This window comes from Alosa alosa, chromosome 10 (genome assembly GCF_017589495.1).
Source record: "Alosa alosa isolate M-15738 ecotype Scorff River chromosome 10, AALO_Geno_1.1, whole genome shotgun sequence".
Taxonomy (NCBI): domain Eukaryota; kingdom Metazoa; phylum Chordata; class Actinopteri; order Clupeiformes; family Clupeidae; genus Alosa; species Alosa alosa.
In genome coordinates this window covers 4,657,730-4,729,150 of record NC_063198.1, presented here as the reverse complement: position 1 = coordinate 4,729,150, position 71,421 = coordinate 4,657,730, and the positions used below count along the sequence as shown (strand labels likewise).

Sequence of the window (71,421 nt, the reverse complement as noted above, 5' to 3'; positions counted from 1 at the left end):
TGAAAAATCTGGACTGTACGATAGGAATAGTTTTGCATCATGACAACAATACGCTGAGTTTTAGATCACCAAGATAGAGCCCTGTGAATTGTAAACCTACATCTAGGGCTACTGAATATTCCAGTTTTTAAACATGTTGGTCTAAAAATTTTCACGACCTCTCTGGGTGTCTATATCCATTCATTTCAGTCCTCCCTCTGCTTTCCTCTCTCTCACTCCAGGCCAGCACAGTTTAATGAGCGCGTCTCTCAGATCTGCCTGCCCCCAGAGCGATACATCGTTGCAGAGGACACCACCTGTGAGATCGCTGGATGGGGGGAGACCAAAGGTAAACACACATCGGAGTACCTACCTCCACCTTCATCAGTCTCTCTTCACCTCCATCTTCATCAGTCTCTCTTCACCTCCATCTTCATCTGTCTCTCTCCCACTGGACTTGCGTACCATCAAATCCCTATCAAACAGCAGCTTTATTAACTACTAATGCATCCATACAATGTTATGATAATGATAACAAATAATAACAATAGCATAGTTGCATTGCATAACATCTGTAGTCTGTGTAATTTTTGATTATAACTTAAATTACAAGTTAACATTCAATTGTATCATATTTGTATCATAAATTGTAACATAATGCTATACAGTGAATTGTTATTGAAAATATCTCTGAAAATCTTTCTCAATCTCCCCCCTTTTCCCTTCAGGCACAGGGGATGAGTCTGTGTTAAACGTTGCTCAAATGGCTGTCCTTAGCAACAAAGAGTGCAACAAGTACTTCCGAGGTCGTGTAAAGGAGAATGAGATGTGCACCACGGCTTTCCATGGACCTGTGGGTGCCTGTGAGGTGAGGGAAAGGCATCACACTTGCTCACGCTTACCACTTGCACAGTCTACTCGAGAGCTGACTCTTCTTTTTTCTTCTTCTTTTGTCTGTCTCTTTTCATCACTCTTTCTTTCTCTCTCTCTCTCTTTGATCTTTCACTTTTCCCATTCTGTCTGTTTCTCTCATACTTTCTCAGCGGGATTACGGAGGGCCCCTAGCCTGTGAGTACAGTGACTGCTGGGTGCTGGAGGGGGTCATCATCCCCATGCGACGGTGTGGCCATCCTGGACAACCCAACATCTTTATCCGCGTCTCTGCCTATGTGGACTGGATCAAGAAGGTCATGGTCATGGCTTAGTAGTCCAGAGCCACCTCTACACACCCTCACACACCCAATGCTTTTTTGATGATGATGGTCCAAATTTAGGCATAAGCACAAATATTCTGCTGTTATTTTTATCTGTGAACATTACACTCTTTGTACACTTAACAGTGTCTGCCTTGTGTCTTTCATGAGAGACTTGGGTCAGATAAATATGCTTAGTATAGGTAATATGCTCAATATGCTCAGTAATAGGGGTGTAAAGGAACACATATTCGTACCGAACCGTTTAGGTACAGGGCGTTAGGTTCAGTACAGATGTGTACCGAATGTACCAAATTGCAGTCTTTTTGTAGGCTTTTTTGCATGTGGATGATGTTTCAAATTCGAGTTCCCACATACACATATTAAGTGGCAAACTGTATGTCTAGTTTAGTCAATTAAAATAAAATAAAAAATTGCTCTTTTTCAAAATATTATTCCCGTTGCACAAAAATTAACAGAAAAATTAAAAATGAATGGAACTGGGGCATACACCGAATAGGTTTTTTTTTGTACTGTTACACCCCTACTCAGTAATATTTGTGTGTATGTCTGTGTGTGTGTGTGTTGGGTCTCATAAGCGATGTGTGACGCTACTCGAACAGAGACTGACAACAACTCCAATCAGTGACCGAAGTTCTGAGTGAGCGGCGTTTCACTGTTTTAATCATGGCTCTGAGTAAGCGGGAATGCGCAACTACCAGTAACTTATCGTTTCGTTTCAGAGATACTGCAACCTGCGTCACTGTTATGATGCTGGGTGGGACCTAGGATGCTCTAAGTTATGTAGTGACACACGCATCTTGTGACGCACACATAACTTCCGCTCTGTGGCTGTCATCTGGTTTATTTGGTTGTCAAGTGCAACAGCTTTGTAAGCAACCAACTGACAGCACAGCTGGTACAAGGCTGGTATGTGCGTGACAAAGAAAACCACGACTGAAAAATATTACTGCACACCTTAGCACACCTGACATCAGCATCAACGTTTAAGCAACCATCCCCGCCTCTACAGAATTTATGGAGTTATCTATTTAGGTACTGTAATGCCTATTATAGATTTCCACATAACAACTTTTCTTTCTTTCTTAGTATTTGCATGATTATCTTTCTCTCCATCTCTCTCTCATTCTCTCTTGTTTTCACTTGCACCTGGAATTACAATCATTTTTATTTATTAAATGACAGTAATTTCCCATGTATTAGCCACATCATGAATAAACTGACAAAAAAAGACAAATCCTTGTATTGACCACAGCTGTGTATTAAGCACAGTGTCCAACAATCCAATGAATCAGAATTAGATCAGTACTTTAATCAGAACGAAGAATGAAGAAAAAAGAAATGCATTCCCATGTAAATCCCGCTCCTGCATATTAACCTCATAGCTAAGGAAATTTGCAAAATCAATAAATCTCTATTAACAGACGGGAAATTATGGTATCCAGTGTCAATACAGAGATCTTCCTACAGTGGTCATCATTCTTGATGTAGAAGTTCAGAGCATGTCCCCCTCCTCCTACAGACAGGCAGACAGACAGACAGACACACACACACACACACACACACCTCCTCCCCTCTCTGGTGCAAAGGGGTGTCCGGCTGGCCATCCTTTGGTGCCATGAATGCATCTGAGCCGTGGACAGAAGTGTGAGCACTGCACATTCCTGGCAGTTCTATAGGAGGATTTCTGAAGGCCAGCGCCAATGAGCCTGATGGAATCCAGCTTAAACAAACCTCAAGACTGGAGCCGCACGCAATCTCAGACAATGCATGCTCATTTACACACACACACACTCACACACACACACACACACACACACACACACACAGGAGAGTACTCACACTAATGAACCCATTCTGTACATTTTCATCCTCAAAAACATTTTGATTAAATAAACCTATAAAGTAAAAGATCATGTAAAAGTTTTGCTATGGATACATCAGGTATTTACAACACAACAAGTTCTAGTAGTCGAGACATCATTACACAGATATGTAATATCTTGAACATAGATTTCACGAAGAGATCTTTATGTGATTTAGGTCCGCCTCTCAAGTGGGAGGTGTCTTTCACTATGCTATACGGCAAAGGCTGTTACGAAAGCCTATAGACTACATTTCTCCTAAGGCTTGGCAAAGTCAGCAATGCTTGAGTCTGGTCTGTGCTGCAGACTTAAGCTGTTCAGCTCTCTGTGCATTAGGGAGGAAGAGAAAAGAGAGAGACGCAGATAGACACATGTGAGTAGGTTACTGAACCTCTTTTCTTTGGAATAAAATACTAATAATAATTATAATTGTAATAATTATTATTTGGGCTCGTTCTATTTTGTTGATGTGCGTGTTATTCAGCTCATACAGCTGTAGCGCGAGGAAGCCAGCTATAGAAAGTAAACAACATGTTTATTAAATTCCACGTCATTTCAAGTGTCAGAAAAGTGTATTAGCTCATCATGTTTACAGCAGCCTACGCAGTTTCCTCCAACAAGGGTGTGGAGAAGGAACTCAGACTTGTTTTAAGGTTCAAGACCTTCTCACCACAACAACGTCGCTAATGTTGTTAGTCTGACTTGAGCAGTCACGAATAGCATGCATCTGTATCTAAAGAAGCATTTTGCTCGTAGAGGCATTGACTCTCAATATGCAATAGCCTACATTGTTTTGCCCAGTAATGATGGCTAATGGCTAAACTACTATTGTAACATAGCCTACGATTCAAAGATTACCCTAATTGTTTAGAGTAATGCACACTACGGTCCATTAAAGACTATTCAGTTTGGCATAGATTCGTTGCTATAGCGAAGTGTAAGCTATCCTATGCGGCTGTAGCTGACCAGTTCAGACAGCGATCAAGCAATGTTTACATGAGTGTCTGCAGCACGTTGTACGGATGCCGAGAGCACCGCTTGCGATCTTCGTCATGTTTACAATTTGACTTTTTAAATGTATTAAATTAGCCCAAGTGTATTTTTTTTATTTAGGCTATGTTGTTTCTTCTCTTTATTTCTATTATTAAAAAAAAAAGTTTTTTAGAAGTCTGGATACAATGATTTGTCCATTTAAATGTCATGGTGTGAAACCTGGAAATCTTAAATAGGCTAACTTTATTATGTTTTCAATAGCCTATATTTTTGTTTTATTTTATTGTATATTCGGTAGGCAACTATTAGCCTATATTAGGCCTACTAATAAGAAATGTGTGTTGTGTAGTCTACCCAAATATAGGGTAGCCTACAGTTTCAGTTATTTCAGAAGTTATGTGGGTGTGAAATAACAACACTCAGGTAAGTAATAGCCTACTCATACCATGAGTGGGATTTTTTAACTTTAGGCCCTTTTAGCTATCTACAGGTGATTCTTTTTTTCCACAGAACTCGAAAAATATACTTACTTGTCCTATTGTGGGACACTGCCTAATGTGGAACACCTAACCTACAGTGGGTGTGGCTCTTCCCCAAAGTAATGAATGTCAGTGAAACTATGGTAAAGCCAAAGCTGTAGGGTCCTGTGATCAAAATTGGACGTGGATTCAATGTGTTGCCACATTGTAGCCTAGCCTAGGCCTACTACAGAAGTCTGAAAAACAAACAAATTCCCAAATTAGGGCAATCCACCCTACATAGGCTATGAAGTGAGTAGCCTAAGCTATACACTTAACTGCAAGAGAATCGCATAAGATCTCGGAAGAGCCAGAGGTATTCATACAGTAATCACTGTACTTATTCACCACATTTGTTTAGTGTGCCATATACCAAAAAGAAAATTACCCTAAACAAGTTTTTGACGGATTTGTCGCTTGAAATGGTTAGTGTGTGTTGTTGAATTTAAAATCCAATGTATTGCCTTAAAAAATGGATCAGTTTCTCACTTCACATAGGTCTTTCGTTGTGCCAGTTAATAATGACCTTCTGCCTGTTGTGCAGCCCAACTTTGAAGCCTATCCTGACAGCAAGCTGCTGAGGTAGTCCATGCTCCTGTGCCTGCCGAGGTGTGTCAGGTGACCAGGGCGGATGGAGGCGGGGTCCAGCAGTCAGAGCGCCGAGGAGGCGGGGCCTACCTCAGGGGAAGAGCCACAGCCTGAGCCACCACGGCGTGGGAGGGGTCGACCACGAAAACAGCAAGAGGTCAGAGGTTACAATCATATGGGCGCCAGTGGCAACTCCCATTGGATCACAGGGCAAAGCAGGCTTCCTCAGAATGAGATGAATTGAGATCAGACCATTTCCTAAAATAACTAAAAAAGTTGGCTATGTAATGTCACTGATGCTGCAGTGTGGGTTACCTCTGTCACTTAAAAGTATTTTTGTAAACTGTAGTTATGTTAATTTAGCCAAAGATAGGGCTAGTGATGCCCCTGTCTGGCACTGGGGGTGGTCACACCCAATTAGCTAATTAGCAAAGAGTGTTGTAAATGACGCATACCACTCTGACTGGGATTGTGAAGAAGAATGACATGCCAGTGGGTGTGTAGAGGAAGCCCTCTGCCTCAACGGTAAATTGCAAGTGGGCAGGTAACTAATTTGCTGTAGTCTTCACACTGGCCAGAATCAGGCCAGAAATAAGTCACACCAAGACACTGTTTGACGAAGTATTCAACTGAATTCTATCCACTGAGTTAAGTCCATGAACTGCTATTTATGTTTAAATGACGTTTAGTACATGTAGAATGTACTGTAGAATAACTGCCAAGACAGAAATTGGGTGAATACAGAGGATTAGACAGTAGAATTAGATTCCCAAAGCAAGTTTCTGCTAAACCTTGGGCTCAAAAGGTCAGACATATGGAAGCGAATTAGCCCACTTGTCCAGGTCAGTTGACAAACATGAGAAAACAATTTTCATTGGCTGATATTTATTTGATGTGTCTTGATTTAGATGATTTTGTACAAATGACCTAGGCTATGGAATTTACTGGCACTATATTATCTGAAGCGCAGTATCAAAAGCACACAGTAAAATAACCCCCGGATCATGATAGCAGTGAATGCAGTACTAGGGCTCAGTGGTTTCAGAGCACTAATGAAGACTGTTTTGATTTGGAAATGAATAGGTAGCTGAAAGTGGCAGTTGAAGACCACATGAAAATATCAGTTAAATGATCAGAAAGATCCTGTGACTATACACCACACTGAGTCAGGTCTATAGCCAGTCATTCTGAAATGTTCTCTTTTCTACTTTTTCTTATCTTATTCTCTTTCTTTCTTTCCCTCTCTCTTATCCTCTCTCCTTTCTCTCCATGTCATTCCATTCTCCCTCATATTAATTTTCATTAATTTCCCCATCTCTCTCTCTTTCTCTCTCTCTCTCTCATCATCTTCTGTCCATCTCTGTCAGGAGCCTGTTGGTCCTCCTCCTCCCAGGAGACCTCGTGGGCGGCCCAGAGGAAGTAAGAACAAGCAGGTCACACCCAAGGTATGCACACCCTGAACGACCACTGCCCATCTGGTCCAAGAGCTTCCAGAGGGTCATAGAGCTTGTGTTGAAAAGCGTTGATCCCCAAGAGCCCTCCACCTCTTATGAAGCCACTGTTTCTCACTGTTGAATTATCATTTCATTTCTCACATTCTATTCTGTTATAAAATTCATGTTAGAAATTAAGTGAAATAGTATTTGGATCTGAGCATATGGAAGGGCATACAAAAGAGTCCTTGAAAAGTCTTAAAAATAATTGTAAAAGCTCTGTCATTATTACCACTCATTCTTTCCACCATTGTTGTTCTCCTTGGGGGGTTGCTAACCTGCGTTTAATTCACACTGTTGCAGAAGGTCGAGCCAGCAGGTCAGAGAAGGCCACGTGGACGTCCAAGAAAATGGGTGAGTGCACATTCCTGTGACACACACTACTCCAATAAGTAGTTACATTATACCAACATCTGAACTGGAGATTAACAGGAAAACCTGTTGTCTTGTAATTAACTAAGTGCCTAAAACCAGTTTATCATTCTAACTCTAACTTAAACCTGTTTGTTTTCCATAGCCACAGAAAGTGAGTGAGGAAGAGCAACAGGTAAGACTTAACACACTGACTAGAGCATACTAATGCAATATGTGAACAACTCAAAGTCTAGTCTACACATGGTATGGTATGTGTTAGCTATTGCACTATAGTTACACTATAGTTATACAGAGCAGTTGAGTAGACATCTTAACCAGTCATGTCAACTCAACAGTACACTGGAAAAAAAGAGGAATATGTACCATCAACCTGTGACTTTTAGAATCCCCCTTCCTTATCCTGTAAAGACATTGTAAAGTATCATTCTACCTGAAATTTTGATTTTAAAAACCTAAAACCACAAGTATATACAGTTTGTTTTTACCTGTTAATGTGCTTAAATATATATTCTATCTGTTAATTTGCTGAAACCTTCGTCATAAATTATCTTTTAAAAAACTGGCTAAGGGGGCTCTGTCTGGTGTGTTTTCAGTCAGCTTGGTGGTGTGTATAACTGAATTTGCTGCCAGCTCAGTGCCTTAACAAGTTGCTGGTGCATAATTTGACTTTGAAGTCTGTCTGTCATTGGTGTATGTGTGAGTGTCTGTGTCTTTGTGTGTCTGTGTCTGTGTGTGTGTGTGTGTGTGTGTGTGTGTGTGTGTGTGTTTGTGTGTGTGTGTGTGTGTGTGTGTGTGTGTGTGTGTGTGTGTGTGTGTGTGTGTGTGTGTGTGTGTGTGTGTAAAAAAGTTGAGCTACTGAAATTAGGTCCTATCAAACAGTTTTGCAGTTGTTATTGGAAATAGGAGTGTTTGAGTTATTTCAGTAATGCTGTTAAAGAAAACCCCTGTGCTCTGTACATTTGGGAAAGAAGAGGCCAGCCAGGGCACAGCATTGCTGTGGGGCGTATAGAAGCCGGTAGACAAGGGACCTGAAACCCTAAAGAAACTCCCAGTGCACTCATAGAGGCACCTGCAAAAGGCTGCATAAAATTCCCCCAGACTCTTTCAAACGGGCACGAGTGCGGCTCAAATGACTCAGGAGCAGCGAGGGAAACTAAGTACTAAACTGTCACTAAACTCCCTACTTCGCATGGTTTCCTGGACGCAACGGTCGCATTTCTCAGCCGTACACTTGTTCATATTCTTGCTCTCTCTATCTCTCTCTCTCTCTATCTCTCTCTTTCTCGCACACACACACACACACACACACACACATATACACACACTCACACACATACACACACACAAAGTCTCATTTCCACCTTTTTGTGTATCTCTCGCTCCTCTCAGGCGGCTCGAGATGAAGCGGAGGCTCCACCCGTCGCACCCCCCTCTCCCACGGCGCCCCCACCCGTGCAGGGAGGGCTGTGAAGACGGCTAGTGCCTCAGGAGGGTCGGTTGGTCCGCCTCCAACCCCTCCTTCCACCACACAGCAGTCACATCGGGCTTGCCTCACACAGGTGCACTGCCCCCCACCCCCACCCCACACACACACATACAAATACACACACACCCCTCAGGATGTCTTAACATACTGTACACCCCCCCCCACCACCTTCTCAGAATGCAGAATACTCAGGATATGCTCTGGACAAAGCACAGGAGTTTACATTTATCTGATAATGCTTGAACATTCACATCAGTATTTTTTAGGATCAAACAAGATGACAAAAACATTTACTGATCTCAAAGGTGTATGATTGTTATTTTTGTGCAGTGTGCGTCATTACTGTAAGCCTGTAAAATTAGCCATCTGAATGTCTAAATGGTGAAGTTGGATTAACGTTTTCAAAATGAAATATGGGCACATAAGGCTAAACTTATTTTGTATTTAAAAAAAAATGTGTTTGCTCAAATGAAGGAAATGATTGAAATAGAATTATGAATTGGATATGAAATTAATCTTTCACAATGACTCAAAAACAAATTGTTTCTTCTCAGTGTATTTAAATCCACATATGGTAATGGTCATTTATGGCAAAGTATGGGAAAGGTTTCTGTGTTTCTGTTCTGTCACAAGATGGTGTGGTTTGTGAACCGGCACTTTCCTTCTTTATCTTCTGGTTCTTAGAAGTTTTACAGGCCTTCAACTAAAGTGACACTGTGGGTTGAGATTGGCTTTTTTTTGATAGCTATCAGCGTAATGTTTTTTTCCATCATTGGCTTTTTTATACTGTATATTGACAGATGCATTTGGTCCATCATTAGATTTAATGTAATACATTTATATTATTCTCTCTCTTTACATGCCCTTCTGGCATCCGTTTTTTAATGGATGTAACTATGCTACAGCGGAATATAAATGTATTTTAAAATGTAGATATCATGGAAATGTCTGTATAGATACAACAGGACATTTTGATACATACAGGGGTAGTACCTCATTGTATACACAATATCCTATATTTCTCATTTTGTCATTGAATGGCCCACCATGCTGGTATTGAATGTTGTTATCCATATTGTGTATTTACTTACTTTGCATTTCCATACTTCCGGTTGATTATGGATTTACCTGGGCGTTGATGCTGTAAGAAATCAGCGGATGTTATTATTTGGCTTCAACTCCTGCATTCACTGCCTCTGCACACAACTCAGTACCTCCAAAGCTTCGGATCATCCTCACACCAATATAGTGCGTTACTCTGAGCCAGTAATCCTAACGCTGCAAAATTTACTTGACATGCTCCTCAGCCTCCATCTACTTGAACAATGCAAGTCAGCTGAGTGATGCTTCTGTGGTACCAATGTTGTCATGTTCAAGCACCCTGCATTCACCAAACAGCCTTTATTTGCAACAAAGCCAATTTTTTTTTTTTCATATTCAGACTTGCATATGAATATAAGTGTTCTTTTTTCAGGACAAACAATATATTTTCTGCTGGGACAACTTCAATAAGTAAAAAAATCACTTTTAGTCTTTTGTAATCATGAAGGTTTATTAGAACCCTTTGTTCCATTATAATATATTTGTTGACATCTGTTCATTGTCATCCTATGCTAAATCATGTATTTTGTTTTGTTGCTTTGAGCTAGTTTGCCCAAGTTTTCATTGCCTTTACCTGACAAAGAGAAAATTGGAAATGGTCATTCCTTATACCTCAAAAGCATAATTTTGTTGTATTTTTAAAAAAAAAACATTGCTAATAAATTTTCCTTGAGTTTTCCTATCATATTGTTTGTTGTGATGTTGTTTGTGTGTGGCTATGTGTTTTCATTCAATTGATTAAAGTATACAACAGGTCTGCACTATAGGTGTTAGTGTGAGTGTGAGTCTCTCTTGGAGTAGGAAGGAAGGGCGTAGGTTTAGTCTCAGCTTTGGTAGGGACAGATCCCCAACTCCTGTTGTCACGATGCCAACATTATTGTTTCAATACCAATACCAAGTGAAGAATCTCAATTTCGATACTTTTGCGATTTTTTAAAATTTGATTTGGTCTGGGGGCCCCCACCTCCTTGACACCATCAGTAATACTGAATATTGTGTGATCATTCACATCAGTGGCAATCATAGAATTTGATTGACTCTCCACACACTCACACACACACACATACACATAGAAAGTGATGGTGTCATAGATTTCTATTTCATATTTTGGAATTCATATAAACTTTGTGTGTATACTTTATACTTTATACTTTATCGTATGTTATGATCTGCATAATTACTAATAGCTAAACATATTTAGTCATTTGAATTAGGGCTGTCAATTGATTACAAAAAATAATTTAATGAATTACATACTCTGTGATTAATTAATCTAATTTAATTGCATATATAATTTTTGCTGTGAAAGTATTTTAAATATTTAAATTCAAATGAATCATTGAATAATCAGCATTAGTGACATTAAAGTTCAAAAACTCTTTTACTATTATTTTCACTGTTCAAATAATGGCCATAATAATCTATAATATGACCTAATATGCGGAGGAAATAAATTCAAATGTGCTTCGGGAAGAAGTTTTTTTTCACTTACAAGGCATTTCAGGCCACAGATACTGTATAACCTAGGGGACACAATGAAAATAAATTAACACTCCCCTCAATGTCAACACTATTTCTTTGCATTGATGTGCGACTTTAGAGTTGACGAACTCCGGTGATATGCAAATTCATTGCTGCAGACATTGCAGAGGACTTTATTTTAATCAACACTTTATTTTTATCAAAACCATCAGGCTGTTTTTTAAAAGTAAATGTTCCAATCAATGATCTAGGCAGCACATTTTCTTCTCTCTCCTTCATTTTACAGTCTAATTGTTACTGACTAGAACGGCTCGGGGTCAAAGGTCATACGGAATCGATTAATCTGTGCTATTTTTTTTTTAATCAGTTATTTTTTCTCAAATTATATTAATCGAAATGAATCTTATTTTGACAGCCCTAATTTGAATACATAATTTTGATATTTACTGTAAATTATTAGGCTACACTTGCTTTTTCTGAAACCTGACTCTGATAACTTTTCATCTGAGACCTTTTTGTCTGACTCCCCTTTTTCTGACAGCGGTTTTCCTGAGACCTGACTCTAACATTTTATCTGAGACCTTTTTATCTGATGTCTGAAACCTGACTCTAACATTTTATCTGAGACCTTTTCGTCTGACTCTGCTTTTCCTCAGAGCTGACTCCTTTTCATCTGATTTCTGAGACATGACTGTGTAATTACATAAAAACTTGACAGCAGTTTTCCTGAGACCTGATGCCTTTTCATCTAATGTCTGACACCTGACTGACAGCTGAGGATGTCCTAAAATGTACACCTGAGGATGTCCTAAAATGTACACCGTACTCCCAACTGAATACAACCGTTTGGCCTTACATTACTGAACATGATTAGCACCACCAGGATGAAATAAACACATTACTGTAGCTGACTGCTACTGTACTGGCTGAAGTATCAAGTGTGTTTATAATAAAATAAGTGAAATTAAGTCTATTTTAAAATCTATTTATTGACAGGAACTTATTTGTATAACTCTGCCTGTCATCTGCAGAGACTGAGCACAGGGAACTGATTGATTGATTTGTGTTACATTTTGGGAGGATAACCACCGTGTTTTAAATGTGGTGAAAGCAACTGTAGACTTTAGAAGGACCAGGACTGAATTGAAATCCCTCTCCATCCTGACAGAAGAGATGGAGGCTGTAGAGGTACCGCACGTACATTGGTGTTAACCTTGAAGACAGACTGGATACAGTAGTGTAATAGTGTCGAGCAGACTCTATATCTTGCGTAAGTTTAAAAAACACTTAATTTACAGTTTAGAAAGTATTTGTTCATGTATTTATTCCCTTAGTCACAAAAGTATATTTAAAACACTACATTCTCACAATGGTCCCCTTGTAAAGTATGTCAGGTGGGGCAGAGGACATTTCTTCTTTCTTTTATTATTCCTCTCTTTCTCTCTTCCTCTGATCCATCACTCTTCTGTTTCCCTTTATCATCCGCATGTCTTTTCCACACCTGGCCAACTATTGTTGTTGAAGGTTCCCAGGACCCAGCGTTAAGACATTCCATGAGACACTAAAATGCATGCAGCAGTGTATCCAAACAACAGAACAGTCATCAAAGGAATCCAGTCCACATCGTCCGCTTAGCCACAGAAGCGTGTGTCCCAAGTGTCATCTAAAAGTCAGCTTAAGAGTTCAGAACTCTGATTCCAGTCGTCTCACCAGCTCCAGCAACATAGCTCCAGTCAATATTGCATGGGCATAAAATGAAGTGCAGTTACTCCAGTTTGAAAGGGGACACTTGAACGTCATCACCTACGCTACGCTAACTGGCAGAATCCACGGCAACGATAAGTTCATGTTTTCTAAATTCTTCCCACAGGTGTTCATATAAAGTCATATTTGTATGCCCTATTTAGAGGATTGGAGTGACCATAAGGAAATAAACGTTGAATACAAGAACACTGTTGACATGCCATCCATTCAGCAGTGAATTTCCACACAAAAAGGTGTCAGATAGTGCAATGTTCTCAGATACACCTACAATAAACAAGAAACGACACTCAGGAAATGATTGCTTGAATACATGAAGCCTGAAATATCAACAAATTAATATCACCCCTATTCATCATTCAACGTCGATAAACATCATTCTCTGTCCATGACAGACAAATTCGAATTGGAAGACAAGATGTTGTTTGTGGTGCAGACCAGCACAGATAACAATCTTCCTCCCTCTCATCACGCACCCAAAGTCATGGCTAAAATCCTGGAGCTGTCCTCCAAGGATGTCATTGCTTCAAAGTCTTCAGTCCATCTTTTCAGATCTTTAGTCCTGTCATCATTCAATTTAGTTTGTCAGGTTCATGCGCATTATGCGTTGATGGCGTCAGCCACATCGGTGAAGACCAGCCGGCTGGGCCTCTGAGTGGTACCCTGGCTTGTTGTCAGTGTCTGGAAGGAGGAAGGAGAAACATTTTGGTATACTGTTGAGTCCTCACGTCTCATAAGGGAATGCAAAAAAACATTATGAGAAAAAGAGAGACAAAATGCAGAGTAAGGAGAAAAGATGAGAAAGGGAGAAAAACAAGAGCAGAAGAAAACATGGGGAAATAATGTTAAGTGTGTATGCCAAGTTTCCTCACTGAAGGACATGGTCAAGGTCAGTTGAAACAGTGTTTAGTCACAACTTTTCAAATAGATTAAGTTCATACCAAGAAAAGAATCAGACAAAGGTGAAGAAGCAAAGCTGCATGCATTCCAAATTCCACACTGACTTTGGGCTTTGATACACAGAGAAGGGGGCAGCCGTGGCCTACTAGGGGGCAGCCGTGGCCTACTGGTTAGCTCTTTGGACTTTATAACCGGAGGGTTGCCGGTTCAAACCCCGACCAGTAGGTACGGCTGAAGTGCCCTTGAGCAAGGCACCTAACCCCTCACTGCTCCCCGAGCGCCGCTGTTGTTGCAGGCAGCTCACTGCGCCGGGATTAGTGTGTGCTTCACTTCACTGTGTGCTGAGTGTGTTTCACTAATTGGGATAAATGCAGAGACCAAATTTCCCTCACAGGATCAAAAGTATACTTATACTTAAGTTATCGACCACCATGCAACTGAGAGGGGTCAAGAACAAGTAGGTCTGAAAAAATTGAGCGTGAGGATGTGGCATAGTTTTTGATTTAAGTTAAAGAAGGTTCAAGAGACAAGGAGAGAGAAAGAGGGGGAGGGCTGGTTGTGACAGTTAGGTACAGCATGTCTTTGTTTCCTATGGTTTGATCTGCAGAGAGAGCTTAAGTTCTATAAATAAACATGGATGGGTATGAAGAAGCCAACAATGGATCACAAGAGTGATAGACACTCAAAGCAAAGACACAACTGGGCATACTTTACCACACGGTACTACCACCATTTCACCAGTCAGGTGTCATAACTTAAAGGCCATGCAAAGAAAAAGAACAAAAAAGCAGCAGATATGTCTTTTAATAAAAAAAAGATCGATTGGTCAACAGCACACAAAAACATGTGATCAAAACACTCTTAGGAGCGACAATTGATTTATTACAAATGGCGACCAACTAAAGCAAAAACATGCATACTCTTACTCAAATAAATGTAAAAAAAAAAAAAAACAATTCTCCTGTGAGAAAATTGTCATGAAAGAAAGATGTCATGCAAAATAAATTCTCCTGTGAGAGTAATATTGAAAATTGCAAGTAATCTCCTAATCCACAGACTGCGGCATTGGCTCACCTTGGCATTGGGCCCAGCTGGGCTGCCGTCTCGCCCATGGTCCAGCAGCTCCTGCTCCAGGTCGTCCTGCTCCTCTCCCGGGTCAAAGTTGTACATGGGCATGAGCTGGTGCCGAAGCTTCTCCAGTCTGGCAGCGGGGTCAGAAGTCACAGTGTTAATGGTGTGACTGATGTACACAACTCCATTATGAAGGGCAGTGTCTGCTACCCAAGTATTAATCTCAGTTTATCAGTGTGTTAAGGTGCGCATAAGAGCTTTTACCTTTTCCGTTTCCTTACATATAACAGCTGTGGGAAAGACATCAACAGTCAAATAAGTATCAGTAAGCAACTTAGAGATAGATAGATAGACATTAGTTGGAGGCAAGCCTATCCTATAAGATAACATCAAGAATGCTAATACAACTCTCATATGTAATATGTTGGGGGTTTGAGGGATTTTTACTCTTCAACCTCAAACACATGAAACCCAAAGGATTATTCAGGTGTTGACAGGTGCCCTGTTTATGTAGCAAATCATAGAATTAAAGTCACTGACAAGTTTGTCATAAACCTATATTGTCAAAAGTTCTAGGCATGTGATTGACTATAATCTTGGGGGAAAATAGTGGATCTAGGTTTTGCATTGTTCAAGAAAGTCTATAAAAGTGGCAGCTGTAGAAAGGTAGTATTACGGTCAGAGCCTGACATTCATATTAACTAAGAAAGGGATCCATTCATTCTGTGGGCCTAGAAGGAGGCATGATTGACACCCTGCAAAAAATGGTCATCCAAATCCATGGTGTTTAATACATTTTGGACATTGGCACAAACTGAGTTTTGTGTGGGCCGGTCGAATAAAGGCTCGTCTCACCACGATTATCAGCAGGCCAAGGACAGTGATGATGGCGAAGGGCACGAGCACCATGCCCATTCCCGCAACCTGCTCCGCCAGCTGGGGCAGCCCTGTGCCATTGAAGGCTGTCTGGTTGCCCGACAGCGTGGTGGTCAGCAGAGTAGTCAGAGGGATAGTCGGCGCGGCGGCAGTCGTGATGTTCTCCGCGGCAGTCGTGAGCCCCACGGTGGTCACAGGGAAGGAGGTGGGGGTGGCAGGCACGGCGGACAGCGAGGGCAGGGTGGTGGGGTTGGGCGTGGGAGTCAGGAAGAGGTCCGGTCCTGCAGCTGTAGACACCGCCATGCTGAGATGCACCGAGGAAGACAAAAGAAGAGAGAGAAGGGAGAAAGAGAGAGACGGGGGGGGGGAAGCGTGGCAGACGAGACAAACGATCAGACGGCGGCGCTGTGTGGGGGTGGTACTGGAGCTGGGGCCCGTTATCTCAGCGTGGCGTCTCCGATCTGCGCCTCAGTGCTGCGCCTCGGCTGGCACAGGGCCGCAGCTCGGCTGCTCCCAGGATGCTGCTTCCGCCAGAGACATGTCCCGGCGCCCCGACGCAAAAATAGACCTGCAAGACACGGGGCCACGTCTCTCATCAGCACTCATGATATCATCATCACCATTAGGCTGATTTAGTCATTCAAAGACATCTGATTGAATCATGACAGTTAATTACAGCTTGATCTTTTTTTGAGTGTGTGTGTGTTAGAGAGAGATGGAGAGAAAGAGAGAGATAGAGAGAGATAGTCTGTGTGTGTGTGTGTGTGTGTGTGTGTGTGTGTGTGTGTAGTGGATGAGCATGTGGCACTGAATGTCCAAACCACTAAAAGGCCCCCTCACATCCAGTTGGAGACCGTTAGGATGTTGGTTTTGTTGTGTGTGGGGTCTAAGACAGAAGGAAGCCTGCTGTGTCTAACCACAACTTTGCGAGTATTGCAGTCACACTGGTTCGAACTGACACCGGCAGGTCAAACACAACCAATGTCATTCATGCACGTGTGGTTTGCTTGTGTCGACACACTCCAAAATTTAAAGAGAACTTCATTCATATCTTTGAGCTGGCATCTGTTTAGCTGAGGGCAACTGTTTCTCTACTTGTCAAGATGTCAAAGTGTTCTTAGACAGTTTCTGCTTTGCTTAGTTTTCTTGAGAATCGAGGTCTTGAAACGATTTGGCAATAGCAGGGTTTGGTGTTGCAACACATACACCATATGCTTAAATTGAGCATCTACATACGCATGTGTGTGTGTGTGTGTGTGTGTGTGTGTGTATGTGTGTGTGTGTGTGTGCATGTCTTTGTGTGTATTTGTGTTTACTTTGAGGAATGAAAGAAGCAGAAGCGGTTCAGTGCACCATCTCGGGTTCCAGCGGCCCTTCCCTGCCCGGGCAGTAGCAAGTGTTGTGGGCAGGATGTGGTCACATGGTAAAGCGAGAACACAGCCTGGCACAGCCTGGCAAATACTATACCGAGGAAAAGCAATACCCAGAAGACGCGGCTTACGTATGTGAAGGGGCGTTCAAGAGGGAGAACACAGGTACACACGCACATCACATCGACGCACATCACATCGACATAGATACACAGTTTCACCTGCCTTAAGGGGAATTTGACGCTAGGCATAAGGAACTGAAAGCAAAATGCCACCACAGCACTGTCGATGGTTGAATGCAAATCAAATGTAAACACTGTAGCTAGAGATAAGACACAGGAAATGTCAGATATTAAGCTTATGATTTGTCTCAAAATATTTAAAATGTACAATGTGTAGTTTTTTTGTTTTAAGTCATTTCAGGCTCCATGCATTCAGATGACGTTTTCAGTTTTTAGGTCAAAAATGTAAAGAAATACATTCTGAAGCCCAAAACACAATAATTAAGCAATATGACACGAGTGGGAGTGGGGCTGGCTATCGCCACGGCTGTAACTACGAGGGCGCCGAAGGCAGTTACAGTCGTGGTGATATCCTTTACCAACCCCACGACCATGAGTGTCGTATGGCTTTAACAGTTCCATTACAAACTAATTTATTTTAAGATACAAAATTGTGTTTTCTATTGTTTATTTTAAATTGTTTGTTCATTCACCCTAAGCACACAAAAATAGTTATAATCTTAGCCTTGCACCAGAGGAGAGTCAAGTTCAGTGAGAGGCTATGTGCTTGTGCACACACTTGCCTACTTAATTGTATGTCACATTAAATTGAACATTCACCTACTCTTTATTTGCTCCTTTTTCTCACTCAAATGTGATGTTATGAAGTCACTGCTCTCTCGCTTTGAATTAATGGAATGTTCGCATTGGATCATTTAAAAGTGGGGATGTCCTGGGATATCACCATTAGTCATTCGTAATGACTCATGGAATACCTCTCATCCAATCAGAAATTAAAAAATAGTTTGACTGGACCTAACTGTTGTATAAGAATGATTTGAAATAAACTGTAGGCTACTAAACACTCTCTAAGTAATTATGTTATCTGAATTACTTCATTGTCATCTAGAATAAGAAGTTAAAGGCCATTTTTATAACTTACAAATACACCACACATGTAAATGACCGTGTTAGTTTTGACATGAAAGACACTGTTGGAAAACACTGACATATATGTACATCCATAGACTGTATATATAGAACAGTCTATGTGTACACTCAATGCCCTAATGCATCAGGAAACACAGGACTATCTGTCCCAGCCACTATAGGAGAGAGTGTTCAAAATCATAGTCTCTCTGCCATTTGACAATGGTAGTTGAAACCTGATGGGAAAACCAACCCAAGGTTATGTAGATAAGTGGTTTATTGGCCCAGCGATTTGGCACCATCTTTAGGATAAAAAATGTAATGAGGTTCAAGAAAGAATTTTGTAAGAGTGTAGTTGTCCATGGAAAGTATTGATATGTTGAGCTGCCGAATAATTTCCATATATGTCACAATATAGGAACTCTTATACAACTAGTCATATGATTATCACTTCTACAGCTAGAGGGTCTATCAAGGACTTCAATTGTTTAAAAAAAAGCAAGACATATGGTAAATAACTTGATAAGTTGACTGCATTCATTGCTTCCAGAACCACATCTGAAAGCTTTTAAGAACAGCATCTACTATTTCCCTAAAACAAAACAAGTAAGAGGAAAAAAAGACAGGCCAGACCAGCAGGATCATCATCATCTCTACAACGACTGACTCACCAACAAACTCAACAAATTTTAAGTTGCTCTGGACCTGATTTATTCTGGCTGCTGTACTCGAGTTACATACAGTTAAAAATATTGTCCAAATCAGTCCAAGTCAAAGTCAAATGCCAAAGGTTAATTTTGGCACCAGTTTAGCTCCAATTAAAAGGACCTCCTGTCTAAGAACAACCCAGGGTCAATTTTGGATGGTATCGAGTGTAACATTTCGCTGTACACCAAAATTATTCCAATCGAAGTAGTTTCGAGACGGGAATATGCATTTACAACGAAATAGCATATAGCAATAGCCTTGGGGCAAGCTTGCTTCATCAAAGTAAATCACTATAGACCTACTTTAAGCCACTTTACAACACTTCTCTGATAGAGAGGATGCCTACAGACAACCCAAAGTAATTTTAACTTTGTAAGTGTACAGAAAGGTTATAAAAAAAGTACTGTTTGTGTAGTCAGTTCATTACATTATTTCTTCTTCCAGTTGCTGCCATCTTGCTATATGAAGTCCATACAAGTCGATTAACGGATGCCACACAAAATATCAATGGACACAAAAGGAGGAGAGTTTGGGAAATGACTTGTACAGACACAAGATGGCACTGAATAATACCCAAGTACTCCTTTGTATACTCTTTCTGTACACTTACAAAGTTACAATGACTTCGGTGTGACAGTAGGGATCCTCTTTGCAATACCACAGAAGTGCAATGATCTTTTGAGCCTTGTCAATAGCCAGATTGCCCCAGGCAATTGCCATATGCTATTTTGTTATTTTGTTGTAAATGCATAAACCAGTCTTACTCAAAACTACTCAGATCAAGATTTTTCTGTCCTTAATGAAGTTTACACTCATTATAATCCAAAAATAGGTTGTTCTTAGATTGCAGTTGTACTTTAAACCAAAGCAAATGGCCCTAAATGGAAATGTACCAAGCAAAAAATATTTTTACAAATCAAGGGTCAGGCAATTGGCTTCACCTTCTCATGACAATGCAGAAAGATGGGTCCCCATGAAAGAGAGGTAGATTGCCCCACTACCGATAGGCACCTGACTGTTCCCCAGTTACAATTTACCAACAAAAGTGTCAAAGTCAACTCACACAGGTTATGGCGAGTATTTCTTGCAATGGGAGAAAATAGCAGATTATTTTTCTCTCTTTATGTGACCTTGTGTGCTGCTGCCACAAAAAAATAGATGTGTTGTCCTTAAATGACACTGTTCAATGTCTCCTATAATCCTCTTTTCTCTGGTGGTGCAGTCAAAACAAAAGGATTGAAAAGTATAAGTATAAGTATATATACTCTTTTGATCCCTTGAGGGAAATTTGGTCTCTGCATTTATCCCAATCCGTAGTGAAACACACACAGCACACAGTGTACATACACACAGTGAGGTGAAGCACACACTAATCCCGGCGCAGTGAGCTGCCTGCATCAACAGTGGCGCTCGGGGAGCAGTGAGGGGTTAGGGCACTTCAGCCATGCCTACTGCGGGGTTCGAACCGGCAACCCTCCGGTTACAGGTCCGAAGTGCTAACCAGTAGGCCACGGCTGAAAATGGTAATTATGGGGAACAGACAATGTTCTACTGAGGCTTTCAAAACACAACAAATATGAGGTATTTGGCTGATTCACCTACCCTGCTAGCACCTATAGCCTACCCTGTCTACCTTTCTGCCAACCTCTTCAAGAAGTTCCTGCCCATGTGTTGCTTCCCCACACCAGTTAATTCACACATCAATGGAGTAAGCCCTTTGAGTTGCCATTCCAGAAAAACTATAACAAAAGACCAACAAAGATATTACTGATATTGCTCAAATAAATGCTTCATGATCTTCTGAAAGAAAGAGGGAATATGCCAGGAATGCACAGCAATATCGGCCAATCATTAAACATTTTATGGTCTGCAAATCACACCTTTTGAGACATGTATTTTCCTAGTATATTTATGTCCAGTTCCTGTTTACTTTCTAATGTTTTAAGCACCGTGTGACATCCAGGTTTGAAATGTCACTGATCTCTCTCTCTCTGTGTATGTGTGTTTGTGTGTGTGGATAGCTGTGAGAGTAATCCCCTTATGTAACGGTAGACTCTGACACTTATTTAGTCGACAGGAATAAGCCAAAGACCACAGCGCTGCCTGGAGTGTGTATTCTCAGTCTGCTGGTACTGAGGAACATGTGAACCTCCCAGCCAATCAGACAGCTTAGACCCATCTGAGCCTCCCTTCTCATCCAATGAAGCTCCAGCACTGCACAAAGACATACACACAAATATTCCCAGGAGGAAAAAAATTCTGCCCCACTGCCTCCTCGATCAGTGTTTTGTTGTTGTTGCTGTTGTTTAACCAGAGTCCTACAAAAAGTCTATCACATTGCAGCAACACTGGCCTTGCAATCCCTCCAGCGTCACTGCATGGATAACCCCTCCTGACCTTCTAGATTAGAGATGGAGGTGCTTACCTTATCTGGAAGGAATACACTGACACAGCTGATAGTAGGAGCCACAGGATAGGGTGATGATGAGGACCCTGTAAGAAAAGAGATAACCTCTCTCTCTCTCTCTTGCTGTCTCTTTCTCACTGTTTTTCCCTTCCACTTCTCTTTCTCCTTCTTCCTTTCAGATCCAGAGGAAGAGGAAGAGGAGGAGGATCTATTGCTGAAGGGTTGTAAATTTTTTAACAGCAAAATCCATTCCCGGTGAGTCAGTAGTTCCCGGGAGACAAGGATGCACCAATGGTTGTGCTGCCCACTCAAGCGTTACTTGCAGCGCTCTCCAGAGCTCTCCCTTTAGACCCCATTGTTTTCCTCCTGCTCCTTGCAGTTGAAGCAGCGCAAGCAGCTTCAGGGATGCTACACACACACAGAGGCTGAGCTCCCCGAGCCCCCGAGCAAAGCCACCAGGCCATCCCCCACCACTGTGCCATTGGCCAGCTGGGATGTTATCGGACATTCTGGTTGGCTCCTTGGGCTGTCCATCTGTCTTACCAGGGATGTCAGCAGGATTTTTTGGCTGTGCACATGACTGCATCCGGGTAGACAGCTAATGGAAAATTAACCCTTTCCTGTCAAAGCTGACCTGAAGATACTGTACAAACATGAATGTATTCGCTCATAATAGCAGTCAGTGCTTGCAGTTTAGCAGTGTAGAATTAAGAAATTGACATATTTGATCATACTTATATGTGAAATAATAATGGTAGATCAGTATATCATAACCATTAACTAAAGAAAGTAAACAAATGGGTTGGAAAGTTGTTTTACTGATAATAAGATGGATGTTCATGTGTTAACTTTGGAATGCTTTGTGCTGTGCTATTTTAATGCCCTTAAGCCCTTTTCCATTAATTTTGTTGGGGTATTTGAAAAGCCTTTTCTCAAGATTATGGCCTTTGTTTTTATTGAATCAGTAGGGTGTCCACTGAGGGGAGGTCTTAAGACTTTCAAAATCAAGTCACAACTTCAAAGAAAATTACTGTTTGGTTCTATATTTAGTACAGGGTCCAATGCCTGGTTATAAACTGGTTGAACAGAATTCTTATTGATCTTATTGGTCCATCCCAAACTACAATTCTCTCTCTCTCACACACACACACAAACAGAGAGAGAGAGAGAGAGAGAGAGAGAGAGAAAGAGAGAGACATGCACACAGACACACACACACACACTGAAAAGGATGGATGGCTTATTGTACTGGAAAATTTGGAAATATCAATATCTACTTTACAATTACAATAACAATTTTGTTCTCAACAAGCACTACAACACAGAACAATAATATTCAGAAGATATTTTCGTTTGTATGTTTATTGAGGATGACTGGAAGTTCTCAAAAAAGACAATGCAATAATGACAAATAATGAATCTTAAGATAAAAAAAACAATTTATATAATTTATAATTTTATTATTTAATATAATTTAAATAACTTTGATATATGGCATCTCATTTTAAATGTAATTTTTTCTCACTGTTAGGTTTTTGTTTTCTCTCAATGGTGTTCTATAATGATCATCCAGTCCGCATTGCTTAATTCACATCATGACATTTAGCTCATCCTGAATGAGTCTCCCGTCATCATAGCCACAAACTCTGGGAACATGAAAATTAATTCATGGTTAACATAAAATAGAATAAAGGTATACCAACAAGGTACCATTTTATTTTTTGCATTACCATAGTAAAGTAAGAAAGTACAATTTAAAATATACACGTACATTAATCTTGCATGTAGCAGCTATTTACACTGCAGCCATATTGATATTTGGAAACCAACAGTAAATGCTGTTACCTTTGTAATCAATGGTTCCATCACCATCTTTGTCAGCCTCCTTCATCATCTGCTCCGCCTCCAGCTCATTCAGGGGCTCTCCTGCATTCATCAGTACATATCTACCACAGAAGGGAATTCATACATAAAGAAGGGCATTTACATAAATAAATAGCTCCTATATAAACTTCAGTTCATATTACTCCCATGAGAGTCACAAAGATCATCAGTCCTTCCAAATTTAGCTACATCGGTGCAAAAATAGTTTGGTCAGTCACCACATATTTCTTCTGTGCTTTTTTCTAATCTGTGCTCGATACTATTTTTAGGTAGACTTCAATGTGCACAGGCAAAATGGAAGTGATCCTCTTTGGTCTACTATAACCTTTTGCTTAATTATCGAAGTCCATATTCCCATTCTGATTATTTCCAAGCAGTAGCTAAATAAAAACCAAGTTTACACAGACAGGAGCACATAATACATTTCATTATAGGCAAATAACACTTATGAACAGACATATATTTTAACGATGAACATACTTCAGTGCGTTCCAATCAATGTAGCCCTTGGCTTCTTTATCAAAAACTTTAAAAGCAGCCCGGAGCTCTGCATCCTGATTCTTTGTCCTCTCAAGGTACAAGGCCATCAATCCCAAGAAGCTGTCACAATTGAAAGTTCCTTTTCCTGCAATTGCACAAATATGACACCAGAGGTCAGTAAAGCCCTGGCCTATTGTTTGGAGATGGGTAAAAAATTGCTTGAATGCAGGTTTTTTGTGGATTATGTAATATGTTCTTTCCTCCAGTTATGCATTGCATTGTAATCCTTCACTTAAACAATGAAAAAAAATGGTGGCAGATTCCCATTTGAACACTTTTCACCACCAATATTCTATCTGAATATTTAGCCTGTGTTTTTCAAGTACAAAAATCATGAATTGTTAAAATTATCATCCTAATATCACCAGAATGCATTTAACGCCGATCGGATGTAATAGGAAAAAAACAAGACTTTTTTCCACTTTGCTGTGCGCTTACAGTCTTCCTGTCTGACATGCCTTCCAGTGAAAGTGTGCAACAACAGTCTGGGTGCTACTCTCTTCCTTACTGGCAACTCTCTGCCGGCAATTTCCTCAAACTCTGACATTTTTGTTGCATTCCTTTCTACAGGTTTCTTCTGGTATTCACCTTACAATTCATGAGGCCTTTGTGGCTTTTAACCCACATGTCCCCAAAGTGACCCCCATCAGTTATTGGGCCATTTGCATGACCGCTTTAAAACAACCCATTAAGGAACTGACAGACAAGTTTCACATGTGCCACTTGAATGGGCTCTAGAATACAAGTCACTCAGTTCCACTATCATAAAGGGAACCACAGTATGTCTAAATTCAAATTTGAATAATGTTAATTCAACGAAAAACTGACTATTACATTGACTTGAGAGACTGACAAGTGCATTGACTGGGTAAAATCCACAGAACCGTACCATTTTGGTCCACATCTTTGGCCATCTGGACAAGCTCCCTCTTAGTGGGGTTGATGCCCATCAGACTCATGAGCCTCTCCAGTTCCTGGGTCTTCACGTCTCCATTTCCCTCCTCATCAAACATCTCAAACACTCCCTTGTACTCTGTGATCTGTTCTGGAGTCAGTTTGTTTGCCTTTTTGGTTGGAAAAATTAAAGGAAAAAAAAACACAGTGTTCAGTGTTCACAAACATTTAGGTTAATGTTATATTGTCAGATACTTTTAATTTAATTTCAACTGACCATAGAGAAGAATATGAACTGTTGACTAAATCAGTGAACAAATTAATAGGTTACTGCAACAACAATATCATTTCTCTCCATTTGAGAGCACTGGAGGATGTGTTAAGACACATGTAAAGCTCAGTGTTTCTAAACTATGAAAATGTGATCCTGTTCTTTGTGAACACAAACAGGAAATAATTAAAAGCCTTGTCTGGGTGCCACATGCTAAATAATGAATGGATTTAAGATTTAAACATACCATTCTAGACACGAGAAATCCTCCACTGAGCCCACCGACACGGCTGGTACTTGTGACTTGAAGTGGCAGACCAAATCTGTCTTAAGATTTGTTGGGAGGCTATGTAAAGAGATCCCACAGGATTTAGATCTGTCTGGTCCTTTTAAGGCATACAGCTGCAATATCCACCAACATGTATGGTTTTGGGAGGAGAGAAATAGAACTTGATACAATTCATTGTAAAGAGTTAAGAAAATATGTCTTGAGAACATTACAATCACTTAAAAGTACATTTATATGTGTGATTGCTAAGAATTATTATGTGCACAAATCAAACATAACCCATATGACCACCAATCAAAGGGACTACCAAACATTACCACAAAATGTGTGAACCACTCACACAGCAAACAAGTAAATATATTTGTAGATGTAATACATTTGTATAATAGTGCTCCAATTTCAAGGAGCAATATGTACACTCTTAAAATGAATGTGTTGAAACAACTTGTGTTGTTTTTAACACATCTCATGTGTCTAGATAGGGACAACACACTTTGTGTTGTTTCCTTTTTTATTTGTTACACAATATGTGTTGAAAATAACACAACTTCCATTGAAAACAACATAACTTGCATTGTTTTTTAACACACCTCTGTGTCCAGATATAGGGACAACATATTCATTTTAAGAGTGTAGCAACTCTTGCCCTTGACTAATAACTCAGGCGTGTCATAGCTCAGGCGTGTCAGCAGGTGTTGTGAACTCCCAAGTGAGGGGCTTCCTTGAAGAACACCAAATAAGGACACTGCTTGGGCTCCTGTGTTATTTCAACCATTACATTGAAATGCCCATCAGGGATGCTGGATATAATGACACCGCTGAATGTGAACTTGTGAATGTGAAGCCAAATGCCTTTCTGAGTTAACAAATTCTGGAGGTTGTGATTTTTCTGATGCTGTGTTATTTCATCATAATAAATGGCAATTAATAATTACTTTGGACTTCTATTTGATATGAAAAGATATTTAATGGTAAAGACTAAAACAGCCCATGGGTCACCTGAGTCACTGTAACAAGAGTTACAATCGATTGTGATCTTATGGTAAAATCCCTACAGTGTTGCATTAATCCCTTCAACATTGATAGCAATCATAAATCAGAAATATTGATAACAATCAATTCCCTTAAACATTGATATCATAAAATCACAATATGATCTCAAATACTGTAAGTGAGTCAAGCAGTTCAGCATGAAGAACATGCAAATAAATGGCAACCTGCACAATCCATTGATTCATGATCTTGTGATATATGAATCATAAACATTGACACATGTTTGATTTGTCTCAGTAATATGACCATTTATTCTAAACTTTTTACACCATGCCCTCTAACCATCAAATTGCAGCTTTCCCCAACAGTGCTACCAAGGCAGAAGTTCACAACAGAACTCACATAATGATGACACACAATACTGTTATATACTTCTGGCAAATTAATGTCAGCGCAGCACAATGTTGGTGTAAACTGACATCAAAGAACATTTTAATGAGTGTAAGAAAAGAATAAGCTTGGCGTTGCGCTTTACGCCACCTTGGGTCCCGGGTGCACGATAGGGGTCACGGTAAGCTGTAAGGAGAGCTGGACCGAGGCGCAGGGCAAGTCGAGGCAAGACGAGATCGAGGCACACTTAGTGAAAACAGGAATCTTTAATGTGAATGCACACTACAGCAAACCCCGAAACAACATCACTGACCGACAGGGGACTGAGGGGAGACAGAGGGTTTAAATACACGGGTTAAACAAGGCTAACAAGGCACAAGTGGACAAGAAACAAGAGACAGGTGAACACAGGGCTGGAAATCATAATTAAACAAAGGAGGGACAGGGAGGAACATGAGGGGTTACAGGGAACTGAGACATGGCAAGACAAACAAGGTAAACAAAGGAGGGACAGGGAACACATGATCGTTACAATAGGGGCCCTAGTCTGGAACACCATAGTTCATAACAATTCCCCCCAGAAAAAAAGAATGTCAGGCAAATCAGCGACGAGAGGGGAAGATGAAACCAAAACTTATTGTGATAAACAGAAGCAGCAACACCTGCAAACGCCAAAAAAATGCAGTTGGAAAAATGCAGAAATGTATTTACAGAAATGGTAGACCCACATACATTGTTTCCTGACTGTTGATGCCTTTTTATGCCAGTTGTGAAGTTTAGGCGAAGTAGGAAGTAACGTTAGGAATCTCTGATCAATGTGACTGGTAAGGCTAGACAAATGATTTCAAAGTTAGTGCCCATTGCGATGCAAGTGTTTCTCAATCGAGAGTCACCAGACTCTATTCACTTTGTGAGTTGAGATTAGTTGGCTTTTTCCAGGCTAATCTGCATCTGGCCACCAGCCTGATCAAGGCCATTTTATTAAGTAAACTTTAGTGCAGTTGAAGTATAAATAAATGTACTTGTGGCATACTTGTAAGTGTACTATCGTAATACTTCTTCGGACTGAATTGGCCCACTTTATAATAGTAAACTTGTAAGTATACTTTATTTTGTACTGCAATCATACTCACAACTGTACTATAAGTAAACTAGTGAAGATACTATACTTCTAGCCCACTTTTTTTTTTAAGTTCAAGATAGTATGCATAAAGTATTTTTTGGGTTTAAAAATAGTAAACTTTTAGGTGCACTTATGTACTGTTAGTTTACTAATGGTAAAAGCGCTTTACAACCTCATGCCTCACATTCACCCATTCACACACACACTTACTTTTGGGGTTAAGTGTCTTACTCAAGGACACTTCAACAGGGTCCAGTGGATTTGGGGTGGAATCACCAACTCTCCAGTTGCTGGATGACTTCTCTACCTCCTGAGCGACTGCTGCCCACTGCCGTCATGTACTTGTAAACCAACTTTTTAGAGTTCATGATAGTATACTTTAGGTATGTCCAGCAAATTATATGTTTAATAGATTTTATACTGATAGATAGTATCCCGACAAACATGGGACGTCCCCCGGACCTTATGCCGACATTCACGACGTCCCCGATTGGTCCCAAACGTCATGTTCTCTAGCGGACGTTCCGGTGACCTTATTGACGTCCGGAGCAAGTTATTGTTTGGTTATTGCGTGACCTCCGGTGCAGGACTTTCTGGGGACGTCACCGTCAGGTCCCTCGGATGACATTTGCATTTGGTCATTTCAAATACCTCCTAAGGACCCGAAAATAACGTTATACCGGGGACATGGGGGGGACGTTTGTTTATTCACACATGGCAGCGGAGTTGAGAGTGCTCTACCGCCTGCAGGACGGAGACATACATCCATGAACGACTTCACGTTACACGTCTGGGGATGACTAAAGTTTCTATCTATCTAGTCTCTAGCAGTAGCTGCATTAGCCTTCCGTAGTCTAAGGCAACATATCATACATGTTATTAAGTTGTGCGTCTATGAGCAAAGTAGAACCATATATCTACTTTGCTCATAGACGCACAACTTCATAAACTGGGAAAAGGGTTGTGAACGTTAAACTCAAAATGTATGTGCTACATAATTCAGCATGACATGACATGCTGAATTATGTAGCACATACATTTTGAGTTTAACGTTAATGTATAACGTTACAAACTAGGGAAGGGATTTTATCAAAATGTTAGCTGATGCGATGCTTGGTGTAACGTTAGCAAAGTCGCTGTTCTTAGCTTCTAGCTTAGCCTACAATGCGCATTTCTTCAGATAACTGTCATTACGTAATGCATGTAACATGCTCTAAATAGGCAGTGGTTTATTTAACGTAGTCACGTACTTATTATCTGTTTTATTTTCAGAAACACACACATGGCCGAATTGGGACTGAACCGGCTTTTGGAGCTGAATACGATGCAATAAAACTAAATGTTAAAAATAGACCACGTAGCATTTGTTTAGGGTTGTCTAGCAACAGAAGTGACTACTTAATTTGTAAAGCAAAACGATCTAGCTCTACATTGCAGAAGAATTAAGGATACTGCTTCTTCATGTCTTGTTTAAATGTCATTGTAATTTATTTGACGCATGCTCGCGTTTAAAAGTGTCACGCATAGGCCTAGCTGTCTCGATGTTACAGCAGCTCCTTGTGGAAACAGCAAAGAGTGCACATATCCGATGAGATTTCTAACGAGGAGCAGAAGCTCTCACCAGAGCCTTACTGTTTATTAATAAAACAATGATGTAGAATAGAAACATCTGGAATCTATTTATTTCATCTTAAAGTTGGCTACAAAGAGCATTCATAGCCTAGAGAAAACGATAGCCTACATTTTTCTTTATCTGCAATGTTCCAGGAAGATAGGCTTACATTTATAGGCTGTCCCTGTTTGATCACAGGTCCAAGAAAGGATAGAGGATTATAGAGGATATAACGTCAATGCATTCTAGTTATGTTTCATGTACTTTATTTCATGTTGAGTTTTGCTTCCCATCATGCATTGCGATTCATTTAGTATTTTTGGCTATTATTAGTTTTTAATATTTTGAAACAATATGGTTTGAACAATTTATCTTAGGCTAACCTAGGCCTACTCTGATGATGTTTTGAACAATATGCTATGGGATATGCCCATTAAAACGTTGTATTAGTTTATTAAGAAAATGTGAAAGCAGCACACCCTTGCCCGGTATAAATGTCCATGTCTACTCATCATTAGTGTAATGCATTTGGAGGACGTGATTTCATACATGCGTAAAAATATGAGGTGGATAAAGTTGATTGTGCATTTGTAGAACAAGTCATTCATGTGTATTCATGTTCCGTCTATCTCTCTCCTAGCAACGCTGAGACTTACAGGATGTAATACCATACCAAATAAAGCTTTGTGTTTTTTTTTTTTTTTACCATAAACGTCGCGCGCATAACGTCGCGGTGACCATTACAGGACGTCCTCTCAAAGTCTCGTGGACGTCTTTTAGACCTCCCGAACAGAGGTCCGCGGGACATAAAGGGAACCCTACACAATGTCGAGGAGGTGACGTTCGCCAGGGGACCTTTAGGGGACGTCGCCAGGACTTTATTTTGTTTACTGGGATACTTGTAAGCTTTCTTTACATGGACCTCACATCCTTCTTTTAAAGTAGGCTATTTTAGGTTTCCCTTCAGGCATTATTTTTATACTTGAAGCATACTTTGTACCGTCCTGTCTTAAAGTTCACACCAGTGGACTACACAAATGTTCACAGCTGATCAAACCAACCTAGTTTTAACCCAAACACAGTCTTTATGGAAGGGTAATATTCAAATCTGTCATGTAGCCTCTCAAAGATCAGTCCCTGTCTACAAGCACAAGTAAATATACTTAGACTCTTCTGTCAGTATAAGACAAGTATATTTAAGTATAAGTACTAATAGACTAGATATACTTAAACCTTATCTCTGATCAGTTCACAAAGTCAACTATTTTTTTTAATAATTAACTATTATTTTTTTAACTATTTGGTAACACTTTAATTGACAGTATTGACATAAGAGTGACATGACACTGTCATGAACACATGACACATGAAACCTAACCCTAACCCTAATCCTAATCCCAACCCTAATCCTAACTCTAAACCTAACCCTAACCCTAATCCTAATTTGTTATGACAAAAACCGAATGTCACTTAATAACAGAAGCGTTATGTCATAAACATTTATGACTTGTTCATGACATGTTCATGACAGTGTCATGTCACTCTTATGTCGACACTGTCAAGTAAAGTGTAATAAAGAACACATCTTTGGCTGATGCACTGAACTGAACATCGCGAGACTTTGGGTAAGATCCAAAATGGCAGCACACTGAACACTGACGCTTGTAAACAGAAATACAAAACTTTATTTTTCTTCTACTAAAAACAACCACTACCTCTCTACAACTCTCATCAAAAACCGGATTATATTCTCCACCTTTTCCAACGGCAACCTCTTCATTCTGGACGTTATGTCATCTGAACCCAGCAAGAAACGCACTCGTGACTACTCAACAGAGACTGAACCAGAATCACCTACCGCTTGCACTACTTCTACATCCATCGAGGTCAGTTTACTACAATCCATAAACAACAAACTTGCAATACTGGAACATCTGCACGCAGATATTAAGGACTTAAAAGCCAGCCTCGAATTTTCCCAATCACAGATCGACACACTTTCGCATTAGAAAACCATGAACTCAAAGGAAATATCACAAACTTATCCGACCATGTTAATCAACTCACCAGCGAAAATCGGATCATGAAAGAAACAATCCTAGACCTCCAGTGCGCAGCATGCGCGATAACCTCATTTTTCGAATTCCCTTCCAACTTCTAAAGATACACCCGACGACCCAGAGAAAGCAGTTAAAGAATTCTTGCAGTCATCTCTCAAACTACCGCCAGAAACAGTTGACAAGATTACCTTCCACCGTGTACACCGTCTCACTTCCAAAGACAATAAAAACCTCCTCCAATTATCGCCAAGTTCAACACTTCAAACACAAAGAACTCATCAAAAGCAAAGGGAAAGAACTGAAAGGCACTTCATTCGGACTAAACGACCAATTCCCACAAGTAATACAGGAAAAGAAGAAGAGCCCTCTTGCCCATAATGAAACAACTCAGGCAAGAGGGCAAACGAGCAGCACTGTCAGTCGATAAACTGTATGTCAATGGAACTCTGTATCGCAAACCCCAATATCACCACCTGGCTATAGCACATCATACCTCATGCCAACATTCATCTTGATTATAACATTGTCACCCTCAACTCTCTCTAACCCACTGCCTACTGATGCTTGGATCACCTCTCTCTTCTCTCTTCTTATGTTTCATTCCTTTTGCTCCCCCTACCCACCCATTCTCTTTTGCTCTCTCAATGTTTAATGTTATTCATGGTGTTTTGTCTATACATGTTTGCTTGTGTGTCCTGTCTGTTTTTGTTTATTATGTCTATAGGCTAAAGTCAAATTATGATCTGTATGTTTTCAATGCTAAACAGGAAATGTTCATGCTGTCACCACTCCAGAACCAAATTCCTACCTCTTTATGCTCTATATTCTTCTCAGCCCCTACTCTTTACATATCATTCGCACCCCACATTACACACCTATTCCTCCACCCCCCCTTCCCCCTCTCCTATCTAACTGACACCTGCACACACTCTCACACACACAATACCCACCTTATCAAACATTTTCATAACTGTACAATCACAACATGGTACCACTTACATTCCTGACCTGGAACATCCGTGGGATTGGATCTCGGGCAAAGAGGCTCAAAATCTTAAATCATTTGGATAGTTTAAAAGCTGACATATGTCTCCTACAAGAAACTCATCTCTCAGAATTAGACTACACCCGCATCAAATCAAGACAATTCAATCACATTTTCTCATCTCATTACAATACAAAACAAAGGGGAGTTTGCATTCTGATTAACAAAAGAATCTCATTCATCCATAACGCCACCATCACAGACCCAGAAGGACGTTTTGTCATCATAAACATCTCAATTCACAATACCCTGTAACAATTGTTAATGTTTATGGCCCTAATACAGACAACCCAGTTTTCTTTCAGAACCTCTTCACCTCCATCTCAACTCTATCTGGCTGTCCCATCATAATTGCAGGCGACTTTAATACAGTGTTAGACCCCACATTTGACAGATCTGATCACTCTAAAAGCAAACGAATCTGGCAATCCACAAAAACAATAAAACAGTTCATGAGCGATTCTGGCCTTGGCGATTGTTGGCGGCTTCAGCACCCAGACTCCAAATGCTACTCTTTTTTTTCTCTCGGTCCACCACTCCTATTCCCGTTATTGATTATTTTCTAACCAGCAAATCTATAATGAAAAATATCTCTGATTCAACTATTCATCCCATAGTCATTAGCGATCATGCCCCAGTTACAATTAAATGGAACATAACGAACCAACAGCGACCAATTATCAAATGGCGTTTTAATACATCCCTCTTACAAGACCCAAATTTCATCAGTTTTGTTGGGAGAGAGTGGGCATTCTTTCTAGAAATGAACGGCTCCCTGAATCATCTCCTTCCCTTCTGTGGGAAACAGGAAAAGCAGTACTCAGAGGAAGAATCATCTCATATTCAGTATACAAAAAAAAAGGAAAAAGAACAGGAAGTAGAACTCAACAATAAAATTAAACAGTTAGAAGAAACCAATGCAAGCAACCCAACTGAAGAAACACAGGCAAAACTTAGGAAACATAATTCAAACTCAATGAAATACTCAATAAACACACTCAATTTATGATTCACCGTCTAAGGCAGGAAAACTTCCACCATAGCAATAAATCAGGTAAATACTTAGCAAATCAAATCCAACGTAACAAAGAAAAATCAACAATCCCGGTCATAAAGAACTCAGCAGGGAAGCTAACCAGCTCACCTGAAGAAATAAATCATGTTTTTTACCAGTTTTACAATAAACTATATTCTTCAGAAATAAACCCCAACCAGGAATTCATAGACTCTTTCCTAAACAGCATCAATTACCACAACTCAATGAGACCGAAATAAAAACCTAGAATCACCTATAACTCAACAAGAACTGTTTGATGCCCTGAAACAGATGCCCGATAATAAAGCACCAGGTCCGATGGCTTTCCTGCTGAGTTCTACAAACAATTTTGGACCATCTTAGCTCCACTTTTCATCAGAATGATTAATGAATCAAAACAGAAAGGACGCTCTTCCAACTAGTTCCACCACAGCCTCAATTTCACTACTCCTCAAGCCCAATAAGGACCCAACATTGCCATCCAGCTACCGACCAATTTCTCTCCTCAATGTGGACAATAAGATAATCGCAAAAATGCTAGCACACAGATTAGCAGAGGTCACCCCATCCATTATCCACCCAGACCAAACAGGCTTCATTAAAGGTAGAATTTCATCCACCAACACCCGCAGACTGTTAAATATAATGTATCACTCTACAAAATTTCAAGATAATACCATCATAGCAACTCTGGGCCTTGAAAAAGCTTTTGATAGGGTGAACTGGAATTTCCTGTTTTCCACATTAGGGAGGTTTGGCTTCGGGGAGTCGTTCATTAACTGGATTAAACTTCTATATACCTCTCCTTCAGCCACAGTAATCACCAATGGACTAACATCACAAAGTTTCACTCTTCACCGGGGAACTAGACAGGGTGCCCACTCTCCCCTCACTATTTACAATCTTCATTGAACCCCTAGCAGCTGCCATCCATCAGAACCCCCTCATCAAAGGTGTCCAGACTCCATATATGCATCACAAAATCAGCCTTTATGCTGACGACATTCTTCTCTTTCTTCAAGACCCCACAACATCAGTAGAAGAAACCATCAAACTCATTGACACATTCTCTAACATTTCTGAATACTCAATCAATTGGAATAAATCTGCAGTTCTCCCATTACATCCCAACAGCTGGGATGTGACAGCCAACTCTTCACCTATCCCACTCTGCACTAACTATATCACTTACTTAGGGATAAAAGTCTCCCCCAGGCTGTCAGACTTATTTAGCCTAAATTCTTCCCCTCTACTCACTTCAATAGATGATGACCTTCAACGCTGGAAGAACCTCCCATTATCCATCATGGGCAGAATCTCAGTAATCAAAATGACAATACTGCCCAAAATAAACTATCTATTCTCTATGATTCCAACCCAGCCCACCACCCTCTGGTTTAAGTCTCTCGATTCATTAATCACTAAATTCTACTGGAAAGATAAGACCCCAAGGATCAAACTCGCCACTCTCCAAAACCAAAAGCAATGGGAGGACTAGAGGCCCCACACTTCCAGCACTATGCCCTGGCCAACCAGCTCCACTTCATCCACAAATGGCTACACCCCACCCTCAGACAACACCTGGTTAGACCTAGAACAAACAATCTGTAAAGAAATTAAAATCTCAGATCTCCCTTTCTGCAGTCAGTCGGTCAAAAACATCCATCCTTCAAAGCCCCAACAATTTCAGCTACTCTGACAGCCTGGTGGAGATTCTACCACATCACTGATTCACCTATAGCACCATCAATTAAGCACCCGATTTGGAATAACCCAGATTTCACCGTCAATAAAAAAACACTTAACCTTCACACATGGATGGGAAGGGGCATCACTCACCTTCAACACATTCTTCAAGACAATAATCTGGCCTCATTTTCCTGTTTGGTCCAGAAGCACGGCATCGAGAGTAAACACTTCTTACAATACCTGCAAATTAAATCATCTATCCTAGGAAAAATTAACATCCAGACAGCTAACCTTGACATTCCCCCACCAATCTCAGAGCTGCTTAATATTCCCTCTCCCAAATTTACAAAATTATATCTCGTTCAGAAAAAACAATTGGCCTGCCATATCACAAATGGGAATCAGACTTATCAATTACTCCCGGTGCCGACTTCTGGACCAAAATGTGCAAAAACATCTACCTCATGACAAAGAATAGTAATCTACAACTAATACAATACAAGGTTCTTCACAGATTCCACTTCACTGCACATAAATTGGCTAAAATGGGGTTTGGCTCGGATCTTTGCACTCACTGCACACAAAATAACCCAGATACATACATTCATGCGGTTTGGCATTGCACTCCAATCAACCACTTCTGGGTGAGTGTCACAAAAATCTCTCTTTCCATCTTTGGCTGTCACATCCCAGCATCCCCTTCCTTATGCATACTTGGTGATACATCCACAGTCAATTTAAGCAACTCCTGCAATAAAACACTGCTGGTAGCGCTGACTATCGCCAAGAAAACAATCCTCATGAACTGGAAATCTAAGAAAAAAGCTCACATCACTCATTGGAAAAACTTGTTAACAGACTATATATCATTAGAAAACCTATCAACTACAAACTTAATCAATACTCAGGATACAACCTCTCCTTGGTACCCCTTTATCACCTACTTACAGTCCTGACCCTCTTTGCCTGAGTTCCATCTCCACACGATCATAACACACTTCATCAACAGATACACATATCATCGAACACTAGGCAGGGGAGGGTAGCTGGAACTATTATTGTTATTATTATTATTATTATTATTATTATTAGTAATATAAATAGCATCCCCTTCTTTCCCTCCCCCTTTTATTTACATTCTCTGATAACTTTACTAATTTCACTATTTCTCTCTGCCTCTCCCATCGTTATTCTGCCGGGGCCCCATTGGATGGCTTGGGATACTCGGTCCTGGCGGGTCGCTGTGTGGTTTTGGCATTGGTTGGGTCCTGTGGGTTATCTATTGGCCCTGGGCCCCCGGTGTGCACCCTCCTCATACGCTCATGCACACGCCTTGTCCTGGAAGCACACAGCACGCTTTACTCTCTTTTAATCGCACTACATGTTAGGTGACATACATAAACAAAACTACAAAACAGGCTAGGGTAAGAGTGGAGTGCAGGTAGATGCCTCATCAGGTGTCTATCTGCATGCCTCACTTATTTTAATGCACACATTGAGGAGGCATACATCTTACACAGGGTAAGTGTGGTGTGCATGGGGAAATCCTGACAGATATTCACCATGCATGCCCACTTCTTTTAATGCTACACTCTAGATAGACCCCTCAACCTAGCCATTCACATACTGTACATATTTAGGTCAAGAGTGGCGTGTTGGGTGAAGGTCTAGGGGGCAAGGTGTGGTTGGTCGTGGTAGTGGGGATGTGTGCATATGCTGGGGCCTGGGGCGATGGGTGGCACACAGGTCCTCCCCTCTGTCAGCTCGTGCGCAGTATAACTGCAGGGGCTGGGTGGAACTGTGGCCATTAATGGGTGCCCAGGTTGGCAATCAGTCAGGCAATCAACCAGGCAATCAGTTATTCCTATTATTATACTTATCATTAATAGAATAATTACAACTCCTCTCCTCTGAAACCCTCCCTCTCTATGTTCCAGCTTCTCTCCTCCTGGCCCAACAGCAAGCCAGCCTTATACATATGCGCACACACACACACACACACACATACATCCTCACATACTCACTACCCCTCACCCCATCCCCACCCCATCCCAACACCACCTCATTCACACACTCGTAGAGCTACCATCCATCCGCATCCCCCTTCTTTTCATTCCGGTCATCAATTTCATCCCTGATAATCATATCTGTAATCATCCTGGACGCAAATCATCCTTAGCCTTTCTGTTATTAATGTTATGTTGTGTTATGTTTGTGGAAGCCAAGTCAATGTGATGTCTTGTTAAGTTACAGTATGTGTTTATGTAATGTACGTCTGTTTGTCGTATGTAGTATTCATGTGCATGTCGTAGTGTTGCATTTTCTGTAATGTCAATGATGTTTGCAAAAAAAAAAAACACATCTTTTTCCTTTCAAATACAGGACAATTCCGTATTTTACGGAATGGTTGGCAAATTCAGTCGGGCTTTGCTCCATTGACAAGCCTCTATGTGTAAGAATCAGCCGACCAATCAAATCGTCCGGGCGGGATTTAATATTGACAGAGCAATAATAATAATAATAATAATAAAACTAACAGAAAACAGTAATTAAGGCATTTGTCGAGGAGAAGGATGCTTTGACTGTCTACAGGATTAGGCTATTTTGTTGTGTGGATTGGTTAGGTCTATCTAATTGTGTGAAGAGGCATTTTTCCTCCTGCATTGGTTGAAACCCCTATAATCACGTCCCAATGCTTCAGTTCCAAACTCATATTCTGAATAGAATTGAGTTCTGGCTACGTCAGGCTAACAAATCACTGTTAAATTTACAGTATTTTAAAGTGATTTTTTTTTCGCCATGCGCTCCTCTTTTGTTAAACCTTGCGCCCAGGGGTGTGCTAATTAGCAACATAAGGTGTTGTCTGGCGCATGATCCAAAAATCGCTATCTTACACCCTCTAAAAATCATCATGCCACTGACCAAGAAAAACCTGGTCTACAGCGAAAGGCACATATAAAGCACAGCTGAAGATGCACTATTACGAGATGTAAGCAGCAACTCCTCTGTAGGATAAATATCCTTAGGATTTTTATTCAGTCATTCGAACATTATTGGGGTAAGTGTTGCTTTTTTCAGGCTATGTTTTCGATGGTAACCCCTTTTCAATCTATAGTGAAAGTAATTAACTGTATACTGTTTTGTCATTGACTATAGACCACGTAAAGTTAGTTTCACTTTGCCTATGAGTTCAATAATAGACGAGTGCAGATGCGTGTAGGCTATACTCTGCTAGTCACAAACAGGTTTTAGTAAAGCAAGGTTTAGTGGAATCCCTGTTCCATACGGTCTCGCGTGCAAGCAGATTCCTTCAAATGCACCGCTGACTATCAAAATACTGATGTGCTGTTTGAAGTTGCGCTGCTTGCTGTTAAAGGGAATAACAGATGACAGATGTCATCTGGGAATGACAGATGACGGATGTCATTCTCATTGGTACACCCAAAACACACCCATGACTGATTAAGAAACATAAGAACAACCTTTTTGCTCTAAGCACCTGACATTTGACCACATAATCGATAAAATTAAATTAGTGAATGTGGACTGATCATGCCTTTAATGTCTATAAACTTTATACCTCTGACCATCCGCTTGAACGCCAAAATAAGGCCCAAGATCTCCCTGAAAGAAGATCTAGGTGGGCGGGGCAAGGCTAGATGCGGATATCACATGACCCAGAAAGGGTAGCTTTGGCTTTCCGAACTAGCACTTTGACATGTTGAAGTTAAGGCCAGCATTGTGTAAGCGCTGGAGCACTGCTTTCGCTTTCACAAGCCACTTGGAGCTAATCACCATGCAAATAGCCAGGGCGCCTTCAGATACAGAATTATGACACTGACATAATCTACAACCCTGGCAAGGAAATGATGGTTGCGGGCACAATCTCCAGGGCTGTCCTCCTATTAACCACACAAGAGGACTGTGAGCTTGGGAAAGAAAAGGTTGTGTATGACATCCAGCCAATGTATCCTCTGAATGGCGCTATCAGGAAACAACTAACAGTTGCAACAGAGCTGTTTATAAAGCTGCACATAGAGGGGTGACCGGACAGATAGAAGTGTTTGCCACCAGAAGCAGTCTTATTGGCATGCCAAAAATCTCACTACTCATGGACAACTTTCATATGATAATTCCCAGAGGCTTCAGGTGGCTCAGACGGCTGTACACGGCGCACCAGGGCATCCACATATGCCAAAGCCCTGGTTAACTGGCCTGGCCTCACTGAAGATGTAAAGATGATGGTTGAATCATGTCCCTCCTGACAAGAGAAGCTGCCTGATAACCAGAAGGAGCACCTCCTTCCTCACGCAGTGCCTAATGCACCATGGACAAAAGTAGCTGCTGATATCTTTGAATTTCCAAATATTCTGAGGTGGACGTCTGACAAGTAATGTCATTGCTCAGTTTAAGGGTGTTTTTGCAAGGCATGGTATACCTACCGAGCTGATTGCAGATCATGTACCCTCTGCTAGTGCTGAGATGGCTCAGTTTGCAAAGAAGTGGGGCTTTAAGGTAACACAATCTAGTATAGCCTACCCTGAGTCAAACGGGTTGGCCGAGAGAACCGTCCAGTCAGTGAAGAATATGCTGAAAACCACGACACAGACCCTCGACCCTCACATGGCCCTGCACTTCAGAAACACACCAATCACAGGGCTGAAATACTCACCTGCACAACTTCAATTCTAGTCAGAATTTCTCTGCTCAGGTGTCATGATAGATGAGGCACTGTTGCTCATCTGTCCATCATCGTACAAAGCCTGCCCAAACAATTTGATTAGTTCGAACAGCATTAGTTCGGGCATAGTTGCTTCTCAATGGAAGAAGTCCATTGATTGAACTTCCCGACCTTAAAATTTGAGGGTGGGGCTAAGTTTGAGCTGGCTTTCCAGGCTATTCTTTGCTGGCTTTGGGTATCGAATGTTGCAAACCCATTTTAGGTCAGAAGACTGTATCAAGGACAGGAAGTCCGCAGAGCTTGGATTGACTAAGAGGATGTTGGACATCACCATGGATGAGCAGGATGGAAAGCAGCAGCTCTTCCACAAATCACCTCAGTTTTACTTTTGAGCCATTTTCAGACATGATTTCCAGACATTGCCCCATTAGGTCCAGATTCCTGTGTATTTCTGAAAGCGGCTTTATTGTGTTGGACAACTGTGGAAATGAATACTTACTGATATGTCTCCTATTGGATGGTATGGCTATTATCCTTAACTTCCTTTCCATAAATCTTCTTCCAAGCCAGGTGGGTCAAACTTTTTGCTGAATGTGGATTCAGTAAGAGGAATGTTCTATCAGTCCCTCTAGATTTTCTGTCAGCCTCCTTGGAGAACTCAGGAATAGTGAACCCATAAATGGGTGACAGTCTCATCTCAAGGATGGGTGAAGTGCCATCTGAGTTATGCACAATGGCACCCCCTGATGCGGCAGCCCCTTGTATTTCACGTGTCCCCATACATTCTATGTCAGTGGTCAGTGACAGAGGCTGCCCTGCTTACTAATGCCTGATGGCTTGGTGAGGCAATAAGGGTGCATAACAGAGGCTCACATTAAGTGATTGGCTACTGTCCCACTTTGCCACAGGTAGCAAATTGGCAACACTGGCAATGTAGTTTAAGATCCCTGAAACTAAAGAGCGAAATAATATTTCAATAAATGGCTGGCTTGTAGGCTGTTATGGCTTAATGTGGCAAAGCATAGGCCTATGTAATTTTCCCAATTTAAATGTTCAAATTCCTTTGTTATTTCAAAACCTAGCTAGCATTCTACCACTATCAAATCAAATATGATATATTCTCATTTGAGCTGTTGAGTGTTAAAGTGTTAAAGGTTACTATTCTAATTCTTAGAAAATGTTGAAAATAGGCTGTTTACTACATATGTAATAATTTTCTTGAAAGGTATTGCAAAACTATCGAGTAGCCTAGACTAGCATAGCTAGCCTACTAATATAGATGCACGCTCCATTAGTTGATAGGCCAATTTGAAAACGACAGTTGATTCAGAAACAGTTAAAACACGTCAAAATACTGAGAAAATCAATAACTAAAAAAAAAAAAGTTTCTCTGTGGCTACAGATATGCTGTTTGTTATCAATAAGCTTTAGTTAAGGCTTTACTGTATTGCAGGTAAACATACAGATTGTATTGTTTATTTTAATATATTCGATAAACTAATCGGAGGAATTTATGGGTATTTGATTTTTATCCAGGACCCCTGTCGGCGTTCAAAATTCGGGTGGTCGCTCCTACTGAGCGTGACAACGTTACTGCAGCGTGGGGTTTCCCAAGGCAGGCTGCAGGGTTACCGCGCCCATCTCTTCGCTTTCTGATGGCCGGGTGAGGACAGAATTGTCAGTAAACTGTTCCTTCAAGGAAACCCACGGGAAGGGACGCCAAACGGACACATTACGGCGTGAAAACTGATGTATGGACATCAATGATTGTTCCTCCCTGTGATTAAAACGGATATCTCCGTCTTGTCGCCCTCAAAGACAGTGTGATTTTTCACAGTTGACACAGGTTCTTGAAATACTGGGCTCGTTCGGGAAGTGCCGCTCCTCCGAAGCTAGTTAGCAAGCTAGCTAGTCTTGTTTGTTCGTTGATCTGTGGATTTCAGAGCAACATTATTGTTTTTCCGGTCAATGCGATTTAAACAAAAGCCAACAACGACTGAGTACAGGTAAGGGGATATAAGTACTGTTTAATCTGTGGATATAAGATTCAAAAATCACTGTTCGTTATTGCCAATAGTTCTCTGTGTTTTCTGGGGGGTGGGGTAACGTTAGTATTTTAGATAGCTAGCCATCACAGGACTTCCTTCAGACATCAAGCTAGCTAGCTAGGAGAAATGGTTGAACTAACGCTAGGTTACTTGGCTACATCGTTAGCTTCATTTGAACAGTTAGTAGTTGAGGTTAATTAGGTTCACCCCAAATAAAGTTATCCTCATGAAATTGCATTATGAACTGGTTATATTTGATCATTTTGCATTTCAATCTAACAAAAAGTTACAGTAACGTTTAAACCGTGTTGTATAACGTTATGTTAATATTAGCTAGCCAGATAACAGAGAGGCAAATTAGCTGGTTTGCAAACGACAAGCCTCTGAGGGAATTGGCTAACTCACGTTGTGTAATTGGCCTGTAATTTGATTTTTTTTAGAGTCAGGAACGTTATAACGTTAGTGAGACATATTCTGTTTGTTTGATAACCCGTTAATGTTAATCTTACGGATTGGTTTAAGCAACACATACAGCATTGTAAGTTGTTTGCTAACCTCCCTGATTAATCAGTTTAAGTTGACGTTAAAATTGTAACTCCAGTCATTGATAACGTTAACGTTACGGTTAACACTAACTTGGCTGTTTATGTATCATCTTGACTTCCTCAAGTAACGTTAATTTACTCTTTAGGTTCATTGAAGACATTAAATTGTATCTTCATAGATTGACGTTATCCAGCAATAGAAATAGACAAGTGTGATGACGAAGCTGGCAGTAGTTCTAACTTAACGTGTTTGTCACAACTCTGTGATTGTTAAATAACGTGTATTACTATGTTTACCTCGTTAGTTAGTCAACATTAACTAAGGTCACCATCATAATCCCAAGTCAAGTCTCGGGTCATCCTCTGAAGTAAACATGTTACTTTAACATCTCATTTTGCGAATGAAATATTGCTAGATATCGTCAATTGGCAAAATGTCACTTCGAAAAATACTTATCCCTTAGGAGAATCAGCAAATGATATAAAAAAAAATCACCTGGTTAACAGTGACGTTAGCTAGAAAGTTTGCAAGTAGTTGTCGTATGAGTGTTGAATAGTAATTTTTAGGTGGTGGAAACGCTAAACCTTGCGTTCTTCATGTAATGTCAATCATAGTTAGTTCGCTCTTTACAACAAGTTTTAAATTATGTAACCATAGCTTGTTACATCGAAGCTAGACAAATATGTGTTAAGTTAGTTCATTTGAAAGCCAAATTACTTGACCAAGCTGACAGGCTTCCCTGCTGGGTCGATTAGTTTGACTAACGTTACTGACTGTATTTCCTGTCTTGATCGTACTGGAAGGAGAATGGTGATTCACTATGGCTTGGAAATCAAATGTGTAAACAGTTATTACTAGCTCACCCAGTTAGCCGTATCAGCCAGTTAATCACTCAGTTTTGCTATTTAAGCGTGCGTTTTACTTAGGTGGTGAGCTCCCAGGTTAATTGGTTCTAATCCTTCATCGAATTAAATAGGACCGACGCCTTTAACAGCTTGATAATAAGATGACGTTAATTGGCTTATCCTGTGAGATGTAAAGTTACACGCTGTGCTGCTACTGTGATTTTTCATTCCACCAACTAACGTTACAGGCCTAGTTTTAAAGTCTTGTTTGTAATAAGTGCTAGCTGGTTTGCTAAGATATTCTTCCGTTGCTTGCTAGCGAACATTAGCTAACGTAGGTCCCTGCCCAAAGCCACAATGCGCTGTTCGACAGTAGACGAGTATCAGTTTGTGTAGATCAAGTACAAAATCACAGTTGATGTAAAACGGCATTGTGTTGCGTTTTCGATTATAGTTGAATGCAAGCTAAAACTGTATTATACATGTGTATTGTTATCATAGCTAACAAGCTATCAGAATGAACAGCCTACTTTAAAGGACGAGAAACAGCTAGCTACTTAGCTTAGCCCGCAATTGAGGTCACTTGAATGATTGGTGAAAAATTACCCCCGTTGCATTGGATAGAGGGTTTCATTTAGCAAACCAAACTAGTTTTAAAATCCAAGTGTACTCTTAACAGCTAAACGAAACTCGGACACTATTCTTTACCACACGACCGGGAACTTATCGGGATCAATGAGTTATGCAGTATTGGGCCTAAATAGCGGTAGCTACAGAACAAGATGGCGTTTGCAATCCTTGTTGGTTTCACTCTGCAAGACATCGATTGAGCCTTCGAAAAGACCAAGACAATTTGGTGTGGTGGCAATTCTACATGAGCGCCATGGTTTATCTTAAATAAATGATTTTTTTCTTAGGTTAAGGCGTGACTGTTTCTCTAAGTACAACAAATGCACCGATTGATTCAAACTAATTATTCATCTCCGCGTTCGTACATTTTGTATGGTTAAATGGACCAGGATCCCTGACGAGCTGTGGGTACATCTTTCACATGGAAACCAAATCTCACGGCAGTTTACTTAGTCTGATGCAAAATAACTGGACTTGTTATCCAAGTGAAATACGCCTAGGTATTTACAACTGTAATCGCTTAAAATGGGCAACGAATTGACACTGTCTGTAGGTGAAGTTTGTCTCTTCGAAATCGAATCGAATCTAACTCTGCCATAAAGTGCTTGTTCAGAGTTCGGAAATCGTAAGCACCATTTCTCATGCATTCAAGTCCCTGGTCAGAAATCTAGCACAAATAAGGCATCTTTTTTTAGAGTCGTCCTGTCAAAGACATTGTTTATATGTTAGATGTCTTTTCGCGTCATAAAAAAAGAGGTTTTGTGTGTCAAGAGACAGATGTCTTAAGTGTATCTTATAAGAATACCAACAGTCAACAATCCTTTGGCAAATTACATAGATGAATTAAATGCAATAAATTGAGCTCCAGAGGTTCATCTTGTGCTAACTTAGATGGCGTTCTGTTGATGAAAATAACTCTTGTATGCTACATGATTATTGTAGCACACCATAGTATTAAATAAACGGATTCTTATCTATTCATACCATGCCTCGCTATTTTTGGAAGTGACCTGCCCCTCTCGACTTCCCAGTAGTCATTCATATGTTTGATCATTCAAATGCTCAGATCTGGTGATCACCATATTTATGATAGGATGTGAAGACTACATAATTATTATATAGTCTGCAGTGGGGATAGAAACGTGTTCTATGTTTATAGAAACGTGAAGAATGAGGTGGATCCCTGTTAAATTGTCATTATTAGGTATTTTATATGCATTATGTTTTCAGATGTTGATGGGGATTAGTGAAACCATCAGTAGTGGGTTAAATAAGAGGTGCTGGAAAAAGATTATGTCCTAGTTGTAAACCAGAACATGCTGCTGCAGGGTTTCCTGACCCCGGGGTTGGCTTTGGCCAGCTGTTTTCCTGTTGAAGGTTCTGAATGGGATTAAAGACTTACTGTCTGTGGATTTTAGCTTTTAGGATTACTGCTGCCGTTAGTGATATTGCTGGTTATGGTCTTTTCTATGATCCTGCTTTAGCTGAACTGAAATTATTGAAAGAAAGTATCAACACCACTCAAATATGATAGAGCCAGGAAGTTGACCAGCATGAGTCTCTTAAATTGTATTAGTTTCTGACTAATCCAGTATTCTATACATGATGTGATCTATACATGATGTGCAACTAAATGACAGCCAGGACAGTGTCTTAGGGAATCAAATGACAAACCACACCACACCCTCAGAGTTGCTTCTGTGTTTGGCACATGCAAAGGTATGTCAGTTTTTGACAGCCAGTTTGTCTTAGAAACTGTTACAGCATTATGATATGGCATATAACCGGGCATATGATGTGTTGTTTTTAATTTGACAAACGTCATTCACAATGTGAATTTATTGTTGACATAATGTCCATGTAGTCCCAACATTTTTGTAGTATACCTGCCGTTCCAAAGTCTGCTTGTATTATATTGCTGTTGATAGAACTTTGTTAGAGATGTTAGAAAGTTGAGATCCTAAGCCAAAGTGCCAGTTTGACAGTCAGCCCCTGATGGTTCCATTTCTTTGTACCAAAATGATCACTCCTGAGGGTTCACATCTTTTTCACCTTTGATGGGTTTGCATCTGGGATGCATACCACAGTGGCTGAATTTAGGCTGCATAATGATGGATATTAATGTCATAAATGGAGCTTATTTTGTGTCCGAGTGCAAACATTTGCAATGTAGTCCAGTTATTCACTGTAGCCTATGTTCATTAGGTTTAGGGTTAATGGCCTAATGTATGAATAAATGTGAATGTCAAGTTATGTAATTGAAATGGATGGTGATTTATCATAGTAAGGCCTAGTCAATTCACAGATTTCAAACATGGAGGTTTTGTTTTTGATGTGACTTGTCTGTCTGTGTGCAGGAATAGCCTATGACTACTAGGGATGTAACTAAGGGTACACATATTGGTACTGAACCATTTTGATACCGGACGTTAGGTTCAGTATTGATGTATAGGTGTAGATGTACCGAATGCAGAGTTAAACAGTGGGCTTTTTTGCATGCTGACCATGTTTCAAATTCCAGTTCCCACACAAACATATTAAGTGGCGGACCATATGTCAGTTAAGTTAATTAACAGCAAAAGTATTTGACACCTTTTCAAAATATTATTCCTGCTTATATGGGTTGAGCATCAACTATATTTGTAGTGAATGTTAGGCTAGCAGCAGTACTTTCAGGCTTACTGTGCTGAAAATTAACAGAACAGTGACTTCAACACAGAGGTACGTACTAAATTGTGATTTGTTTTGTATCCGTTACACCCCTAAAATGACCAGCCTGGTTTTCATGAAAAACCTATTATATTGAATGTATTGACAAATTTAGTTTCACTTTTACTAATGTTTTTCGCTTTGATTTGGCCTCAGAGCATTTTATGTGGTTCAGTTTTAGTTTTGATTTGGAGGCATTTAAAATCCTCCACAAACCTCTGTCAGCAACAGCCCACTTAATAAAAGTTTGCTAAAAAAACTGATGTGATGTGAATGCAAGAAAAGCTTTCATAGGTTTTGCAGTTTTCTATCAAGAGATAGAAAAGTGCATAGCCAAGATTAGTGAGAACAACTGATATGTTCATTGGTCTTTCACATGACCGTATACCATCAAAATGGATTTGAAAATTAGTACATTTTTGACCAATGCAGCTCCCATATTCCGCCTTGATCCGATTCAGTTTAAGTTGAATTCTTGCACAGAAGTGAGTTGTCACTATGAGCAAACTGCCATTTGGCGGGGTGTTATTGGAATGGTGAATAAAGCGTCGGGCTGGAGTCGTCTTCCTTGACAGACCCTGAGGAAAGGCAGCGTGCCACACCCTCGGGTCCCTTCGCCAGCTCCTCTGTTTGCCACACTATCAGCTGACTCTTGTCAGGTGCTTGTTTCGATGATGAGAAGGAAAGGAACATAGCCTGACGAGCCAGACCCACATTAAAATGTAGGGTCTGGGCACTCACCGTTCGCAGTGCTCAGTCCGAGGGGCGGGATAATCAGTTGTCTTTCAAATTCCCTCTGCACGCAATAGGACAGCGGCAGCGCTATGAGTCCCATGCGTTTCCCACCAGCGGAGCTAGTTGGCTAGTTCAAACGTTTGCCAAGTTAATAAAAGCTTAACTCGTGTCACACTGTTCGCCAACAGCACCACCTAACGACTCTATACACGATTTCATTGGCATGATTGAGTTTCGATTTCTGGAGCTCACAAGCCAACGGAGAGTTGCTAGACTAGCCCTGGCAGCAAATGTAATTCGCGTGTAGATGTCTAGGCTAAAAGGAACAAGCTGCATGCCCAATGCTATGGACCTTTAGAACCCAAGACACAAAGCTGTGGGTTTGCTTCAGGTTCTGACTTTTAAGAGCCAAGAAATCCTCTTGATATAAACAAATTGCACAACGTTTAAAAAAAAAATAAAAAATCTCATCCTCTCCTGAGGGTAGCTGTTGCATCAGCTGTATTTGGAAGCTTCCAGAAGCAGGAAATGGCTTGCTCAGTATCTCCAAATCTCTACTGTGCCAAAAGAAGGGTTTTCTGTATTTGGGGTGGGAGCGTGGTTGGGGGTAGGAGTACAGCCTACTGGATATTATAACAAAGTGGAGTAAGGTCAGCAAATGTTTGTGTGGATGTACCTCAGTTGCATTTTGAGATTTATTCTGTTTGGCAAGTGTTCATTGAAGGTGAAATGGAGGAATTATTATTATAATGGTGACATTTGACAAGCAAGATGAGAGGATTTGGAAACACTGAACAGGTTAAAGGCTGGCTCACTGGGTCAGGGAAAGTTAGTTTCCATTAATTCACACATAATGTGGAGTGATGGTGTATTATGAAGTGGAGTTGGTTCTCAGTTTTAGAGTGGTCTGTGAGGATCTATCACCAAGGTAAGGAAAGAGCCCTGTAACATATCAAGTTGGTATGCAAGGTATGTCTGGGGTATTGTTGCCAGTGGGAATATTGTTTTTTTGCCATTGTGTTGAACCCTTAAAACTATACAGATTGTGTATAGTCACAATCAATGATGTGTGTTTTGCTTGGATGAGATATTTAAGCATAAAAGGGGATGAGTAATAGACCATCAGGTAAGGACTGGCATTTTACTGCTGTAGGATGAGATTAAGGAGATAATCTCTGATGGCAGCTAAGGAGACAGCCATGTGCCAGTCTTAAAGTCAGAGATAACTGTTTGAGTTATGCAAGGTCTCTCTCTCTCTCTCTTAGGATAAGTTTTGGGGAAACGGTTAACTTTTATCATATATGAATCTTATTTAGCAATGTTATGCGAGTCAAAGACCTGCTCTCTGTTACCCTTTCTGTCAGGTAGCAGTTTGATTTCCTTATTCTTCTGAAAGCAGTAAGTGGTGACAATTACATGTTGATGCTTAGTCTGAACCTGAGAGGTGTGTGTGTGTGTGTGTGTGTGTGCACCTGCCCTCTGAGGATTGGGGTCAGTGGGATAGGTGCTGTTTTTCCCATCAGCAACTCCTCATATCTTAACAACCTTAAACAGGATTTACCTGTCAGAGGCTGAATCAAGTGTGTCCCAGGAAAATGTCAGTGGCAAAGTGCAGAGACGACAACAGCAACATGGATATAGAAAGGATTATGGGTAGAGAGAAAAAACTTGGTCTTGCCCTGCCTTTGTACCACCACTCTGCCTGCACATTTTATAAATGCTAGGCATTTAGCAAGCCTATCAGAAGTTGGCAATATTCAGCAATTTTCAGTCCCCACTATCTCCACTACCAGTGTATGTGATGACTGTTGGGCTACAGCTTCTAGGTTTGTAGGCCCAAGTAAAAATGAAACTGAAAGAGAATTGTGTGTCATTCCCATCGGATCCAAAACACAGGTCCACAAATAAGTTGGTACGTCTGTGGTTAGATAACATTGTAAAGGCTGCCAGTGTTTAAGGTTGATCATCACTTCTGTGAAGATGAAGTTAAAAGTGTGTGAACATCATAGGCTACGTGTGTGTGTATGTAATGTGAACACTCGCAGTGGGCGAGCTGGGAGAAGAGTGTATTTGGTGTTGTGTGGGGCTGTGAGTGAGTGAATTCTCTTGATCTGTGTGTGTGTTTCAGACCGTGTGTGGGCAGCTGGAGAGAAGCAGACTTCTAGTGGAGGAAAATGAGTGAACTGGACCAGTTACGCCAGGAGGCTGAGCAACTCAAGAACCAGATCCGAGTAAGGACCCATTCTTCCTCCTGCTCTTCCTTCTCACACAAGTCTTGCTGTATGGGTTTTAGGCAACAAACTAACTCTTGGAGTCCAGGCTAGTTTCACAAAGTATTCCCCGAATGAACAGAGATACAACAAATTCCTCTGATAATTCCAGTAACAAAATGGATGTGTGCCAGACCTGATAGTTTTATTTCTGTGGGTCTGTGGCCAGGGAAACACAGTGACAGCCTGTGGTAGCCAGACCACGGACAGGTTTGCATAACTAAAAAACATGCAAATCTGGTGATGCCCATTTCCATAGCTCCATGGCATTATATAACTGTGCAGAGCTTGTAAATGGAAGTGAAAACATGTCGTAAATATCATGATGTAAAAACAAGGAAATGGTTTAAGAGAATGTGTGTGTGTGTGTGGGGGGTGACCGAGGGAAAGATGAGTCTTACCCTTGAGTAATTTTTTATATCTCTTCATCCACTTCCAGGATGCCAGGAAAGCATGTGCCGATGCTACGCTCTCACAGGTAACACTCCATGCTAGACAGTACCCTGAAACGTCATGCCCTTTCCTCCCATCCCTGCACACATAAACAAACAAACAAACAAACATACACATTCCATCACTGCTCTGTAGCCAAGAGTGCCATACACTACCGTTCAAAAGTTTGGGGTCACTTACAAATTTTCATTCCACTCCATTATAGACAGAATACCAGCTGAGATCAGTTACATTGTTTTTTTTAATCAGGGCAACAGTTTTCAGATTACAGTATGTGCTTACATAATTGCAAAAGGGTTCTCCAATGTTTTCTCAGTTAGCCTTTTGAAATGATATCAGATTAGTAAACAGAATGTGCCTTTGGAACATTGGATGAATGGTTGCGCATAATGGGTAATGCAGATATCAGATCGCCCCCTATTACCACCAGTCCCGTGTTTCCGTCCTCTTACATATGTCACTTACTATTCATTTCTATACAAACCAAGACGGCGGATTCCTAAAGAAACGCAAGCACCCACACCACAAGTGTATCTAAATTAGCTATGTACTAGGGCGATATGCGATTCGAAACCAAAATCGCGACTCTCATATCCACGATACTGTGTCGCGGTGTGAAAAGGCAGAACCGCGACACACCCTTTCTAGTGTTTCACGCAGTGCTTTGCAGCTTACGCGGCTGTATAAGCAACACACTCCCGCTTTACTTACCGGTAGCCTACATTGTCCAAAGATAAATAAATAAATAATAATTCCATACCTCTCGTTGCTTTCATTGTAGACCATGTGTTCAACTTTACCAAACAGTATAGAAGTGAACCCCCTCTCCTTGCCCCGCTCTCTCGCTCTCCCTCTCTCTCCTGCTCAATGAACACACGCGGCTCCGCCAACACAATCCAAATAAAACATTCACTTTCGAAAGCAAGGACGCATAGAAGACGACTAGCTAAATTACTATTAAATCAGCTTAGCATCATTAGCATGCTGCACATTGTAAAACTCTGCATTCAAGTTGACTGATCATCTCAATACCAAAACGTTTCCCAAAAGGGCCTGTCCCAAGGAGAACAAGTATTACCTTGAAACTAAACACAAATGGGGGAACTGAACAGTCCAATCGGTAGACTATGATAAGCTAGCCAACTATGCTACTTTGTTTACAATATTTCCAGGCTTCAACCAGACAGCTGAATTAAAGAGGTAGAGTTGTGATAAAAATAGTAATAGGTTAATCTGCATACAGTTTGCTGTCAGGCTAAATATCAGACATTCAGTAGGCTAAAATATTTTTATATCAGGATATAAAATAATACATATATATCATACTATATATTATATTCTAATCCTCTGGTGTAAGGTAGGCTATTAAAATGTTATTTAATAAAATGTCTAGACCTCTCCCAAATAAATAAATAAATAAATCGAGGTTCGTATTGAACCGTGGGTCAAAAATCGTGATGCACCAACCTTGCGATTTGGTTTGTATCGTTACAGCCCTATTATGTACCAAAAATTACATTTTACCGTGACTCAAAGAGCTGTAAACAGTCTTGTAAAGCTGCGTGTACACATCCACTTGGAGCTCCAGTGGAATTTTGATGGTAGCGATGAGAATTCTCAGTCTAACCGTTCATGTGCTGTTGAAAGGGTGGAAGTAGACGACCCACCAGGCCAACACTAACTTCCGAGTGCGGTAAACAAAATCGGATATTTCAGGCAGTAAAAGCCCCGGTAAGAACCAAACCAGATTTTGTTCAAATCTACACACCTACTGAAAAACTGGCTACTGAAAAATGTAAGGTTAATTTATCAAATGTTATTTTGAAGTATTGAAAAACTTAATTGTTTTATAATTTTCGAACGAAATGGGTGATAAATGGAGGTGTTACGATATTGCATTAAAAATCAGCCATTTCTTTCTACATTAGTCGAGAACCCTTTTGCAATTATGTTAGCACATAATGTATTCTGAAAACTGCTCCCCTGATTAAAAAACAATGCCACTTTTGTCTTGTCAATTATTGACATAAACATTAAAAATCTTATTTATATACAGGGGTAGGTGACTTCAAATTCAATACCCCAATATACAAAGACTGTTTGTACCTGCTGTTGTCATCTAGGGGTGCATGAATAATTACACGGTTTATCTGTTCTACAGTAATTATACTGAATTTACAGGTAATAAATGCTATAACTGCTACACAACATATGAGTGTACTCATTGATGTATGATTCATTACACATTTGGGATTGCATTGTTAGAAAGAGCAGCAGAATGTGTCACCACTGATACAGATATAAAAAGTCACTCTAGTTTCAGTGGAACACTATTATGCAAGATGTATGCAAAATAGGTGAAACTTCAGCTTCTCCATCCATTTGTTTCATTTGTTTATTGTTTTTTTTAAGGTGTGCTCCCCAGCAAACACTGCAGTTGGAATATCTATAGTACCATTGTCTCGTTGTTGACTTCTTGGGAAAATGTTCCTTTTTCTTCAGATTACCGCCAACATTGACCCTGTTGGAAGGATTCAGATGCGCACAAGACGAACATTGAGGGGGCATCTTGCAAAGATCTATGCCATGCACTGGGGCACTGACTCTAGGTAATGTCCTTTTAAACACACTGCAAATAAGTGTTGATGCCATTTTGGGCAAGCATTTGTGTAGAAGAAGGTAAACCTTATAGACAGGCAGCGACGCTCTGGTGATGGTGGTTATGTAACTTGACTATGCCACCTGTCTCCATCGTGCACCTCTGTGTGATTTGGAAACAGAAGAATGTGGCCATGTTACTGCTCATATGGTCATAAGCGGTCTTTAAGTATTCACATGCCAAGAGTGTGTGAAATGTGTTGTCAGAGTTATCATGTTTTATTTTGTCTTGAAGACAACTGTGTGTTCATCTCATTTCAGCTTATTTTCACTGTCAAGCTAATCCTTTTGACATCTGCATTTGTCAAATGGTCGGAAGCTGCCAACAGCGTGGTAGCAGTGCAAAGTTTAAAAAAAAAAAGGCTCAGTTCAGCGCCAGTAGTTCTGTCAACAGCGGAGGGTAGTTAATCCTGTATCATGACCGGAGAAGCTGATGGACAGGACTAATTGAAATGACACAGAACGGACTGGACAGGAAAACTCTTCATGAGCACTTAAATGGGCACACACAGATGAGAAATCTATTCACTTTTAAAGACAAGTTTACTAATAGAGCAATGGCCAACTTGTTTGCAGACATATTGCAGAGTGACACTGAACCCATTTTTAATATCTCCCAGTCTGTTAAAGAAAACAATTCTGGGGAGAAAGTCATGTCCACACAAAGTACACCCCCCCCATCCCCTTGCGCTTCAGCTATCAATCCCAAGCAAGAGTCTGCAAAGCATATTCTATATCACAATATAACAAGCAACAAGCAATATAAAGTCACAGTATTTAGTTCTGCACTACCTTTAAAGAGATTGCCGTGAATATTAGCTTTTAATTATTGTAACATCGAAGGTAAGGCGTCCTGGTGAGCAGGTGATACAGGTAGCAGGTAGACGGGTGGTTTCCTACACCCCAGCACTGTGTCTGGAGTGGGAGACCATCTACACTGTAGTATGGTATGACTAACCGGTGAGTTGCTGCAGCAGTGTCACAGTCCTAGTCAAACAGGCTTCTTACACATCAGGCCAGACATGCCTTGTTTAAGAGCTTTTCAAGTGTAGTGCAATGGCAAGAGGGAATTCTGCCCTCCATCTCAGTGTTTTAATTAGACAAGGTCTCATTTGTCTGGATCTCCATGAGGCCATATGAAGATCCACCGGTGATCAAGACGTCTTAATTACACTACAGTGCAGTAGACACATTTGAACTGCGATCCTCTTTCTGGTGAAACTAAAATATGCCTGAATTAGCTTGTGAGATGTTGAACATTGTGTGGTTGTCTAGTTCTGTGTACATTTCTTACAGCAGTGTGTGTGTGTGTGTGTGTGAGCAGTGGATGGGGACCTGGGCGAATCAACACTAAATCCTCCTGTTAGAAAAGAGCTTGGTCATGTGACCTTTCAGCTTCTTGTCTTCTCATGAGCTGTTTATAACCTCCTCTTCCAATACAGGCTCTTGGTCAGTGCATCTCAGGATGGCAAGCTCATCATCTGGGACAGTTACACCACAAACAAGGTAACAAATTTATCCTTCACATTTGGCACACTTCAGAGTGCCTGAATTTGAGATGAGTCTTAAGCAGTGAATTCAATTTTAACAAATTGTGCCAGTTATTGGCAGGCCTCCTTTTTTATATAATTCATAGTCCCAAAATGTGATTGGCTCTATAGGCCATAGACCCGTTTCCAGTTGTGTTTGTAAGTTGTGGGCTTCGCTGTGTCCTCTCAGGTCCACGCCATCCCACTGCGCTCATCCTGGGTGATGACCTGCGCCTACGCGCCCTCAGGGAACTACGTGGCCTGCGGTGGCCTGGACAACATCTGCTCCATCTACAGCCTGAAGACCCGCGAAGGCAACGTGCGCGTCAGCCGCGAGCTCGCCGGCCACACGGGTGAGAGTTGATGCAGACCGCAGATCTGCACTCCACACAGCTGCCCATCGAGATACCCTTGTTCTTAAGGCCGGCGCTCACTGACGACGTCTGACGCGTATCAAGTGATGCCAGAGTTTAGAACTCCATTACTTTTAATGGAGCAAAGCCCACTGGCGTGTGTTGACACCAAAGTTCAGAAAATTGTTCTATCAAATCCATAGACGCGAATGTCGCCGCCAGTGCAGGGCTGTACAGTGCGACGTATTTGTCACACGTGCTACACAAAAATCACTGTGCGATGGATGATTTACCAATGTAGCCCTGGTGCGATACAATTTTGCGTATGACACAATGCATGCGTGTGAGACTGACGGGGAGGCTACAGAAATTAGCTTCCTCTGTGATCAGTGATAGTGGCGCGTACGTTCGAAAAAGATTGACCAGTCTTCTACTATTTTTGCGGGTCGCGAACTGAGCACTTCAGTTACGTTCCCGGTGTAGCCTCCCTGTGAAACGCTTGTTTGTTTGTTTGAAGTTTGTGTGTAGGCTATACTTCTGTGAGAAGGATAATAGATGTAGGCTACTTTGATTTTAACTTGGTAATTGTGGTCTACGCAATTACAAAGCATGTCTACTTTTGTGTAGGCCTATCTAACAGTCCAACTCAGAATTAAAGACCTTATTGTGAATTATCCTCTCGAATCGAGTAAGTGATGGGCTATGTTTAGCTGAGGTGCATTCAGATTTGGCACCCAGAGGCAGAAGTTTGTGGCAGTCGCCTTGTTGCTTTGCATTTTTAGTTTCAGTTAGGGCTTAGCCACAAACCTTTAGCTAGGCTACAGTAGGCTATCTACTGTATGTGTATGGAACAATATAGTGACTCAGTAGACTACCTACTGTATGTGTATGGAACAGTATAGTGACTCAGTAGGCTACCTAGTACGGTATGTGTATGGAACGGTATAGTGATTTAGTAGGCTACCTACTGTATGTGTATGGAACGGTCTAGCGACTCATTTCATGGATGCACTTTTTGTCATGCCAGTTAGCCTACTCGTGCAATGACAATAAAGTTGTATATACTAAAAACTCAGACATGAATAAAATCGTGGTAGAATAAATCTTCAGCACATCTTCAACTTCTAAAAATGCATCTAAAAATAAATAAACTGACTTCCAATGCATATGTAGAACAAAAAAGAAAATCCATGGCATGACCTCTCTTCCTGATACCCATTGAAAAGTCAAACTACATGGAACTGACAGGGATTGTTTGTACAAAAGCACAACAACCAAATAAAATAATCATACCACGTTGATAGCTTTTGCTCTTCTCAAATACAATGTAGCCAGGTGAGATGTTTGCAACTACATGACTTTTTATCAATCCAGTTGCTGTAGGCCTAGATATCAACCAAAATTGATAAACTGTGATGCCCTATTTGTTATTGTCTTTAGAGGTTTTATACCGGTGCTACAGATTTTGTGGCTGGTGCGACAAATCTTTTAACCGCTGTAGCACCAGTGCTACATTTAAAAAAGTTTAGTGCATTGACACACTTTTTACTGCCTAGTTGTCAAACATTTGAGGATGTTTTAACTGTGATGTCAGACCGTTTAATTGTAATGAATGAAATGGCCCTTGCAGCACAGATATTCGTTTTGATATGTTGCACAGGTTACCTATGTGTAATGGAACTGTATGATGCTGCCACAAAGGGCACAAAGTGTTCACGCGTACAGGAAAGGGAAGTAGATTTAACATTGATATCATTGTATTTATACACACTGCTCCTGACACAATGTTTTTTTTTTGTGGGTTTTTCCTTAAGGACTTGTTTTTGCCAGTCATCCACATTCTTTTTGACTGGCCCAGTGTTGTTCATGCAAATTCAGGGGTATTCCCAGTCAATGTGTGGTGAGTTTTGTTCCACTTGGCAGCAAAGTTGTGAATGTTGTCTTGTCTCTCAGGCTACCTGTCCTGCTGCCGTTTCGTGGATGACAACCAGATTGTGACCAGCTCTGGCGACACCACCTGGTGAGTTGGGGGAACTGCATATAGGTGACTCCACTGCTCCCCCTGGTGTGTCCTGAGGGTTTAGCTTCAGTAGTGGTTGTAATATCCCACGGCTGACGTCATTCCAAGTGTACATGCAAGCGTTGGTCAAACTGAAGTTTGTGTTTCTGTGCAGTGCCCTGTGGGATATTGAGACTGGCCAGCAGACCACCACGTTTGCGGGTCACACCGGTGATGTGATGAGTCTCTCCCTGGCCCCGGACACCAGGTTATTCGTCTCGGGCGCATGTGACGCCTCAGCCAAGCTCTGGGACGTACGGGAGGGCATGTGCCGGCAGACCTTCACTGGCCACGAGTCAGACATCAACGCCATCTGCGTGAGTGAAGTCCTCCATCCTCTCTCCCCTGTTCATGCCTTTTTCCCCCTTTGCCTCTTCTCTCCTCTCTTCTGTAATCCTACCTGTCTGTTCTCGTTTACCCCATTAGTATCAGGTAATCAAGCTCCCTCTTAACAGGTGTAGAAATAAACGGCCCCACCAGTGATCCAAATCCACTTACGGAACATTTAAAGCTAATTAGACTAAAGGCACAACTGTAATTGAGTAGGGCCGTGTAGTTAAGCTCTGCATGTCTCACAGTGTGGCTGAGTGCTTGGGCTTCAGTTCAACCTGGAATAGAACACATGCAATAGTGACACTTCAAACCAGTATATCAATGTTGTAGTAACCAGGGCAGGAAACCTCATACTCCCTATCTGAGTGGTATAGAGGGTAGGGGTGGGAATGGGCAAAAATGTGACAATACTATTGCGATATTTGGGCCATGATATGATATTTTACAAACCGAAATTGCATTATCCTTATTACAGGCGTCAATGAGAGAACAGTCATAGTCTTTTACTTAGTCTTTAATAATCCTACGTTAATCCTTCTGTGTTTGCAAAATTCCTGACAGTTCCTGATCGCTAAACTTAGCAGTTGATGTAGAAGCGCCTAGCATAACTTGACTTCAGCGGTGACGAGTCCTGCTACGAGAGAGAGGGCGCGCACCTGGAAAGTGGCTCTGTGTGTGTGTGTCCCTGCATGGGGTTACGTTCAATTCAAGTCAGAAGTTGGTCCGTCCGGTCTAGGGATGTCCCGATCCAGCTTTTTGCACGTCCGATCCGATACCGATATTGTAGCTTTTAGCATCGGCCGATAACGGCCGATCCAAGCATGTATTAAAGATGAAAGATATTTACTTATTTTGTTGTTATACTCATGTTGAAAAGGGTTTTACTCTTAAGAACAACTAGCCAACTTAATTAGGTTAGTTTGAATAATCCACAGTGGTTGGTAATGAGAAGCTGACCTGTTTATTCTTAACAGGGTTAAATAAACACAAAATAATAAAGTCAATTAACCACACAAACTGAATTGGCATCAGTGCTCTGCTCTTGAACAACAAGGTTAAGGCTTAAAAAAGCCATCAAAAACAATATTGTAAACTGTATAAAAAGCAAAACACACAGAAAAGCTGAGTAGAAAATAAATAGTCAATTAACCACACAAACTGAATTGGCATCAGTGCTCTGCTCAAGAGTGTAAACCAAGGTTTAAAAGCCATCAGTGTAAAACAATATTGTAAACAATCTAAAATTATATATAAAAAGCAACACACACAAAAACCTGAGTAGAAAATAGTCAAATTACCACACACACACTGAATTGGCTATAACAACCCAAATAACGCCTTTTACAGTATTGCTGTCTCCTCCACACTTTACTGCTCCATCTCCATACTCCCTTCAATTTCTACTGTTTGCCCTGGCTGCAGTCTGAGCATGATGGGAAGATTCTTCTTCTATTCACAAAGGTGATCATTTCAACATGCTCAGGTGTCAGCCTGCTCCTGTGCTCATCAATGATAAGTGAGACTGCGCTAAAAAGCCTCTCACTGTTGCGTTTTAAAAGCGAAACTGATGCCACAACTGGTCTGGGTTTGCTGAAGTAACCTAGGCTACAGGCTGCATTTATTAGGCTACAGAAAATCAACCAACATAGCACGTAGGCCTATCTACACTATTTAGAGACAGGAGCTTAAGTTTACCGCGACAACAGCTGTCACTAATTCACATCGTCGTAGGCTGCGCCGATGCACAGACTAAACGGTAAAAAAAGTTATGATCGCCTACTGGAAGCTTCTACCCTTTTGGATGTGTAGAGTTGTAGGCCTAGGTGCACTTAATTGTTACCGATTGACCAGGTTGCTTTTTGAAATTAAATGCGTTTGTTAGGCTAGCCGATTGTAAAAATAGGGAAATTAAAGTGCGTGCTGTGCCTATACATTACACCAACAATCTTAAATTGCGGAGATAACATTCGTTAGACAGGCAAAGCTGTCAGCAGCAACATGCATAAGAGCCTTAATAGTAAGAGGGTCTTCATGGACACTTTCATAACATTAGGTTATATTAATTCAACTGTGACATGAAATGTTTGCTCGATAACTTTAAATTCTTAGTGGGACATGCACAGACAAGTGGGATGCTGGACAGGTCGCTAGGTGTGCTGAAAAACACGGACCGGATTTGGGGGAAAAGCTGAAAAAAACTGGAATGGATTAACTACATCGGTGCGCTGGAAAACACGGACCGGAGTTTTGAAAACAAACTGGATCGGGAGTCCGGATCGGGATTTTCCCGTGCAGGCCGATCCCACATTTTTTGCTAATATCGGCGGCCGATCCGATCCAAATATCGGATCGGGACATCCCTAGTCCGGTCCGGTATTCATGCCGCTCCATTATTAGATTAACGTTATCAGATAGCGCTGTAAAATGTGTGTGGGAATTTCTCGCATTATGATTGCTAAAGTTGCAGAACTTGCAATCCCACGCTGAAATTTGGGCCCTGAGAATAAACCCTGAATAAACCAGACTCAAATAAAAGTGAAATAGATAATTAAATAATGAGATGCTTTGCACTACTGTATTAATTTAATTGTGTGCACAAAATATTGCGATACTGAACAGAATCGATTTTCTAATAGAGGGCTGATGGTACTGATAGCCAGCCGGTGGTGTTGGTGTTACCAAGGTTGTAATATTAATTCATGTGCTTGTCTGCTTTGCAGTTTTTCCCCAACGGCAATGCATTCGCCACCGGCTCGGACGATGCCACCTGCAGGCTGTTTGACCTGCGTGCCGATCAGGAGCTGATGGTTTACTCCCATGACAACATCATCTGCGGCATAACGTCTGTGGCTTTCTCCAAGAGCGGCCGCCTCCTGTTGGCTGGATACGATGACTTCAACTGCAATGTCTGGGACACCCTCAAGGCAGACCGTGCCGGTAAGTTGACATACACCTGCTTTTCTAAACACCTAATGTTAACGAAACATGTACTTGAACGAACACACACACATACACACACACTTCAACTTTGTTCCACATTTACGAGTTGAGTTTGTATATAGCAGTCCTATTTGATTTAAAAGTCCTTGGGTTGGAAAATGATGTGTGTGTACTTAAAACACACACAATTAAGTAATGCACATATCTCCACATGGAGTGTGTGAACTTATGAAGTTTCATTGTTATCCGTCACATGGAGTGTGTAAACTTATGAAGTTTTATTGTGATCTGTCTGTTGCTTTGTGTAGCCCAAGATGACTTTAATATACATAGGCTTTGAGACTTGATGGAAAACTTGATTTATAATACTTACGATTGTTTTTGGTCATTTTGAAGAATATTGTAAGTGTTTGTTTATTTCTACAACTTTGTTATACTGGCTCTGCACTTAAGAATAGACATGTCCAAGCATTTTCTTTTAGTGTATTTCTGATCATCATTTAAATATTTATTCATTTGGCACTGTTACCCAAAGCAGTTTGCAATTGAGTGATAACAATGAAGCTACGGTAAGACAGAGGACATTTAGAAAGTGAACACAAAGTAGTCTGCTAGTTCTTAACAACCTCATGAAGTTTACAAATGGTCAGATACAAGAAGTAAGTGTGTGTGTTAAGTGCATTAGGGGTGTAGAAGGTGATCTTGAAAGAGATGTGTCCCTGGTCTGATGTCTGCTCTAATCCTACCACATATTTGTTCCAACCATTCAGTAAAACCAGCTGATTCTTATTGGCTCAACTCTTCAGCCAGGTAGTTGAGCTAATTAGTGAAATCACCTTGTTTTTAGGTACATGGGTAAAATCAATACATGGTAGGTCTTTTACTTTCTCAAGCTAGACTTTCCATCTCTGGTTGTCAGTGGAGGTTAATGAGCAGTGGAGTGATGTGGTTGACCAAAATCTAGATGTAGGAGGCCCATAAGAAGAGCATTTCCATAGCGGAGGCAGGGATATGCATAACCAGTCAGTGCCTGAGCTGGGTTGTGTGTTAGTCAGGTAGGGCCTGAGTTGTGACACTCTTTGATGTCACCGCCACGCGATCAACAGTTCCAAAAAATCTGTGCAGATAGAGATAGATAGATAGACTTTATTCATCCCGAGGGAAATTTTAGGCATCTAGTAGCTTACACAACCATAACACAAGAAACGCATATATACAAAAATCTCACATAAAAATCACTCACAGAAATGTCAAAAATGATGAGGTGCTATGGCAGAGTGTGTGCAATGGTGCTAGTGCACAGTGCAGGGATAGAATAGTGCAATAACTTTGCTTGTTATTAAATATTAACGATGACTGAAAAGACAACACTGTAGACATAATATAATTGCTTAACAAACAAGAAAAAGATAATTCTTTAAGAACAATATGTAACAGGGAAGAAGCTGTAAGGTGTCGATGTTACGACCACAGTCCAGATTGTGTAGAAGGGCTGAAATATCCTGTAAAACAGTCAGATGGACAGCAGACAGAGTGATGGGATGGTAGGGACTGAGAGAGACAGGCTCATGCTGAAAAGTCCATTTCTCCCCCTCCCCTTTTGTGTGGCGTTGAAGAAGAGTTGGATGGCCGTGGGGACAATGGACCTCCTCCACCTGTTTGTTGTTGAGCATGACGGTGACGGAAGTCTTCCACTGAACATGCTTCTCTGTTTATTGAGCGTGCGGTGTAGTGGGTGGCGGTCATTGTCCAATGACGTGTTACCAGCCTGTTCAGTCGCCCAGCGTCCTTCTTAATGCTGCCTTCCCAGCACACCACAGCATAAAACAGGACACTGGCAATGACCGACTGGTAAAACATCCAGAGGAGCTTACTGCAGACATTGAATGACCACAGCCTCCTCAGGAAGTAAAGCCGGCTCTGCCCTTTCCGATACAGTGCATCAGTGTCGGCTGATCAGTCCAGTTTATTGTCCATGTGTATCCCCAGGAAGTTGTATGTGCTGACCACCTTCACATTGACCCCTTCAATGGAGACTGGCAGCATAGAATGGAGAATGGCTGTTTTGCAGCAGGGTGGGATGTATTTCCGATGCTGGATGGCGTATACTATTGACCAAGAGATCGGCTACTAACCAAGTGATTGACAGTGTTCGGTTCCAAAACCCGGAAACTAGCATGAAAAAGCGCTGGCATCTTTTTCCACAGTCTCTTATGGGAGTGTCACCACTCTGTTTTCTCTACCATGCTGGTATAGCCTAGTGTAAAGAAGCACAGCTGAGAGACTTGGGCAAAATGCTTAGAGAAGGTTAGCTGGTCACCAGGCGTGACTCCCAGGTTTCTCACAACTTTAATTGGGATGTGAGATGAAGAGGTGATTTTTATATTGATTAGGGGTGGTGTGAGTGGATTTGGATTATGATTCCAAATGTTAATACATCAAATACCAAAAAAATAAATAAAAAAATAAATAAAGTAATCTATTCACTACTAACTCTTCTGTCCTCCACCTCCTTGTACAGAGTTGAATATGAAGTTTTTATTGTGTTTTTACACTTTTTTCAGTTCCGTTCTGTTACACAGATATTAAGCATCACAGATTATTATTTTCAGAAGTACTGTCTGTTTCATGACCTAATTACAATATCATTGTTATCATTATCGTTGTGGGCAATGTATGATGATGATGGTACCGTACCATGAGTTACGTTGACATTGTGTTGGATAGATGGATTTGCCGGTGTGATGAGTTCAGTCTTAGAGGTTTAGTGGGAAGGCGGTGGTCATTCATCTACATGGAGGCATCTGAGAAACGAGCTGAGATCCATGCTAAACCATAGGGTCATAAGGTGGGAATGACGAGTATAGTTGGCTATCGTGTGTGTTTGTGTCCAGACTGATATGATGAACTGCGTATGTATGACACGCCATTGGCCACTAGCGTGTTATGTAACGCATAGTAGCATTTTTGGCGTGTTTATCAATGCCATAACCCTAACCCTAGAGGGCGCCATATACTTGGCGTTGACATACACGTGGAAATGAGACGATAAGTGGCGTGTATGTTTACGCGGCATTGACATACACGCAGATAGCTCAAAATGCGTGCAGATAACACGCCAGTTCACTATTTTTGAAGTGGCGTGTATATTTACGCAAAACCACGATAACCATTTTGTTGTGTCTGTGTCAGGGATGGCAGGCGGATAATTGGAGGTGTTATATTGCAAGAAGGGTCCCTAGCACAGAATCTGTCAGTTGTCATCCTAATGTAATGAATGAGAAGACTGCTACACATATAAGTGACCTGGGCACCATGTTTACCGCAGTTTTCTCAATGCCCATTTTCGAGTTGGTGTTCACAAACTATTCCAGTTGATACTGGTTTTCTCTGGTTGGTTCTTAGGCTTGTGCTAGCTTTTATTGAGGGTTGTACTTTTTTTTAACAATTGCTTCCATCACTGCTCTGAATTTTAGATATACACACAAGCACACACCTGTTCATGTCTGCAACGAGTTGGTTGTTGAGCATGTGGTCTTGTGCCTCTCCACAGGTGTGCTAGCCGGCCATGACAACCGTGTGAGCTGCCTGGGCGTGACCGACGACGGCATGGCGGTGGCCACCGGCTCCTGGGACAGCTTCCTGAAGATCTGGAACTGAGGCCACCAGGCGCACCACCCACGGCGCGGCAGTGATAGTAAGGTTCGGCCTCCCCTTGCCCACTCCTTAACTACAGCCAAAAAGATTGGTTGCACTCATCAATTTAATTCCAAACACTATTTATCCCGAAGGGGCAATTTGTACAACCACGTAGAGTAGTAAGATATTCATCATATTAGCTTGTGTTGAGCTAAGAGTTGTGCTAATCTTTTAATAACACAAAGGATAAGACCTATTGTTTAGTTTAGTCGTCACCACAGACATGCATTATGTTAGTGATGTTAATTATACACCCCACACTTCCAAGCAAAATGTGCTTACAATTTCTGTATGACGCATTTGATTTAATTCTTCAGCTGGGGAGTCCCGAAGCCATGACGTGGCATTGAGGTAGAAATTTCACTGGATCAAAACAAATCAATCAAACCATATTGGTGACCATAGCGGTGGCTTTCTTAATCAATTTAAATATGTTTACGTTTCTATGACGTTAGTATTTTTTTTAAATTTACACTGTAGGAATCACATACTACACAACATACAGTATATTCATACTAACATGATCAGATTCATGACTACATAATTTTATTTTAGCATGGTTTTTCTCTGAAAGAAATCTGCATTTAACTTCACAGCCTGCGGTTAAAACCCTTAAATACAGAGACATGTCTTGGCTTTAAGACAAAAAATCTTCACTCTTAACGGCCGCCAGCCTTTGATAACATGTGAAATATCCACTGGGATTGTATTTCTTTCTAGCAGGTAAAACCCGTTTTAACAGCTGTAGCCTACATTTAAATTAGGTAGAAATGATGCCACATGGCTATATGCAATGCTACTGATGCCACTTAAAAAGTTTGTTTTAATCCAGTGAAACTGGCTGAATCTTCCAGAACTGCAATCATAATCAAGGACCGGAACTATCAGTTTTAGAAGGTTCATTTTACAACAGAGGGTGTAATGGTACCTGCTGAAGGGTGCGACGGTACCTGTTCACATCATAATACCAGCATTATTGTTGCAACAGGGTATTTAAATAGTATCTCGATGAAGTAGGGGGAAAAAACAGGTGTTGCTGGATGTATGTGCGTACCAGGGTTCCCGCGGATCCTTAAAAAGTCTTAAATACAGCTTTCGGTTTTTAAGGCCTAAAAAAGTCTTAAATTGTCTGGGATGTCTTGAATTTTCGAAAGGGAGGTATTAAATTTGCGTATGGGACCGCCAGCGAGTGAGCGAGTGCAAGAGAGCGAGTGAAATGTCTCCATCAGGTTTCGTGTATTTAAAAAGCAATTGTATAAGTGACTATGAGGCTACGGTAGGAAGTGTAGTGGTTGCAGAGTGAAGATGTTTTTCACGGTGTGGTTAAAGGTGTGAAAACGGTACAGTAGGCTATGAACAAATATGCCTGACGTTTTCATGCCTGAGAGATACGCAGGTAGCCTACGTGAGCGGGAGAAAGAGTTGGTAAGCCAGTTAGCGACAGGTTGGCCATACGTTCGAATTTAGGCCGGACATATAGATTTTAAAAGCCCTGTCCGGCGTCCGGTGCAGCCTCAAGCCGGACGCTCATTTGTCCTCCTTTTTGGAGTTGCGGTGGGCATCAAGAATCTTTGCTCCGACGCAGCAACGTTTCACAAACTATGGACGCGAAGACTGCTGGTCAAAATATGCGCAGTGCTTCTGTCACTCGTCTGATAATTTGCTGCGCAATTTATGTAGGAACCACGGACTGACATAAAAAGAAGACAAACGTTTTCGCAGTCAGGAGGAAATACTGTACATGTTAAGTTGATCTTTCCAGCGTGTGTTGCTGGCCTAGCCTAGGAAAGAAAATATCTGTCTAAGTTATAATACCTGTAATATCTGTCAGCAGCTTTATTGCCAGCATTTCCCAGTAGGCCTAGCCTACTTCGCAAAAGTTGTGAAATATAACCGTATATTTTTTGAATGTCGGCGACTGGCTACATTTAAAAAAAAAAACGTGCGTTCATAATACGTGCGTGTTTGAGATGAAACCAGCCGTTTTCAGCAGGATGCCAGGAGGACCTCTTAATTTAAAACAAGTCAATGGTCCGTTTTACAATGATTCAGTCAAAGCTTTGATTGGTTTAGATACAACTGGTATGCAAAATGTAAAGTAGTGGATTAACTTTAATTTGCTGTGCTGCATATGGGACAATAGATGCACATAGTAAATTATATAAAGTAGGCCTATTAAAATATTTAAATAGCTTAGTCTAACTTTGAAAAAAATATTGAAGGGAATCCAGTCCAGTGCACATGTCTTTGGCAAGTAGCCTAGGCTACTACAGACACAGGCGAAGAACAGTCAGCCTCAGCCAGTAAGCACAACCAGATATGTACAGCCAGCTTCAAAAGCAAGCAGCCCAGACCCTAAAATTGGGCATTTATAGCTGTGAAGGTAATTCACACACAATTATTTTTCTTTCGCCAAAATATATTTGGCAACTTCTGTAGACATCCAAAATGGGGTGGGGGTTAAAATTAGTAGAAAAAACTATTGCATAAAACAGTTTTAAGTTGTCGTATGTATCTTTTTGCTGTGGTATAGTCTTAATTTTTTCATTTAGATGTCTTGAAAAGGTCTTAAAAGTCTTTAAATTTGCACTTGGAAAATGTGCAGATACCCTGGCGTACCAGTACTTACTTATTGTGCCTTCTCTTTTCCTCCCTTCAGATGTCATTTAAACTCCAAAGTTGACTGGAAGACCATTCCAACTTTAGAATGTTCAATTTCACAGCATCTTCTCGAACACCGAAAAAAAAAAAAAAAAAAAAAAAAAGAAAAAAAAACAAGAACTGACTCGAACACAACAGCAGCAACAACAACAGAAACTTGTAAGGGAAACCGATGCCTTTCCTACACAAAGAAGAGCACAATTTGTTTGATCACCCAGCTTATGTGAGAAGGAAGAATTCCTGTGGTATCAGTTTGAATAACTGTGCATTCCTTTTACGGACCATTCAATTTCACCCCTATCCCATGCTTGGCTATCATGTGTCTAGAAAGCAAATGTTGGAGTGTAATTGTACAAATTATTTAACTTTTTTGTGAAAAGCTCATTTCTCAGACGTATGATTTATAGTAGTAATTTTTTTGTCATATTTCTTCTCTTTAGATATGTTGAAGACTAGCATTTCTTTTAATCCAATTAAATTGTATGAGAAAGATGAAACAAACAAAGAAAAAAAAAAAGAAAAAAAACACAACGTAATATTAATGCTGAAGCTTGAAAAGAGAGTGCACGAGCAGCTTTCAAAGAATGCCAATCATGTATCTATGGTGCATTTACGAGTGTGTGCAAAGTTCATAAACATGCCCCTCTCACCTGTCAATCATGATCCTCTGAGTCTGGCCAAAAAAGAAAGGAAGAAAAAAAGAGGTCAATCTGACCGGCTCGTCATGTAAAGCTCCTGTGGGTCGTCATCTCTCCAACCATCGCTGATGATTATGAAATACAGCCTTAGCTTTTTTTAAAATGTGTGCATTAGTTGATTTTAATCAGAGTGGTTAAAAAAGAATCTCATTTATGAATACCGAGCAAAATGCCATATCTTTTAAAGTTTTTCACTGTTTCCAAGTCTTGAGGTACTCTCGTAGTGGATTCAGAAATGACCTCCTGTAAATATGAGTATCAGACTTGCACGCAAACACAGCGTTGTATTCAAGCTGTTTCCTTTCCTGTCTTGTCACCGCTTTGTTTGCACAATAAAGAAACTTGACTAACGTTGCAAGCGTTACTAACCAAGCACATGTTTTATCACATTTGAAACACGCATTATAACTAAAAGTCATCAAAATTATTTTTAAAGTCTTTTTTTTTTTTTCCAATTCATTGGGTGATGTAGCGTAAAATATTATGTTATGAATTCCCTTTCTGATAGATTTTGTTGGGGGGGGGCGTGGTTATGGATGAAAAACTGGGAACGCTCTAGTGTGGGTTTAGATTTGTCTTGTTTCTTTGTTTCTTTCTGTTATTTTCTCTCCCTTTTACACCCTCGCCTATTTTCAGAATGATGGTTTAACAAGAGATGGCCCTTCCTGTGCTTGGAAATGCAGTTCCTCTTATGTGAATGAAATGTTGTACAAATCAATGTCTGAAAATAATGATACTGAAAATTTTAAGTTAAGCGTAAATGTTCTTTTCCTGTTTTGAATCTGCCATGAGTTGAACTTATAGTCGCATGCTGTACAATTGCTTCAAAGAAAAGGTGCATACGGTTGTCGTACATCTGATGTTCATTTGGGATAATGTATTAACCCTTGAATCAGTCACAGCATAATGTCGAATGGGTTGGCTTCTGCGTACACACTTTCCTTCTCCTGGCAAAGCTATGCACCTGAGTGAGGGGGGAGGGAGCCTTTTACACACTCTAAGTATACATGTCCTGATCAGAAGAAAATGTTTTTGTTACTTTTTTTTTTAAAGGAAAACAATGACTGGGTCTCAATAAAGATCTTTTTCAAAGTTCTACTTAAACTAATTCCTGACCCACATACCCCCCCCCTCCAACACCTGTCAGCTCAGACACTTTTCTATTTGAAAATGGAGCAAAATTATGAAAATGGGGGGTTAGATTGTTTTTTTTGTTTTGTTTTTTTTCTTTGATAAGAGGAAAAAAGACAAGGATTTCATGTGGCTTTCTTTGATTTGGGTTGGCATCTGAATGGCAGATTTCTCTTTTTTCCCACTGTAAACAGATGCACTTTCTTTAATAGTTGTGACTTTTTTTAAATTGTTTTATTTCTCTGCGATAATGTACAATAAATGTGATGTATTTGTGTGTGCTGCCATTGGTTAAAAAAAAAAAAAAAAAAAAGTTAAACTGCAGATACAGACGAATTCCCCTTTTCTCTCCATTATTAACCTGTAGACCTCCGCATCTTTCTGGATCCCTATACTCTCACCTTTTGTATTTTATTTCAGTCTGTCGGTGTACAACAGAGAGATGGATGCAAGATAGATACTATATTAAAATGTACTGTTATTTAAAATGTAATAAAGAGGTTTGAAATGTCCTGGTGCATGTGTTGTCTGTCAAAAGGGTCGTCCACCTCACAACTGGAAGTAAAGGATATGCTTTGTGTACACACAGCCAGGTAGGCCTTGCAAATGACTGTACAAACGTTTTGCTATTGTGAATTTACAATGTATTTCCTGTTTATCAAATGTTTTAATTTCTGAGGCTGGCTTCACAAAGTGTTGATATAACTACTGCTCTCATGGGGGTTTTGAGGGGGAAATGGCTTAGAATTTGAAGATCATTAAGTATGACAAAGTGCACTGTGAGGTTCCCACAGACACAGAACAACAGCTCAGTCCATTTGCCCGGATGCTGCCTGCTCTCCAAGTCGAAGCCTTATTATCATTCTATATTGATTCATGGAAAACCTTTTTCATCGAATGTTTTGAGTTTGGTTCATAATCTCACTTCATGGGCCATTTCCACTGTATTTGTTGCACAATGTGTTGCAGCCATCAGGGACCACTCAGGCAGATGCCTGTGATATGACACCTTGGCTCGCCCACTCAGGTTGACTGACTCAGAAAAGAGACTTATTTTTAGAATGTGTTCTATTTTTTATGAGTTCAATGTCAAGTTGGCTAAGTATTACAAGGTTGTGTTTCAGGCCTTGTGTATGTGCATCCTTGTTTAAAGGAAACAGGCATGTTTCCGTCCTTGCTCTGTGAATGAGGGCAAGAACTCCTATGCATCCTGATAAAGTTCCCTTGGCCTTTGGAATTAAAATAGCCCCACATCACACACTCTTCACCAATATCATGTTTTTTTATTTCAGTTAGCCTAATAGCTCAATGCCAATCAAACCAGCTATTAGGCTAACTGAAAGAAAACCATGATATCTCTAGGTAATGATGTGGGGCTATTTTAATTCCAAACTTTATTAGGATGCATAGTATCCTGGATCCATGAAATAACTGGCCTTTAAAAATTGGGGATTTAACATAGAGGTTCCTATTATGCACCCTGTATTTTAATGAAGGACATTTATTTATGATACATTATTCCTTCACAGAAACCCTATAGGGTTCTCCAGCTGGGTAGGTTTCATGATGAATTTCATGGGGATATCGGAGACAGTTGTTGTAAACAAAAAGGTTTGCCTCTTGAAAGCAGTCCAAGACATTGGTTCATTGTAAGCACATTTCCTCTGAACTAAAGAAACAGTCCCCCCTTATAAAGTGCAAAGCATGAAACACTCATTTCTAATGATAGCAGTGTTAGTTTCATCAGATTGCGTTTGTGGTATGTTGCAGTCAAATCATGGTCAGTTTCATCCATAATGATTTGGTGCTCTATTGAATTGTGGATCAGCATTATACATGTATGTATTTCTTTTGGGGGATCATGATCATGAAAACAGACCATGCCCCCCTCTGTTGTAATACCCTCCAGAATTATTGGCACCTTTGTTAAAGTGGATTAAAAATGGGTATAAAACATAATCTGTTGGTGATTTATTGTAATCTCACAATAAAAAATAAGAAAAATCCAACCTTGAAGGGAAGCAAATTTATTTGAGAAAAAGGAAAATCTCATAAAGAAATAAATATTTTTTTTAACAAAAACACGTTGCTCACAATTATTGGCACCCCTGCTTATAATACCTTCTTAAGCCTCCCTTTGCCACTAAAACAGCTTGTAATATTCACCTATGACACTACAAAGCAAGAGATTTAAGACCGTTCGTCTCCCCAGATCGTCCAGATTCCTAGGTCCACACTTGTGCATTCTCCTCTTTGACTCACCCCACTATTTTTCAATGGAGTTTAGATCAGGGGACTGAGATGGCAATGGCGAGGCTTGATTTTGTGTTCAGTAAACCATTAATTGTTTTGATCTGGATAATTGTTTTGGTTCATTGACCTGATGAATGATCCAATCATGACCAACCTTTAGTGTCTTGTTAGAGATTTCCTTTGAAAATGTTCAGGTTTTGTATATAAGATTTTTCTAGGTGTGCCAATAATTGTGAGCAACGTATTTTCGTTAAAAAATATTTATTTCTTTATGAGATTTCCCTTTTTCTCAGAATACATTTTCTTCCCTTCATGGCTGGATTTTTCCTTATTGTTGTCATTGTGAGAGTACAATGAATCATCAAAAGATTATTTTTTATAACTGTTTTTAGTCAACTTTACCCAAGGTGCCAATAATTCTGGAGAGTACTGTACTTAAAGTTTAGGATTTCTCAGTTTTAGTTAGAAATATGGGGGAAGCTTGCTAATCTCCCTTGATGCGCATCATTGAAAAAATAAAGCCTGTTTCCTGATTGACCTTCATCCTGACTGAGTTTCCAGATAACTGTGGTACTAGGAAAATTACCATCACTATGCATACAAAGAACTTATGTGTGATATTGTGTGTATTCTTTGCTTGTTGCCAGATGTCCTATTTCAAACACATCATCCGCAAACATCCTCCTGCTCAGTTGAATCCAGTTACCAAATACTTATTCTCCCAAATGTAACTTACTAAAAATAAAGTGATCACGCCCTGCACGTCCAAATGTTCCTAAATAAACAAAACAAATTCTAAATAGTAAAATCCCTAACCCTGAAGAGGAAGTGTTACTTGAGATATCTGAGCTACAGTAAAGGAGTAAATGTTGGATTTAAAAAACACAAAAAAAAACAATAGGTAGAATAAACACCAGATAAAACATGATGTTTTATGTTAGCATTTTACTATATGACATCAAGCCAGCACACAGTCTAAATGTGACACATGATGATAAACAATGCTTTATAGTGTTCCAGGAAATG

At 40.6% G+C, this 71,421-nt stretch overlaps 5 protein-coding genes across 8 annotated transcripts in view; 3 read left to right on the top strand and 2 right to left on the bottom strand.

Annotated features, from left to right (window-relative positions):
• The window catches only part of mst1 (macrophage stimulating 1), a 12,823-nt gene extending 11,143 nt beyond the window's left edge, over nt 1–1,680 (top strand). Inside the window, 3 exon segments of the mRNA XM_048254054.1 lie at nt 222–328; nt 708–847; nt 1,023–1,680. Of these exon segments, the coding sequence (XP_048110011.1) occupies nt 222–328; nt 708–847; nt 1,023–1,184 (409 nt within the window). The 3' untranslated portion in view covers nt 1,185–1,680.
• A 1,536-nt stretch (nt 1,681–3,216) lies between these two features.
• On the top strand, nt 3,217–10,297 carry si:ch211-161c3.6 (high mobility group AT-hook 2b). 2 transcript variants are annotated; one of them, XM_048256005.1, is made up of 6 exons: nt 3,217–3,431; nt 5,114–5,314; nt 6,525–6,602; nt 6,954–7,004; nt 7,168–7,197; nt 8,415–10,297. In XM_048256005.1, the coding sequence occupies exons 2-6, from the start codon at nt 5,201–5,203 to the stop codon at nt 8,493–8,495; spliced, it is 354 nt and encodes a 117-aa protein (XP_048111962.1). In that variant the 5' UTR covers nt 3,217–3,431; nt 5,114–5,200; the 3' UTR covers nt 8,496–10,297. The 2 variants fall into 2 exon arrangements, with proteins under 2 accessions (XP_048111962.1, XP_048111963.1); XM_048256006.1 differs by lacking the exon at nt 3,217–3,431 and having other exon boundaries at nt 3,439–5,314.
• Nucleotides 10,298–12,396: 2,099 nt separating this feature from the next.
• Nucleotides 12,397–22,041, bottom strand: si:ch211-161c3.5 (uncharacterized protein C3orf18 homolog). Of its 2 annotated transcripts, XM_048255950.1 has the most exons (6): nt 21,357–22,041; nt 15,682–16,270; nt 15,091–15,116; nt 14,830–14,956; nt 14,470–14,509; nt 12,397–13,536 (listed from the first exon to the last, which is right to left on the bottom strand). In XM_048255950.1, exons 2-5 carry the CDS (start codon nt 16,003–16,005, stop codon nt 14,504–14,506), a joined length of 483 nt encoding a protein of 160 aa, XP_048111907.1. In that variant the 5' UTR covers nt 16,006–16,270; nt 21,357–22,041; the 3' UTR covers nt 12,397–13,536; nt 14,470–14,503. The 2 variants fall into 2 exon arrangements, with proteins under 2 accessions (XP_048111907.1, XP_048111906.1); XM_048255949.1 differs by lacking the exon at nt 14,470–14,509 and having other exon boundaries at nt 21,357–22,031.
• Nucleotides 22,042–22,695: 654 nt separating this feature from the next.
• Nucleotides 22,696–25,303, bottom strand: LOC125302485 (calglandulin-like). The gene is made up of 5 exons (XM_048255691.1): nt 25,175–25,303; nt 24,652–24,826; nt 23,703–23,847; nt 23,184–23,284; nt 22,696–22,984 (listed from the first exon to the last, which is right to left on the bottom strand). The coding sequence occupies exons 1-5, from the start codon at nt 25,175–25,177 to the stop codon at nt 22,941–22,943; spliced, it is 468 nt and encodes a 155-aa protein (XP_048111648.1). The 5' UTR covers nt 25,178–25,303; the 3' UTR covers nt 22,696–22,940.
• Nucleotides 25,304–41,412: 16,109 nt separating this feature from the next.
• gnb1b (guanine nucleotide binding protein (G protein), beta polypeptide 1b) lies at nt 41,413–68,654 on the top strand. Of its 2 annotated transcripts, none has more exons than XM_048254357.1 (11): nt 41,413–41,851; nt 49,487–49,589; nt 50,068–50,106; nt 52,584–52,690; nt 54,182–54,245; nt 54,459–54,621; nt 56,575–56,641; nt 56,796–56,997; nt 59,734–59,950; nt 63,507–63,650; nt 66,312–68,654. In XM_048254357.1, exons 2-10 carry the CDS (start codon nt 49,533–49,535, stop codon nt 63,611–63,613), a joined length of 1,023 nt encoding a protein of 340 aa, XP_048110314.1. In that variant the 5' UTR covers nt 41,413–41,851; nt 49,487–49,532; the 3' UTR covers nt 63,614–63,650; nt 66,312–68,654. The 2 variants fall into 2 exon arrangements, with proteins under 2 accessions (XP_048110314.1, XP_048110313.1); XM_048254356.1 differs by having other exon boundaries at nt 41,414–41,851; nt 63,507–63,655.
• The last annotated feature ends 2,767 nt before the right edge of the window (nt 68,655–71,421 follow it).

Bases quoted from the DNA above. Each gene is read 5' to 3' on its own strand.
- si:ch211-161c3.6 (XM_048256005.1), top strand. From the start codon at position 5,201: ATGGAGGCGGGGTCCAGCAGTCAGAGCGCCGAGGAGGCGGGGCCTACC. The intron at 5,315-6,524 runs GTCAGAGGTTAC...CATCTCTGTCAG, and splicing joins GACCACGAAAACAGCAAGAG to GAGCCTGTTGGTCCTCCTCC. The intron at 7,198-8,414 runs GTAAGACTTAAC...CGCTCCTCTCAG, and splicing joins TGAGTGAGGAAGAGCAACAG to GCGGCTCGAGATGAAGCGGA.
- LOC125302485 (XM_048255691.1), bottom strand. The intron at 23,848-24,651 runs GTACGGTTCTGT...GTGCAATTGCAG, and splicing joins CAAAGATGTGGACCAAAATG to GAAAAGGAACTTTCAATTGT. The intron at 23,285-23,702 runs GTATGTTCATCG...CTTCTGTGGTAG, and splicing joins ATTGATTGGAACGCACTGAA to ATATGTACTGATGAATGCAG.
- si:ch211-161c3.5 (XM_048255949.1), bottom strand. From the start codon at position 16,005: ATGGCGGTGTCTACAGCTGCAGGACCGGACCTCTTCCTGACTCCCACG. The intron at 15,117-15,681 runs GTGAGACGAGCC...TCTTTCCCACAG, and splicing joins TTGGCCTGCTGATAATCGTG to CTGTTATATGTAAGGAAACG. The intron at 14,957-15,090 runs GTAAAAGCTCTT...CCCCGCTGCCAG, and splicing joins TATGTAAGGAAACGGAAAAG to ACTGGAGAAGCTTCGGCACC.
- gnb1b (XM_048254357.1), top strand. From the start codon at position 49,533: ATGAGTGAACTGGACCAGTTACGCCAGGAGGCTGAGCAACTCAAGAAC. The intron at 54,622-56,574 runs GTGAGAGTTGAT...CTTGTCTCTCAG, and splicing joins CGAGCTCGCCGGCCACACGG to GCTACCTGTCCTGCTGCCGT. The intron at 56,998-59,733 runs GTGAGTGAAGTC...TCTGCTTTGCAG, and splicing joins CAGACATCAACGCCATCTGC to TTTTTCCCCAACGGCAATGC.